The following is a 64,581-nucleotide window of genomic DNA, read 5'->3' as shown; positions in this document are numbered from 1 at the left end:
GCCGGCCGCGTGGCGGCGGGGTGGGCGGGGCCGGGGCCGTGACGTGACGCGAGGGAGGCCCCGCCTCTCCCCCCCCGCCTTCTCCCGGCGCGCGCAGGGGCCGTTGGAAGGCGGCGGTTTGTGGCAGCTGCCGGGCGCGAGGAGAGGAGCCGTGAGGCAGCCGGGGCGAGGGGGGGCGAGCGGGGTGAGCGGAGCTGTAAAACCTGCCTGAGGGGTAAGGAAGGGGGCTAGGGGTGTTCAGCCCGCAGAAAAGGAGGCTGAAGGGAGACCTTAGTCAGTTTCTTCGCCTAAGTAACTAGCAGTCGGTCAAGAGGAAACGGCCTCAAGTTATGCCAGGTGAAGTTCACAGAATCACAGAATGGTTAGAGTTGGAAAGGACCTTAAAGATCATCGAGTTCCAACCCCCTGCCATGGGCAGGGACACGTCCCACCAGACCAGGTTGCTCCAAGCCCCATCCAGCCTGGCCTTGAACCCCTCCAGGGATGGGGCAGCCACAGCTTCTCTGGGCAAGGTGTGGCAGTGTCTCACCAACCTCACAGTAAAGAATTTCTTCCTAATAGGTACTATAAATCTCCCCTCTTTCAGTTTAAAACCCTTACCCCGTGCCCTGTCACTACACTTGACAAAGAGTCCCTCTCCGGCTCTCCTATAGGCTCCCTTCAGAGACTGGAAGGCTGCTATAAGGTCTCCCCGGAGCCTTCTCCAGATTGGATATTAGGAAAAATTCTGTAATCTAACATTGGAAGAGGCTGCGCAGGGAAGTGGTGGAATTATCATCCCTTGGAGGTATTTAAAAGATGGGTACGTGCTGGACTTAGGGACATGGTTTAGTGGTAACTTGGCAGCACTAGGTTAACGGTTGGACTTCATGATCTTAAAGGTCTCCCTTCCAACCTAGACAATTCTGTGGTTCTGTGAAGGGAGCCTAGAGAATAAAAAGGTGGAAGCATCGCAGGTAGCAAGAGTGAGGCTAAAACTTCCAGAGCTGAGAAGGGCCATCCCGGAGTGCCACATGGAGCTGGAGGGGCTGCAGGTGCATGGTTGGATCCCACATCTATAGGATACAAAAATCTTACGGTTTTGAAGTAGATGAGAGTGTTACCGAAGGGACCACCCCAATAAAAGAAGATGCCCCAGATGTCTTCCCAGTAGTCTGGACAGCATTGTGGTGCTTGGAGAGGATATGTCAATTTCCATACACTGTGGACATGTAAACAGAACTGAAGTAGTGAATTTCAGACATGACCACCATCTCACTCTCCTTGGCAGGGAGGAGGAAGAGCTGTTAAAAAAGCACTAGTGATTTGCACACAATCCATAAGAATATTCAGCAAATTATCACTTCCTAGTCTGAGAGAGTGAATTGTTTTCCAGTGCTTATGGTGTCTGCAGCATGAGACACGTGTTTGTCCAGTTTCTAATGTTTCATCACACAGTATATACAAAATATTTTGGTAATATGCTCCTAAGCTTTAACAATTAACACTTTCATCTTGACAGTACGCTTACCACAATAAAACTAATTTGCTTATGGTATACAGCTAAATTCATACGCTTCATGGTGGGTGCAGTAACATACATGCAACGGAGCCACTTTAAATTGGCACCACGACTTCTCCTGATGTTGCCCAACTCAAATCTCAAATCATGTCATACTCCCAGAATTATGAGGTTAACTGGAAAGATACTAGTTTAAATTAAAGGCATTATCTGTTTCATTTACCGTTTGGTTTTGAACCTTCATGGTGCACTTCACTCATGTTTTTAGATTTTTTTACCATGATTGTATTTTTTTTTAGTAAGGATTCTGTGTCTTATAGGATTCCAGAAGCCAGATGTATGTAACTTAACATCACAAGACTCACGATAAGACCCATGGTCTCTCTTATCTTTAAACAAGGAAGGAGCTGAAAGTACCTTTTAAGCTGCTTTAAGAAATTACAGCAGTGTAAATTCTTAACCCTCTTTAAGCACTTGATACGGATGCCCACTGACATCCATTCAAAGGTTCTCCCTTCACAGAATGCAGACTTCGGGCATCTGTAACTCTCTTAATTTCTGTTGGGTTTTGCCTTCTAAATATATATGCTCCATACTGAGCATTGCATGTTGAGCTTCACAGTTAACCCTTCTGATGCACGTGGAGGGATATTGTAGCAATGTTATTTCGATTTTTCTCCAGGAAGCTGTTTTTGAAAACTTTCCTATTTCAAGACAGTTGAATCGGTTTTTGTTAAGCTTTTGAAATAAGGAGATAATGCTCGAAGGACAAATACTGAACCCGTGAGGTTTTCAGCACTAAAGATTAATATACTAAAGACTAATAAAGTGAGCTGTTGTCTTCTCTGCCTTATACCTGACCATACAGATTATCTGCTGTGTGAGTGACTGCCAGCAGGCACAATGCAATACGCTTTCATGAAGGTGTAAATGATAGAGTAAGTGTGAGTTTGCATTACTGTATTGTTAGTGGAAGCAGAGGTTCTACTGAATATAAAAATATACTAGTTCAGAAGACCAGTAAAAAGAGGTATCTCAAATGGAGAGGACTTGACTTCATGTGTTTAATGTTTTGGGCATTACTGTGAGTCTGGAGCAACACAGTGGCAAGAACTGGTCTGTAAGTAGATGGCGCAGGAAGGGGGATTGCTGTTCAAGGTAACCAGTGTTTTAAGTTTTGAAACATTCTGCAACAGGACGGAGCAATAATGAAATTTTGCCCTTGTCTGCTAATTATAACATCTGTAGTGTATGTTAGCATGAATTCTGCACATGTTGGATGACTTCCTCTGTAGGACAGAATATGTTGGGGGGCTTCTAGGGGCAAAGCTGAAGATAGTCAGGCTTTTCTGGCATTATGGGTTTGCATTGCTGGAATAAACTAAAATGACTTGGGGCACATTTTCAGTGCGCTATTACTTTCCTACATGTATTAACATTAATTAGAATTTTTGCCTTGGTGTGGTTTGCCTAGAAGGTTTGCATTTTAGTCTTTCAGTTATTTACTGTGGTTACACCTGAAATACCTTTGTCTTTTTACTACGTCAGGCCATTATACACTAGAACAATGATTCTTTTGCAATCAGAATTATGGCTGTGTAATTCTGTCCCGAAGGAAGGAAAAATAAACCAAGTATGTGCTGCAGTCCAGTACTAAAGGAAATGTGGCAGAATAGCCAACCTGTTCTCTTTAAGAGGTACTGCAGATAAAAGAAGAAAGATGGCCTTTTGGGCATACAATGGAAGTCAGACAAACATTGTTTTTTTCTCGGTTCTGTGTTAAACATGTGTTAAACTTCTTGTTCAGTCTTTGACAAATACCTTAGAACCCATTTCTTGTGTTGAAATCATCAGGGATTAGGTGCTTGAGTACCTTTTCATCCTGTTACCGCATGGAAGTGGACCAAGCCTGAGCTGGTGCTAGTTACCAGCGAACTGCGCCAGTGTTGGTGAGTCCATGATTTGTGCCACAGTCACAGTGCCAAGAGCTGGTTATAGGGAACAGCTTTACCCTGAGCCATCTTACCACATCACCATTATGATTTCTGAATTGTACTGAAGCTGTTCAGAGGACCTGCTTTTATCTATCTATCTATTTATCTTTGCCTTTGAAAATGTTCAGGAGAAAGAAGTATCTCTCCAGAGTTTTTTCAAAGTCTGGTTTATCAACATGAAAGAACAATTCTGGGCTGGGCTTGACAAATTCTTGGTACTAGGATCCTTCAAAAATATTCTGCAGTGGCAAGTGTCTGCTTTGAGGATTACTTTTCAACACTTCTAGGGTGCAAGTTCTGTCATTTGGAATATACTTATGGCCTTATGTTTATCATGTCTTTTACAGGGCATTTGAATAGAAGACAGGAACTGATTCACCCAAACAGGTGAGGAACAAAGATGGAAAACATAGACTGAAGAGTGAATGAAAAATCATAGAATGCTTAGATTTGGAAGGACCTTAAAGATCATCTAGTTCTGACCCCCCCTGTCATGGGCAGAGATACCTCCCACCAGACCAGGATGGTCAAAGCCCCATCCAACCTGGCCTGGAACACCTCCAGGGATAAGGCCTCCACAACTTCTCTGGGAACACTGGAAGTGGAAAGGACACATAGAAAGGACCCACACTGGAGCTGTTTACTGGAAGTGGAAAGGACACATAGAAAGGACCAACACTGAAGCAGTTGAAGAAATGCAGCCCATGGGAAGGACCCACGCTGAAGCGGTTTGTGAAGGACTGTCTCCCGTGGGAGGGACTCCATGCTGGAGCAGGGGAAGAGTGAGGAGGAATGGGTGGCAAAGGCAACATGTGATGAACTGACCACAATCTTCATTCCCCATCTCTCTCTGCTGCTGGGGGGAGGAGGTAGAGAAATCAGAAGTTGAGCCGAGGATGAAGGTGGGGCTTGGGGGAAGATGTTTTAAGATTTGGTTTTATTTCTCATTATCCTGCTCTGATTTTGATTGGCAATAAATTAAATTAATTTCCCCAAGTCGAGTCTGTCCTCTGCTGCTGGGGGGAGGAGGTAGAGAAATCAGAAGTTGAGCCCAGGAAGAAGGTGGGGCTTGGGGGAAGATGTTTTAAGATTTGGTTTTATTTCTCATTATCCTGCTCTGATTTTGATTGGCAATAAATTAAATTAATTTCCCCAAGTCGAGTCTGTTTTGCCCATGACGGTTGTTGGTGAGTGATCTCCCTGTCCTTATCCTGACCCATGAGCCTTTCTGGGGGAAGGTGTTTTAAGATTTGGTTTTATTTCTCATTATCCTGCTCTGATTTTGATTGGCAATAAATTAAATAAATTTCCCCAAATCGAGTCTGTTTTGCCCATGACGGTAGTTGGTGAATGATCTCCCTGTCCTTATCCTGACCCATGAGCCTTTCATTATATTTCCTCTCCCCTGGCCACCTGAGGAGGGGACTGATAGAGCGGCTTGGTGAGCACCTGGCCTCCAGCCAAAGTCAACCCACTACGATTAAGAAGATCCAGGGTTCAGAGTCACTCTTCATCAACCTAAAACATTGACTCAATGCTGCTCTTTTTGGTGTTGAGGCACTGGACTGCCCTGCTCAAGCATTTGTTCTAGTAGCTGCTTGTAGACTGATAGAGGTTATCTGTTATCTAGTTATCTGCAGACTTTGCAGAAGCATATAATGAGGCCTTGGACCTCAGTATATGATAGACGCAAGTGTGGGATACAACTTCTTTGTAATCAGTTCTTGGTTGGAGGCAAGTAACACAACAGCGGCATCTCTTTTGGGAGCGGCTTGGTGAGCACCTGGCCTCCAGCCACAGTCAACTTCTTTGTAACACAACAGCGGCATCTCTTTTGGATGAGTATAGAGGAGTAGTGGGTACAAAACATAAATACATGAAATCAGGTAACTTGCAATGAAGCATGGAATAACAAGAAAGGACTTACAAATGAAAGAGTTGGTCTAGGATAGGACTGCATCAACTTCTCTTTTATTATCAGAAAACTCAGTCTGAATCATTATAAACCAGTTCCCATAGTGAAAGTAGGCTAAAAACATAGGTGATTCAGGCCAGTAGTTTGTATAGAGGAGTAGTGGGTACAAAACATAAATACATGAAATCAGGTAACTTACAATGAAGCATGGAATAACAAGAAAGAATTTAGAAATGCAAGAGTTGGTCTAGGATAGGACTGCATCAACTTCTCCTTTATTATCAGAAAACTCAGTCTGAATCCTTATAAACCAGTTCCCATAGTGAAAGTAGGCTAAAAACATAGGTGATTCAGGCCAGTAGTTTTTAAAGAGAACATTTTTGGACTGAAGGCCAAAGTTCATTAACTTAACTCACAACGACATTCACATTTGAAAGATTTGGGACCTAGAAATTTGTCAGAGTCTAGCTTTTCTTAAAAACATAATTTTGTTGCTTTTGAGGTTTTGGAAATGAAGTTTAAGGGCTCAAGAATTAAAAGACAAATAAAAGGGTATGCTTTTATAAAGTCCACTATGTTTTCAACCTTAAATCTGGTCTCATGCTATTGTGGAATCTGCCGCAGTTTACTGGAAAGCATAGAGGTATGATAAATGTCCTTGAGTATTGTTTGAGAGCCTGATTCTATCTGACCAAAAAACATAATACAAAGCCACTAATTTCTAAGAGCCTCGATTATTATTTTTAGGTGTCAAGTAATTGGTCAAAGCTGCCACATTTTCAAATTATTTTTTAATTATTTTTCTTTCTAATGAATCAAACAGATGGAACAATTTCAGCCATATCCTGTTTGGAGGGGCTGAGAATTGCCTACATTGGTAATACATTTGTTTTGTGTATCTGTGGGAGCCAAAGATTACTGTCCTCTCATTTACATGATCAGGTGGGACAATATCTTTTGAATAATCCAAGCTATAGAGTAAGAAGTACTTCTGCAGCAGCTTAAATGAGGATGTTGTCAAATTAGCCTCCAAAGCATCAATTTAGTCCTGAGAAAAGCTCCAAATTAAGACTTCTTTTGTAAGGAGATTTGTATGGTTAGGTCTGCTTATGTAATGATGATATGCTAATCTAATGTAATCTGGTAAAGCCTATACAGTTCTTGTATTTAAACTATAGGCCAGACAGCAGGACCTTTCTTGAAATTAGAGCAGCAGTGAGCATGAGAGCTTACCTTAGTATTTTCAAAGGAGAAACCATTTATGACATAAGTAGAAATAAGGCCATAAACTGGTAAATTTTGCTGTGCTCTCCCATAGAAATAAAATTAATGTGTTATGGCAGGTGTCATGCTTTTAAGTGTATGCCCAGTTCTCTGCAGAACTACAAGGGCTCTGTGTACAGCAGCGGGAGGACCTGTTGAATGTGAAGCCTGACTAAGTCATGAGACAACATATTTACAATCTGTAGATCTATAGGCTGTCATCTTCATTCCAGGGAAATCACTCACCAGAAAAATGGGGGTTTTCTGTCAGTGGAGAGGTGGGATTCCTCCCTCCAGAGATCTTATGCTAGTTTTGCTGCCTGTTGTGTCAAGTTTTCAAGACTTTTGTAACTGCCTGTAATCGCCTGGCTAGTAGTTCTAGAATCAGGTTTTAATATCCCAGCTTGATTGTCTGCTTCTTTTTACATATGACTTTAGGAACGTGTCAAGTGTTATATCAGTGGTTTAGCACTGTTTCTGACAATGATCAGTGCAGGATGTTTTGTGGACACTAAAAACTGCCCAAGATGAGTTTATTATCCTAAAGCATGGTGTCTCAGAGCACTGAGAACCCTGAGTCCAAACTACTAGCATTACAGATATTTTTCTTATGCTTCTAGGATATGTCTCTAAACCGCTTTTTTCAAATGATATTAAGCTTTTTGCTTTCGTCATATTCCAAACAGAAAACTAAACAAGTAGATTAGCGTGTACTTTCTAAGTTTCTTTTGTCTGATGAATTTGACTAAACAAAATCCCAGAGCTTTTTTGTTTAGGGGCTTGATAGGTATGTGATACAAATGACTGATGAAACTTTTCTGTAGTAAATGTGTTATGTACTCATTGCTAAGTTGTAGTTTATAGCTTTGGGTTTTTGTTTTTGTTTTTTTTTTGTTGGTTGTCTTTTTTGGGGTTGTTTGTTTGTGTGATTGCTTTTCTTTTTAGTTTAGTTTTGGTTTGTTTGTTTTGGTTTTTTTTCCCCAGGAATAGCAAGTTCAGTTTTAACATATCTTTCTTGGGGTGTAACTAATCCCCTGGTATTAGTAATTGATGCTCTTTTCCAGAGTAGTTTGTTGGGTTTTTTTTGCTTTTTATTACTTACAAAATGTGCTGAACAAGACTAAATGCAAGATACACAAGGATTCTGAAATAACATAATTCTGTCTTCTCTGCAGTTTAAGATTAATCTCTCCTGAATGGTGCAAGAGGCAGAGCAAAAGGCAGGAGTCTACACTTTTTTTGAAATCCAGGAGGTAAAAACTTTTTTAAACTCCATTTTTGGCTGAGTTTTCAACAGTTCTTTGCAGCATGTTTCTTTATACTTTAGTTTTAAATTTCATCTGTTATTATGCTGTCGAGTTACTTTTGTGCTGTTATCTAGATACTCTCCTGGATTCTTCCTGTGTCCTAATAAATGCATTAATAATCTCTTTTTAAGAAGCAAAAGTCTAATTGTTTCTGAGATGCGTAAAGTTGGAATAGAAAGTGAGTATCTTCTCCTAATGGAAAGTAAGCTCTCTGACTCCTGCCACATCATTTTCCTTATATCCTCTTGGAGCCCTTTGTATCACTGAGCCCTTTGTACTCTGAATACTTGCACAGAAAATAGTGCACTGCTGGGGCACTGTGTCCTGACTGGCCTCCAGAAGATCTCACACATGAATAAAGTAATCAGGAATTTATGTTTCTGCCAGGATTATTTGCTAGTATGTCTTCCTTTAAAGGGAAGGCCAGTAGATAATGACTAGCTGGCAGCATGGTTCTGTTTCAGCTGTATATTCAGTGTATGATCCTGGCAGTCTCCTGAACTCAGGTGATTTGCTTGACGACAGAGGGGAATATATCTGATCTCTTAATGTGACAGCTTAGAAGACTTCAATGAAAAAACTCTCAGTGAAAAATACAATGGCATTTTGCTCCCTCTTCCTGCCCTTTCTGGGAAACAACTGAATAATCCCTCGTTTAATTAAGCAGTTAAAAAACCCCCTGTGAATGCCCATGTGCTGTTTCTGCTTCTCTAATCCTCACTTGGCTGCAGCTCCTTAAGATATTTATTGAACCAATATTAGCTATGTTCCTGAATTCTGGGTAGCAGCAATATTAATCTGTTAGCACAGAAAATTTAAGTTTATTCTTTGCATTCTTCTTGCAAAGCCAGTTACTAATCCATGAGATAGCTTTCCACTATAGTTTCCGTTGCTGCTTTCTTATCTTCAAAAGGCTTTAAAATTATTTAAGATGTTTAAATCTATTCCATTAGGGGACTTTTTTGTTTGGTTGGGTTTTGTTCACACTTTTGAGGAATCCTAAACAGCTCAGTAAGCACAACACAGCAGCGGAGCTGTTCTGTCCCTGCCTCTTGCTCTTAACTATTTTTATAACCAGCAAGTTAATGCCTTCTATTAATCCTTAGCTGCTATATTGACCACTTGCAGCCATCTAGGGCTAACTTCTAATAACAGATTACATGTTTTCTGCAGTTTACCTGCTTCAATCTAAAGCTCTTCAAGGCCCTGCAGGAAATGCTAAGTCCCACTCTTCCTTTACCAGTCTTCACTGCAGTTTAAGTACAGTCTCTGTGGCCTTTCCTGTTCTTTTAAACATTTCTGTCTTAGACAATGGGTGAAAAAGGAGAGAGAAGAGTCTGAAATGCAAGCCACGGTAGGTCTGATATAGGAATGTAGGCTTGGAGAGGCCATGGGTAACCTCAGAGCATCGAGGCTTTGGGAATACACTGTGCACAGACAAAGAGACTCCACAGCTCACGAGCCTCGTGTTTGTCCCTCTGCGTGTGTGGTAGTGCTGATGTTACTGGAATTTGACTCCCTGCAGAGTAGAAGAGGGTCCTTTTGACCTGAAAGCTTGGTGCCTTCGAGGGCTTGCAAAGGGCCTTTTTGGGTCACCAACTATAATTCCCAGCTGTTGCTGACAACCGTGCCATAGCAACTTCCATGAACTGTCCAGGTCCATTCTAAAGCAGCCTGTGTTCTGATCCTCTCATCTATTGAAGAGCTAATCACCTCTAAAGTTACAAGTGATAGGACAAGAGGAAAAGACCTCAGGTTGCACCAGAAGAGGTTTAGATTGGATATTGGGAAAAATTTCTACACTGAAAGGGTTGTCAAACACTGGAACAGGCTGCTTAGGGAGGTGGTGGAATCTCCATCCCTGGAGGTATTTAAAAGATGGGAAGACAAGGTGCTTAGTGTATGGTTTAGTGACAGTTTTGTCAGTATTAGGTTGATGGTTGGACTCGATGATCTTAAGGGTCGCTTCTAACCTAGACAATCCTATGACTCTGTGATTCTAATCCTGAGCCTCCCTTCTGTGACCGTTAAAAATCATCTTATGATGGCCAGCTTGAGTTTATTCCCTATCAGAGTGTAACACTCATTTGTGAATCCATTTGGCCTTTAATGAACCAGCTCTTTCACTACCCAGTGTTTATCCCACTAATGTGTTTCTCGAGAAGTCATGTTTTCACATGTAGACAAATACAAGCTCTTCTAGTCTTCTCTTCTGAAATAGGCTGCACATGTCCTGGGCTGCCTTTGCTGGTCTTCTCTTTACTGTTTGAATTTATTGAGGAAGGGAAAGACAGTTTGTATTAAGGTACTTTTTATTTGTTACTCTATTTTTAAAGGAATGTGTCAGTTAAAGAAATAAAAAGCATTGAAACCGTAGAATTTGTGTCTCATTCCCTTGGTATTGTTATCTCTGAGGTCTTTTGTCTCTCCTCTTATGGTATGAAAACGTTTTTGTGCTGCTGTCTTAGAGAAGGAACACTGCAGCTCCAGCAGGTCTGTCTGGCACCGAGGAACCTCACAGCTAGGGATCCATTCAGGCAGTGCTGTCTCTCTTGTCCCATCCTCTGGTCTACATACAGACCAACATGTTTCTTGGTGCTGAACCTTGTGCAACAACATTCTGCTTTCCTCAATCTTTGCATCCAGTGGTAAGCCCGGCTGCTGGCCGAGACTGGCAGCAGTATTTACTTGACTCAGCATTGTGTCCGAGTAGTTGGCTACAACAGTAGGAACTCTGCCTGAAGGCAGAGACATCTGAACACAGGAGGAGTGCTCTTCTTGCAGGATTGATTGACGGGGACGTCGACCTTGAAGTAAGCGTGCAGTGCGCCCTTCCAGAGGTCTCACTTGTGAGAGACTAGGCAGAAAGGTTTCTTTCTGTATGGAGGAAGGAGGAGGATTTACACTGTTATCTGAGTCTCTTACTTTAGCAGGGCCTGCTTATTTTAGCAGACCATTGTCTGAGACTAGTAAAGTGGCTCAGTTAGGGGTCTCCCAGGCAAAGGGAAGCAGCCCAGACATTCGTTACTGCCTTGCCACTTAGGGAGCTTGGAGTTGGTCTTTATGCTTTGGAAAAGAAAATATTCTGCTCCACCCCGATGCGTAAGATATAAATGGGTATAGATGAACTCTCTTCTCCTTTCTTCTATAAGCATCTGTCTTCCATTTGTGGTCTCATAAGCAATATGATAGTGTAAACGGTGGCTTGCGTTAGTGAGTTTTTAAATTCTTTTAGGAACTGTTGCAAGTGGGACTGAGGATGCTCACCGGCACGTGGCTTTTTAGCGCTCTCACCCCCCGCTTGAATCCTATTGCCCTGTAATAATTTATACTCTTGAGGCTTCAGGTACTGGTGCAGGGTCAAAGCTGCATTGTATAGGGACTGTTTAAACATAAACTACATTTGAGTCCTATAGCCAAAGAATGGACTTCAGCTTACTGTGCTGAACAATCTGAGTGTTCGATTTTTGATGTATATATGTTTTAAATGGAATAATGTTGTTCAGATAAATCAGCATGGCCCAGGGTACACAATCACATTTTGGAAGCTAGAGGGCAACAAAATGGCTCAGTTTTGAATTAATGTAAGCTGCCAGTTTGGCTTTCCATTTCCAGAGACCAGCTGTTGAAACTGTTCTTTAAGGTGTTAATCATCATAAAGTGAGACATTGTTTCTTCATCACACTAGAGAAAAAGCTAAACAGCTTTTTCATTTCAGATACAAGCATTCAATTATCAGAAAATTGTAAATGCTATTTCAAAAGGGATTTCCTTACTTGGATTTTTTTTAATCCAGTATTAAAAACGCCGAACAATTTGGGGACTTTTTATCCAGGGCCATTTTTGGACTATAAGAAAATGACAACATCTTACTTATTTACGCTGCTTTTTGTATGTCTGTGCAGTTTGAACCCATAAGTGGGTTCAAAGCCATCAGGGTTGTGGAAGGTGAGCAGGAATCCATTCCTTCTGTTTTACCTGCAGAGCTGCTTAGTCAGTTAGAATAAATTAGAGGTGTGTATGTATTCTGCATGACAATGTGCAGGTGTCACTGAATGGCTTAAACCATTACAGGTTTTGCATTGCTAATTGCAATTGCTAATGCAACAATGCATTAGCAAAAAGCAGCTCAACTTGATTTGCTATGCTTATATACCGCGTTATGCTTTGTTTGCATGAGTAGCATTTAATACAAATAGTATCTTTTCCCTTTTGTACAGAGTATAAAAATTGTTGAAGACAATAAACATGGAGTTTTTCAATATAGTTTTATACATTTGTTAAAGTAAATATTTGCATTAAAATAGAATCTGATAATGTTACTTATACACTCTTAAGGAAGAAAGGCAAAGCACTCACACAAATGGAGAAGGATGAATCATAGAAACCCTGCCAGACTTAAACTGGTATAGTCAGTAAGGAGGCAATAGCCTGCAATGGTAATGGGTCACTTATCAAATAATACAATGTGCAATAAAGACAGTAAGTTAATGAGTTCGGTGGAGTTGCCCTGACTAACATGAGCTGAATATCTAGCCAATGTTTAGGTCTCTACAGGGCTGCACCGTTCACATGAGAGCTGCCAACTCACTTTATGGAGACTGTTACTCATACTTCTCAAGGCAAAAGGTCGTTTGATTTGCTGTCATGTGTTGGTGGCAACTTTAAATGATAAGATAAAAAATAAGCAGATAATCACAATAACTTTCCCCTCTGCAAACCCTGAACAAGTGATTAATCCATTACAGAAGTTCTGTCAGCCAGTTGTGTGAGGACTGATTTAGTACACTGAACTTTTGCCCCTGTGTTAGAGCGAGCCTTGCTCTGTCCTTAAGTATTATCAAAGCTTAATTCAGCTAGCTGAATCTGGTAATCTCTTGCCAGTATTACTTGTGGTGGAAGCATGAAATTCTTAGTAAATGCAATACTTACTAGTTCCAGATCTTCACCTAGTTCTCCAGTTAATCTGCCAATGGTTTTCAGGTAATGGTTATCCAGGATAAGGGGATTCATAGGACCTCTTCCTTAATGGAGACAGATTTTATTGTCACATATTTTTATTGCTTAGGAAAATCAGAATTAATGCACAGTCCCCCTGAAAAACCTCAGATAATTTGCAGTTTATGTGGCCTTTGCTACTAATGACACAAAAAAAATTGTTTTCTTTAAGAAATTTAGGGGCTAACACTTTGTGGTCTTTCATTGCTATCCCAACCAAATTAATTTAATAAAAGGTGCTTACCTGTGAACTCCCGATTATATGTTGTGATCCCCAGAGTCCTTTCCGTGTTCCGTAGCATATTGGTTGTTCTTCGAGAGAGACTATGTTCTAGCCCTTCAAAAGTGGAGTTAGGGGCCACTGTTTTTGGTGGATTCGGATAGTATATTTGACCCTTTTCTTCAGCAATCTTAGGAAGCTGAAGGATAAGAAGAAATAGGTAAGGTATAAGCCATGTGTGTGCTGGATGGAAAAGACTATTTTAAAGCTTTGAAATGTGTCACGTTGCCCCCCCCCAATTATATCTTTAATAAATGTTAATAATATAGAAATGTGGTGGAAAAAATGTCTTCAGTACTGTATTACTACTCAAGTAGAAGATACAACAGCTGAACTAAATTCAGCTGAACTCAATTCAAATAACTTCGAATCAAGTTCTCCATGGTAGTCACACCTAAGCAGACTGGATGGAAAAGACTATTTTAAAGCTTTGAAATGTGTCACGTTGCCCCCCCCCAATTATATCTTTAATAAATGCTAATAAAATAGAAATGTGGTGGAAAAATGTCTTCAGTACGGCATTACTACTCAAGTAGAAGACACAACAGCTGAACTAAATTCAGCTGAACTCAATTCAAATAACTTCGAATCAAGTTCTCCATGGTAGTCACACCTAAGCAGAACATTACCTGTTATATAAGCTTTCTTTTTAGCTACGATCATAGGCTGCCTTAAAATGGACTGGTGCTTATTGTTTCCCTTGCCACATGCCTAAGACCGTGTGTCTGCAAAGGATGTATCTTTCTTTGTTCACTGCTATTTTTTCCTACACTATTCATGACTTTTATCTGTCATCAAACTTCGGGCTACATCCCTTTGGAAAGAGAACTAATGTTTAGCCAAGCTGAAGAAGAGGAGAAACATGATGATTCATGAACAAATTCACTGTTTTATGGACCAGCCCAATATTCATCATTACACTGGGGAAGGCAAGATTGATGTCAAAGACTGTCCACAAAGAGGACATGTATTTTCTTGAAGACATGGAAATAGCAACACCAGCCTGTCAGTGTGTTGGCAGGACTTGCAGAGAGGTTAAGGAGGACCAAAGATCTACTGCTGCCCAAACTCATTTCTTTGAAGGGCTGCAGAGTGTAATCTGGGCTTCTGAATGAAGCCTCCCTTTCTGCTCCCCAAAATATATGGTCACAGCTATTTTTGCTTCTTCTTGTTCTTCTTATCTGCAGAGCTACTTGACTAGGTCCTGTGAGAGCTAGTTACTACTTAAAGGACTTCAGTCACAGGACAGGCTGCTAGCTTCTCAACTTGTTTATATATTGCTAAGGTGGCTGAAAACTGTCTCTAAAGCTTTTCACTCTTTGTATGCGTGATGCCTAATTCATGGCCTGCAAGTGTTTGGAACAGGAGCTCTCTATGTAAAAATGTCTCCTGTGAAAGAGATGCAGAGAAGTTTAACTAAAACAAAACAAAAAAAAAGGCATCTTGCTCTTTTCCATCTGAACTACGTACTTGGAAGTATGTGTGCTGTCCTGGCCAGTGCACAGCCTTCTTCTGGGAGTCAGAGGGTATACTGACAACTTCATGCCTATACGGATTACCTATAGGGGAAATATTTAACATGTTCTAATGGAACATCATTGATCAGAATGACAGATGGATTAGCAATTTAAGCTGTAGATGTACGCTCACTATAAAGTCAGCTGTGCTGGTGGAAGAGGTTCTTTCTGTGAGCTGTTGCTTGAGAGACTGACCTCATGGATCTGCAGACAGAACTCATCTTCACTCTTTTGGCAGACAATCAGCAGGGTTAGATCAGATCATTCATTAAACCGGCATAAGTTAACCCAGCTGTCTTTTTGGAAGCACTCAATGTGATTATCTGCACCACCAGACTTGCAAGGCTAGTTGTCTCAGGCAGAGAGGTGATGACAAGGAGTTGAGGGCTGGATCTTACACCAGATAAAGCTGTCTCTGCAGAAGTCCACCTGCCCATGGCCAATTGCAGGAGCTCTGGATTCATTCACACACCAGCAGGAAAGATTCTTACTGCATTTTCTGTGCATGATTTTTACAAACAGCAACAACAAACAGTAAAGCTTGGTGAATTGTGGAGCTGGCTCTGTACTCATAGTGTCACCGTCAGAGAAATAACTGAGTGCTACTAGATGTCTTTTAAAAATGAAACTGCAGTGCATGCTTGGAGGAGCTTGATTTCCAACCCTGATTCTATCACTGCTTTTTCTCTCCAGCATCAGTTTCCTTATTTACCTCACAATGATGCTGTAACATTTACTACATAATAGCTACTCTGAGTTTTGCAATGGTGAGATGTATAAAGGGCATAAAGCCTTTAAATAAAATCTTCCAGTGGTAAAAGTCACCAGAATGTGGTCTGGGTTATCTGTACTTAACCAGAGATTTCTCCTTCAGTCACTGGAAAATGGAGTGTCTGGTCTCTGAGGAAGTCAAACCATATGGAGGGAACAGCAAATGAAGTTCAAGTACTTTCTAAGTGCCAGTTGTAGCTGCTCCCTTAGCTACTAATTCTGAACCTGCTAAGCTTTGCTGGAAATAGGTCTTGGCCTCTGATGGACCTCCTCTTGTGCAAAAATAGGCTTTGTAAGCCCACCTCCACAAATGATTAGCGTTTCTTAAATTGACCAATGATCAATGAAAACTGATTAAAAATGACTACTCCTAGCATTACATATTATTTGGAAAGATTTTTGGTTTGGATGGACAAATACTCCACTAAAAATGGCTCATGTACCCAATTATATACATAACTGTACAGCACTGTGCCGATGACTGAGAATGGCAGCTAATTAATGCAAATTGACCTCCTATGTAACATTATCAGCTTTTACTTGCTGAAAAGCTTCTTATCCTTGCCAGTGTATGCTTTTTCTGTTTCACACAGTTATTGCCAAACCCTTCCTAGCAAGCACTGCCATGGTACACAGACGTGCTGGCTTTTAATGTCCCAAATTCCACATAAACCCGTGTAGTCAGCAGCTGCCAAGGACTCTTCATCAGTTCATGCAGGTGATCTTTAAAGTCTTCCAAAACAAAGTACCTGTCAAAATCCCAATGTAGTAGAGTGCCTCCAGGAAAAAAGCAGAAAAAGAACAAAAATTTCATGCCCTTTCCCTCCAATATATTATGTAAGCCACTCTCAGGGTAAAATGCTGCTGGGGTTAAAACCAAACACCTCATGATAACTTAGATGGTGTTCCTTAAATAATGATTCTCTAGGGCTTCATCTCAGTCTTCGTAAGGGATACAAAGAGTTGTTTTTTCTCCCTGGATGTTGTTCTATCATCTGTGTAAGTCATTCAGCTCCCATTTCAGGGGTCCCTCTGTTGTTCTCAGCAAAGCTACGGCAGGCATTACTTTGGCCCCCAAATTGCTAGTTTTTGATCTCACTGATGTCTTTTTTTTCCCTCTCTTCCACTCTATTGGACTGTTAAGAATTATTTGTCTGACAGAAGATATCAGATACACTAAATGATCCATCTTGCTTTTGTGGGGATTAGCAGCTATGTTAATAGCTCTGTTGGCTTCTGAGGCTACAGGGTGTTCATGTGAGTTGACTTTATTCATAATTCTTATTGCTGAAGTATCCTCCATGGAGACTGCAACTATCAGCACATGGAGCTCTAATTTAAGCCCAAATGCTTAGCTTGACCACTGATATATTCAGATTCTGGCTCTGTTAAGCTCCAGTAGAAAAGAGTGTGACTTCAGTAGTGTTTCTAAGTAAGTTTCAAGAATAAATAATAAACCAGCAGAGTACTGTATTACCTCTGGTCTTTCCCAGAACAACCACATCAAAAGGCTTGGTGGGGATATTGGGATGAAAAGGCTGATGACTGCTTGCATCAGTCCCAGTGTCTCGATCCTCAGGTGATCTGAAGTTTGGGAACATGGCGTACCTAGAGATGTGTGTCTGGTAGGGATGACAGATGGGGAATGGCAGGCACAGTGGTCTTGGGTTGGTTTGAGTTGGCAGGAAGAAGGACGGAAGGGAGAAAATGTCATTATTTTGCATTTCAAAGAGTTTTAGCATTAAATATAACACTTTGCAAGAACTGGGAGAGATGCGAGAATCAGAAAGGACGTATCTTAGTTCTCTAATTCCCTCTTGCTTGCACCTTGCAAATAATTCATGGTGATGATTCCCTTGCACCTTTTGTACATAGTCAGTCATACCAATTCACATTTACTTTTATGTGACTTAATGGAAGGAAAATGTGGACTTCTGATTTTTGCACAGCTGCGATTAATAGTAACTGAGTTTGTGCTCGTGAAATCAAAATTTGCCTCTAAGAGGACATTTATTTCTGGGGGGAAGGAGGATAAAGCTAAACTGGAGAGTTTTACTGAGAACTGGGATTTCATGGAGTGGCCATGTTCCTGGGGCTGTTCTTTTTGGCTTTCAGTTTTTGATCATAGAATTAAAAAACTTATTGAAATCAGAGGACTCCTGAAATCTGAGGAAAATGAAAGCAGTGATTTACTCCAGTAAGAGAGACTAGCATCCTGTTTGGATTCTACTAAACTTTACCACAGCTGCATACAGTGGCTTACTGAGAGCAAACACCTTTCCCCAATTGCTTTATAGAGCAAAGTCACAACCTTAAACAGGAGCCAGATTCATTGCATTCCTGAGGCTGTGCATCATGACATAACAAGATGTCTTACCAGGCTGGGCTGTTCTGAGGCTTCTCTCTCATAAATCTGCTTTGTACATACTTTAGATCCCTTAGTTGTGCTTGGTAGATGCTCCAAAACACTTTCATTCACATTAGGTAAAGAAGCCCTGAACAACACAGCTGAGAAAACCCAATTAGCCAATAGGCAAGTTGGCAAGATGAGCATTTCTTAGGAGTGTGGGTGTGCTGGGCAAACACTGGTAACCTGATCAACCTATCACTACATGCTTCATTTGAGACAGAGTTTTTTGCCTATTTGAGTTGCCCCTACTTATTACTGAGGAGCCTGCACTGTGCAATTATGACTTTTTATTTCATTAAGGAAAGATAAGATATAATATAGGAGAAACGTACTTACTTAGCCAAACTGTTTGATGGTTTATGAAGCCTGTATTAGGGAAGAAAAATAATAAATAAGTTACCTGAAGTCACCCATGTTCATTTGCACCTCTCACATTTTATCTACATCAGTGCAATCAATATACATTAAGGACAAGTCAATATGTAAGCAGCGCAGACAATATTCTTACTGATACCACTCATTCCATGAGGAATGTTTTGTGTTGCCAGGTGCCAAAGGCTGAAAAGGCAGTGGTATTAAAAGATGTGCAGAATGTCTTTTTAAAAGAAGTGAAAGAAAGATCTATCCTCTTACACTTTTGTGTGATAAGCTCTGTATTAATTAACAATGGTATGTGCTATTAGTAAAAATAAATCATTTTATCAGTAATGCAAAATAGAAAACATATCCCATTCCTACTTGCAGAGAAAATACTTATTCATTCCATGGTGATCAATTATTTATTTTACCATGGAGACTTATTTTATTCTTCAAATAAATTTTAAAAAACATAATCAAAAGAAAGCACTAGGTTTAAAGGGCAAAAATTTCATCACTGAGGCGAGCTAGGAGTCTCTTGGCAACTATATCAAGTCAGAAAAATGTCAAAGATTAAAAAATTAATTAATTTGCTTAATGGCTCTTTGTGGTATAATAAAAAAAAAATGAAAAAATGGCTGAAAGACAGTATTACTGGACTAATCTAAGTGGTTCACCTGGAGCTCTAAAATCTCACGTATTTCATGAGGAAGCCTTAATTACCAGGTCTTGCTTAAAAGGGTCTTTACCGTATATGGGTAGGAAAAGGCTGTCTGTTGACAGTCTTTTTTTAAGCTTTATTGTTTTTACCATGATCACACAAAGTTTCTTGTTTTTACAAGCCATATACCAAAATCTTCATATTGCCAAAACCCCTCATTTTTTCAGTGAGGAGAGGGATGTCCCAGATTCATTCCCATACAGGAGATGATAGTGGTAACTTCTCAGGGCTGCTCCTATTGCTCAGTTTGAGGACAGAGCCATGTGGGATGTTAGTGGGTCCCCCGTGGATGTCATCCTTTCAGCCTTAGCAGTTCCTCTGGGAACACCTTGCCTCCTGCCACTGGGGGTTCCTCATTAGCCTGGTTAATGAACCAGTTGTGGCACGGGAGCTGCACTCAGGCTCTTTAAAGTCACCTGGGATTCAAGAGCTGCAACTTGGCCACTCCATCATTGAATTAGTCTCCGTAAAAATAGATGTTGCACAGTTACAAAGAGGAAGGATGCCCTCTTGCTCAAAGAATAAGTCCTGTGCTTATTTCTTTCCATACTGGCATGAGTGTGGAGATAAACTTCACGTGCCAGATCAATTTTGCCCACACATTCTAATACAAGATGCAGAAGTCATACATTTCATTGTGAAATCTGTGCTGTGATGCCATGGGACTCAGTGCATTCAACATGAGGTGTGATATCTCACAAATTACAGTGCTGGCATAACTCATACCTCAGCTGAGTTGAACAAACCCCCTGCTTTTAATGTATGATGCTACAAAGATAACAGGAATTGATCAAAGTGTTGGGTTCTGACAACTGTTTGTATATTGTTACATTTATAATGACCTGGGACTCTGATTCAAACTTTGTGTTTGTCTTGAAAACAAAAGCTTTTACAGAAATAAACATACTTAAAGAACACCAGTCTTTAAAAGTTTGTTCCACAGATAGTTCTAGTTGATTTTTCCATTTCTACAGTTAGAACTGGTGCTGTATGTCTACTGGTGCTGTAGACATGAAGGAAAGTACTTCTTAATGTTTCTTTTCGTTTCACATTGTGTTGTGAATGTAAGATATAATTGTAAGATATAATACAGTACTATTGTAGCACAATGTGAATGGAAAAGAAACACTAAGAAATATTCTAAGTTTCCATTTCCATTGTATTGCATTGTCTTACAATGTGGATTGTTACATTCTTCATTGCATTCATTGGACATATTCCTGATACAAATATGCAAAAATAAGGACAATCAGTATGCTTTGTGCTCTGGTATGGCAGAACTACTTAAGTATCTTTGTAGACCACTTTTCATTATAATACCTAAACTTAAGGATGCAACAAAATAAGGTTGAACATGCTTTTTCGTGTTTTAGAAAAGCTTTGTGATCTCAGGTTGTAACAGCCAGCAAAGCTTTGCATTTTCAAAGATGTTTAGAGTGTTCCTTATATTTTTGAAACTCAAGATGAGTAAGCCTGAAGCACCCAGAATGTATAGAAAAGGAGAGCTCTGGCTAGAAAGGAAGAAAGGAATAGCAGCTTTTCCAAATTTGGCACTGAGCTTTCACTGGAGTTCTTGCTGGAGTCTGCCAGTATCACACAAGAAGCAGTTGCTATTATTATTTTATCTGCCCCTTTAATGTTCAGTCCACAGAGGATATGGAGTCGATCAGTTTCTTGAAAAGAAGTCAGTTTTAAGCTGGAGGGACTGATGCTCCCAGTTTGGAAAGCCCCAGAACAAATCCAGGCAGTGGTTCAGATGGACACTATCCCATTTCCCGAGCAATGAGTGTACTGTAGGCACTCAGCAAACACTTCTTGTTAAAAATAGTTTCATGTGAGAGAAAGAATCCTCATGGAAAAACTGGCTTTTCCTGCAGTAGTTCTGAGCTCCCCTCCTGATGTGGTGCCAACTACGGGGTGCAGGGACACACTTGTTCAGTAATGGTAATAAAAGACACCTTGGAACCTGTGTGACCTTCATGAGGAGCTCCCGCTTCCCACTATTTTTCTGCTCTCTGACACATGGTTGTAGCCCCTGAAGAGCTGTCTCTTCTCCCAAGTGTGGCCTGAGAGTGATGCAGTGTGGGGAGCCTCATGACCTTCAGCTTCTTTTCTGTATCAGGCCAGAGAACTTTTTGCTGCTCTTTCCTGTTAATTTCCCATGTAGTCAGTAAATTATTAAGAGAATAAGATGTATCACTCTTGCCAGTTTTAGCAGGAAGGAATTATGACTGAAGAATACAATGTTTCACATGTGTAAATTGACTTTCCCTGCTGCCCTTTGTTCTTTCAAAGGGATGCAATCACTTATTTGCCTAACCTTAAAATCTGCTTGGTCAAGGAGCTACAGGTCAGGGAACCACCAGGGGTCGGGGAGCTGGTGGACAGCCAGAGGAATGGGAGCACTGTGTGGCATGATAAACAGTGAAAGCAGATTAAACCCCACGTGGAAAAAAAAGCCAGTTTTCATTCATTCTGTGCTGTCACTGAACCTGCCAAAAACCTTATTGGTGTGACCTGTCTTTGGAAGCAGAGCTGGAAATGCTGTAGCCTGAGGTAGAGCATGCATGTGTGTAACTAGGGTTCTCTGCAATGGCTGAAGGGTGTTTTTCAAGGCCTTTCAGATTTTGCAGTCTTGTTTGATGTGAACTTGAGGACTCATTACACATTTAGATGGGTGGAGGTGACTATTTTTCTCCAATACATTTGACTGGGAGGGCATATGTGTGTGGCCCATTGCTAATGCACTTACAGAAGCACATCTGCACAAACCCAGTGATTCATTCTAGTGCAGAACTGCACAAGGAGACGTAGTGTGCATACTTAAGGCAAAGGCATAGTTGTCCCATGAAAGTGTACAGAGTTATTGCAAATGGCTGGTAATTCATTTCCCACAAAAGACAGTAATGGCTCAAAGGAGCCCTCACAGGCTATAAGGTAAATAAACTGAGTGTTAATAGCTCCCAGGTAGACCTGCAGAGCACCACTTGGAGGGCATTTTTCACGAAAGGTTCCATTTGGCTGTCACCGCTTAATAGTCCCTGACAGCAGGAAGAGTATTTGCTCTGAAAGACCTTGGACTATAAACGTGAAAGTTGGTGTGTGTGTGTCTTTCACTTTTTGTTTTGAAGGATATATTATTTCCTTCAATTTAAAAGTCTTTCAAAGACGGAGAAAATACAACCTTATAGGAAAACAAAATGCTCAAACTAGGACAAAGCGTAGACCATAAAATATTTTGAGAGGCCTGGAATGTTTCAGGTGAAGATGTGAGTGCAAAATAATGGAGAAATAGATTAATGTCCTGTTGATCAAATACTCAGCGTCCAAGGTTGTGTACTTTTCAGTATGTGCGGGGGCAGAGTTTGATCTGCTCCTGTGACAAACCTCCTTCCTCCTTATACAGCTAGTATAAAGGCATAGAGTCACAGCAGTCCTGGTTGCTTCCTCTTAAGGAAGCAAATCCCCAGAAAGGCGTTTTGAGCTCTACTTCAGTCTGTGTACATGGATGATCCAGTCTGGTGAGCAACTGGCATGAGGAACACTCTTGCTGTGAAGTGAATGGGTCCCAGAACGTCCTTAACCAAGAAACAGTTGAGGTTGGCCAGCCTAGGAATTACTGAAAACACAGCAGGTCTCCTAACCCATGTGAAGCGCAGTTTTTAATTTTACTTTACAATTTGCCCACGTTTCTGCTGTTTCAGGGACACCAATATAAATGTCACATAACAGGACACGTATTTGACTAGCAAGTCACAGTGGGCCAAATTATTGCCCAGCATCATTCTGCTGCAGTCAATGGAGTTTTCTTGAAGATGGGTTAGGTAATAAAACAGAACCACCCAGCTTGACTGTGTGACATGAGAGTGTCACTTTGCAGTGACGTTGGTTTTAAAACAACTTTAAAAGTGATCCATTATCTTACAAAAGTGTGCGGGCCAGTTCTTGTCACTTGGTGCTTAGGAAACTTAGAGAAGAAACTTGCAGGGAAACTTGCTACTTCTTTGTAGCTTGTAATCAAATTCTGCAGAAGCAGCACAGCAGCACAGCCAATGCCTCTAATGTACATTAATTTTGGCTTGTGCACTCTTGTAGGTAACCTCACTCACTTCTGCTTGTGCTGCGTGCTCGAATGAGATAAAAAAGAGAGAAGCCTGCAAAAAGCAGTGGATTGCAAAGAGCAGAGTTGCAGGTTTCCTTGTGTAGCTTTGGTGGCCTGTTTACAATTAGCTGTCCTGCTTTTCTAGAGTGGCTGGGTTTACACAGAATAGGGAGCAGGTGCTTCACGTGCAGGGAGGCTAAAGGAGAGTGGTGGGGTTGAACAGTGTGCCTCACAGCCCTATAAAGATAACTGAGAAATCATCACAGAATTATTCTCAGGTTTCTAATATGCTCTAGTAATCAAAGCTAATATGAGAGGTGTAACGTGTTCATTTTCTGCTTTTGAAGAATTTACATTTATGCTTTAAAGTACCTTAATCTAAAATCTCTGTAGTTTGATCAAGTTTAAGTGTTTTGCTGTTGCCATCAAGTGGGAAAATGTTAGATTGCAGAACTCCAGCAGCATCCAAATTCACTGAGTCTGATATCTCTTGAACAGCAGCAGTGAGAAAAATAATGCTTGCCAAGCCTCTTCCAAAAATATACCTACATATATATATATCCACACCAGAAAAACAGACTAAAATCCACAATTACATGTTTCAGTTACTACAGTTTAATCTGGATTCTAACTAGTAGAAAGGCTAATATTTTTGAGTATTACGAATCGATAAAAAATGGACAACCTGTAAAGCAAATTCAGAGACCCTTGTTGAGGGGGTACAATGCCATATTCTGAACTTTCTTCCCAACTATGTTTGCTCTCCTTTGTTACTAGCAAATCCCTTTTTACAGAACACAGCCCTTCAGATTTCATATCATATCTGCACTTCATATGTGCATACTGTCACCGGCTTGGAATGAATATTCAGTTTGCTGTTATAGTCACTGAATTCACAATCTGGTTAATGCACAGTTTAAACTTACAGTTCATCATTGATTGTATCACTTTTTTTCAGCTGGGTGACATCATGGTACTGCTTGGGGGGAAGGCCTCTGTGCAAAGAGAAAGCATAGATCCAGACAGTTTATGCTCTATTTGCTTATAAAAATCCAAATCAGTTGATACGTTTTTGTTTTGATTTCTCAGATAAGCCGTAATATGAAAACTTTTAGATGCTGCTCTTAGTCATATTGTGTAATTTTAGGTAGTCCTACGAGGAGCAGAGAGTTGGACTCAATGATCCTTATAGGTCTGTGATCACTTTACAGAGAGGCTAGTTCATGATAATGCAGAGCAGAGCAAGGACAGGAAGGCCACTTTCCAGTCTCTGAGTCATGTTTTAACCCTTGGACAGCCATGCAGAAGCCTACTCTACATCTTCCATTCCTGTTATCCAGGGAAGCCTGCAGGGCTGAAGGCTGTCCTTGAACTTCTATGACATCATCTTTTGCTTTTCTTTAGTTTTGACTTATGACATCATGATGAACAAGAAATTTTGGAACTGATTTCAGTGGAAATAGCACCAACCCCAATATATTCTAAAGAATAAATTTGTTGAGGTAAGAGGCTAGAAGAAGGAGCCCTGACTTAGAAAGCATATGCCAGAACTCTTCCCCTCAGCTGTTGTCTAGACACATCTCTTCTGAAAAAACTAAGCACTGACTTTTCATGTTGATGCCTATGGGATTTCTGGATGCTGAGCATCAGTGTAAGTTAAGGCCAGTAGTAACATTTTTAAGGTCAGGAAGGGTGTTTGGGACAACAGCCAACAGTAAATAATTATCAAATGATGGGAAAAAATAAATATGGTCATTTGGAACTTTAAGTGTTTCAGTGAAACCACTTTTCAGAGGTTTGTGGGTACTGATATATTTCCACATTAATATTTAGGGCAACATGAAAAGGGTAGAAGCTTAAATTGCCCACTTTTGGAATGCAGGTGTTTGCATGTCTGTCTACATTGCTGTCTAACCTGTTAGCTGTATGTTCCTATTGTTAAAAACCCGTCACTTAAATCTGTATTTTGATTGTGAGAAGTATTCCTGTAGCCTACCTTGGCCAAGGGTCTACACCACTACCATAACGTTGGTATCTTCTAATAAATGTACATGGAGACTTGTCCTTTGCCCTGTGGTCTTCTGGCAATACAGGTAGTGCAACTGCTCCATGCTCCTTTTCTACTTCCCAGGGAAGCTTGCAGCTGTGAAAGGATTCCCTGAATTCTTTATATCTGAAAAAAAAAAACCAAACCAAAACCAAATTCTCCTTTAACAGCAGCAACAGTGATGGTTACTTGAAATCTTTTAAACACTATTAGCTTTATTTTCTTGGTTCTGAGTAACTCAGTCTTATTCTGGGTAATGCTATTATGGTGAGCTGGCACTAGAAGAAGTAACAACAACAGTGGCTGGCAATTGCTTAATGAAGGTTAAATCAAGTCTATTATGTTTTGGTCAGTGAGAGTGAGAAAGAAGCTGACAGATGAGTGCAGCGCGTACATCTCACAGGGTAATGGAGTCTCAGCTGCCAGCACATAGATACCTGCCCTGTCCCTTCAGTACTGTGTAGGTGGCATATGGATAGCAAATATATGCAATGGCACAGATGGAAGTTTTAGGATCTAATTCCCACTGATTTCAGATTTTCTATTTGTGGCTTTGAAAACCTCCCCCCTCCATCTCTAGAAGAGGTGAGAAATTTTACTCTTTGGTAGCTGTAATTCACACTGAATGCAAGCTATGTCAGGCACTTCACATGGACGTGCTAATAGCTGAGGATGTTCAGTACATTTCTATACATCTCTGTCATGTGAAATCGAGCAGTTCACTGTGCTTTAAATACATGTTTATCTCCTATAGTTTTGGTTTACAGTGTTGTAAAGATGGACACCAAACTCACTGAAAATGTAAAGCTTCCTTTTCTTTTGGGTGGCAGCAGTTTTCCAGTCAGGAGAACACATGCACAGCCAATGGTCTTCTTATTAAGGAGATAAGTTCTGCAAGGAGCGGAAGTTGGACTCGATGATCCTTATGGGTCCCTTCCAACCTGAGATATTCTATGATTCTATGATCTCATCAGAGCCAAAGTGATTTAAATTTGACTTAGTTGTCCAGGATTTTCTGAAAACCTTATCAAGGAAGTAATGAACTGTTGTGGTTTGCGATGGGGGTGGTCACCCTTGAGATATTTCACTGGTGTGCTGTCCATTTATATGAAACCAGAGAGAGTAATGTTTAGGTGAGTGGGTTGGAAACCAACAGCCATCTCTGTGTTTGTTGTTAGACCTTCCATCATCAAGTGGCCCCGATTCTTGCTTTAACTGGACCTCATCTGTATTACCATCTTTTTCTGATATTGGGTGTTTGTTTACTGATGAGTGAAGCAGATGGACATGGCTGCAGCCCAGTAGGAGTGCCCTTGCTGACTGTGGTATAGCCTCTGCTGTCACAGCACAGGCTGTGGTGGATCATGCAGATATGATAACTTGCTCCCACTATCTTGGGTTTCTCTGCCTTGTGCTCCATAGTGTGGTGTTGCTCTAGGTTTCTGGATGTGTGATTCCGGATGGAGCAATGGGTATCAGCTAAAGAAATCCCTGTTAAAACAGAGATGTTATTAATCTTTGCTAGTATTGATCATTGTTTTGGAGATGGAGGCAGAGGGTGTTTTTTATGAAGCTATACCGGGAAAAAGTGCCCCTCTGCAGGCACTAGCAAGATTCAGGTTTATGCTGTATTTCAAGTGTAAGGTTCCCCTAATTCTGACTTTGTCTTACATTGCTTCAAAGGTAGAATAACAACCCTGACCCTGTATCTCCTTAAATTTGAGGGGAAATAAGCTTGCTATTATGTGCCTATGAACATTTCCATGAGCATTACAATCCTGACATTATGAGCATAGGCTTTTAAGGAAGAAAAAAGAATGGCTATAAAAAGCTTTTCTAGAGTACATTCAAACTCAGACTGTGGCAGAGTCCAAGATACCTAAACAGATCTTAGGGAAATCTATGGGAGAGATCATGATCTACAAGACAGACAGTGTTGCTGTGTTCTGTTTTGTTCTCTCTGTTTTTTTGGCAGTGCAGTGCCCTCCTATCACATAGTCCTTTTTATGTGGTTCAACACCACTCTGCTGCTGCCTGATGCTGTTTCCTTTATCCATTTTGCGATATGTTTGTACTGTACGATGAATCAAAATAAGAATCTGATGTTCCGTAGATTATCAGAAAGCTTTTCTGGTTTTAAGTTTCTGAAGGAGCTCAGTCATCCATTTCTTACATTCTGTCCAAAGCCTTGTTTCCCCTTTCTGAAAGCAGGCAGGTCGACAGCAAGTCACCTGCGTGGCTGTGGTGTTTGTATTCATTAAGCTGGCTCTCACTGGAAACATTAATAAATAATTCCTGTTCACTGCTATCAATAGGCTACTAAATTGCAGAATAACCACTTTATCTTAGACAGAAAAGAGAAGCATTGCACACAAAGGTCTGATCATCCATTTAGCCCAAACAGGACTTCGTTAAGCTTAAAATGTTTCCAAGTCTCCATCTCACAAAGAAACATTTAGAGGTGATAATACTGATCCAGTGATATTGAAGACCTCAAGGACACAGTAAAAATGGCTCTGTCCAGAGAATATCAAATGAGGACTGGGGTGAACAAAAGTTTGTTTTAAAAGTGTATCATGAACAATCCTTGAGTCTCAGCAATATAGTCAGTGATTTAATAGAGACTATCACTGTTTCTAACTTCCACAATTGTAGATTTATTCCAAGTTCTGACAACCAACTTCCAGCTTTCTGTCTCTTTTGTTCTGACAAAAAAAAAAAAAAAAAAAAGATCTAACATTCTGGAATCAGAACATTAATTCACTAGTGCCTGTTTTGCTTTTAATAAATTACAGTTTTCCATTCAAATTTGTTTCGTTGTGGGGAGTGTATGAATACAGTGTCTTAGATCTTGAGCTTATAAAGGGCTCCAGTAATTGATTTGATCAGTTCTTGATGCCAACACAACTGATGAGGTATGTTGCCAATAGCTTCCAGAAGGTCTGTGGAAAGAGAGTTTTTAGAGGGACGGGATTAGGACCTGCCTCTGTGTGAGTTCACATGGGGCATATTCACTCTGGCATTTTAATTTGGATGAGGAGTGCACTTTTGACCTAAGTCTCCTGATGGTTTCTATTTTGCAGTGCCTTGGTCTTTTAGTACATGTACTGGGTTCCTTCTGGATGAAATTAACTGGAATATGTGCTCCCAGAATGCACTAAAATTTACATTCACTAAAATTTAGATCAGGCGTATAATTCAGTAAAAATTCAAGTCTCTCAATAGTAAAAACAGTTCAGATAGAAATTCACCCAAATTCCTGTAATGCAAGGAATAAAACAAAAACTTGCCTCAGGGATGATATGTAAGTGGGAGGCATCAAGACACAGTTTGACAAGTGTGATAATCCAATAGTATCAAAATACTCTGACTGGAATTCAGATGTTGGATATGAGACATTACAAATAATGGAAGAAGTTAGAACTAGTAGTAAATCAGAAGGCTGTCAGTAAGATGGAAACTCAGAATTGGTGTTGCTAGCAAAAGAGATAAAATCTCACATAAGAGAACACTGAACTCTGGAATCTGTTATGTATGTAAAAAATAGAAATTTTGACAAAAAAAATAAGTGTCATGAATACTGAGCAGCATGGAGGTTCAGCTTTCCAGAATTTGAAAAACTGCAGGAATTCTGCTGTATCCTGCCCCCTGACGAACAGTACAATTGGACCTGTAAATTATAGCAAAAATGCCTTAATTCCTGAAACTTCCTGATTACACGGATGGTTACGAAAGCAAAACGTAGACTTCCTGTCATTTTAATTTTAAAGTTTATCTCAGTAATTCTAAGTGAGCCTGTAATCTAGGGAAAAAAAATGTTCAAAACAGGAGTGGATCAAAGAATAACATAATAAATGTTAGTGATTGGTTTGCAAAATATGCTAATTTTTTTTCAAATTAGAAATACAATATAGATGTTGCTTTTATTCTTTATGAAGTTATTTAAAGAGATTTTGAGCCCTAGAGCCACAGTATTAGCAGTTCTCAGTTGTAATCCTCATATTTCCCAGGGAACTGACAGACTATTGCATAAAGTAGAAAACATTTTGTTTCATTAAAACAAAAAGAAAAAAAAATGTGTCTTGATGGAAAAACATAACCATTAGAAAATACTTTACCAAAAGTAAATGGATATCAAATACTTTTAATGGAATCATTTCCCTTTTTGAGTTCTGTTCTTACCTGTCTTGTGAGACAGTTGGACGAGAAGGAATTTGAAGTGGAGTTAGTATCTCATTGGACTCAAAGGTTCTTGATAGGATGCAAGGTCCCTCAATTTGTCTATAGGAGCAGGGCAGGTCATGCAGCAGCATCATGCTTCATATTTGAGCCTCTAGGGGAAGATTCAGGGATAAAATAGCAAATATCAAAGGTTTTGTCAGTGCATCCAGTTGCCAAGGATGAATTCTGGGAAGTGTCAACAGGAAACAATGGTTGCTTTTACTACTGCTACTGCTTATTTGTACCAGATTACAAAATAGAACAAAAGATTTGATGAGGAAAAGCTTCTAGTGGAGGAAGGCAGAAAGGTACAGGATAACAATACATTTATGTCCTGAGGAATGATACCTAAGTAAAACTTAATCTCTAAATGTAACAACCTTTCAAATATTGTGTTTACGAGTCCCCAAAGAGATATTATTCCAAAGCAGGAGACCTCTCCTCCCAAGCTTTATTGTCTGTCTGTCTTCAGAAGACACAGGAAACTGTGTAGAGCAGATCTGTGAACTAAGCTTACCTTCTTCAGTGCAGTGTGCTGTGAGTGTGCTTTGGCTGGTGTTCTGCTAGTGCTTGACATCACAGTGAGAGGGTGTTGGGTTCTTTTGGGGTGATACACAGGATGAGGCAGCTGGTGATGTCAGAAGATGGTTACCTAGTGCCTGAGGGGGGACGATGTTCAAACACAGTTGGGAGCTAGGATCCAAGACGCAAGTAGATGATGGGGTGTTTTACCTTTCCCAAACAAAGCAGTAAATTCAGCTGTGAGCGAAGCCAAAAGCTAGTTCATTACAGAAAATTTGATTGGGAATAATTGAGTGAAGTCGTTTGGGTGTCAGTTCAATTTGTGATAGATTGGCTGAGCTGAGAAGATTTCAAATAAAGCAGGCAGCACAGCAGCAGGACTTCTGTGAATTGCCACTTCTTATTCTCATTCTCAGAGATATCAATATTCTTTGCTTAGGTCTTGTGTGGGATTTTCACACCGTCCTTCAAAACAGTTGGACCTGGCCACTGGTGGAGCTTGGAATAGGGTTAGTTGGCGTGCTAGATGTTTCTGCCTTCCTGTGTTTGACAGACATGGTGATAGATTTTGATCTGTTTTACTCTCTTCTGCTGACCTTTTCTTTTCTCTCAATGTGGTTTTTGTTTGAGTTGAATTAGCGTCAAAATAAATGGATGCGTTTGAAAAGAGTGGTTTTGTTCTGTTGTTTCTTTCACCAGACGGGGTAAAATTAGCTGGATGTTCTACTTTTCTTGGAAAAGCAATGTGAAAAAAAAGCAAGTCTTTTGGCAAGTGATAATACATGAATAGCTTTTCTGAATACCTATTAAATGCACTGTCATGTTATTATTTTCCAGTGGAGCTGGTAATTGGTTTATTTTGATTTTGGATCACTGGTTTGTTTTTAACATGGATGGCTTGGCCATCACATTAAAGTGAAGTACACTTTGATGTCTGTGCCATGTACAAGTGATATAGCTGTATTAATAGTTCCCAGAGTTCAGAAGTTTAATATATTCTGAAAAAAAAAATACTTTCAATTTTTTTTTTTCATGCTTCATCTTAGTCTAGAGCTGAATGTATGGAAAGGCTCAGCAAAACCTTTTCCTTCATTTCATTAATTATTCAGCTGTTGAAAAACACTGTTATTTCCTTCCAAAAAAACAGTATGGAAGATTTAGAGTTGTAATTTTAAGATACTATGGGAATGACCTGCCTTAGTTGTTATTATAGAGGGTGTACTGAGTGGATGGAAAAGGCTTAGTACATCACTTTCTACCCTCTAAATCTTCACACAGAAAAGGTCACCCCACGTATAAATCTATTATACATAAGTTGGATAGATCTCTGTCACATTATCTCCAGGTTAGTGAGTTTCTTTAGGAAACAAACTGGGAGGACTAAGGCCCCTGATACCTGACTGTATAGCTCATTCACCAGGCTCCAGTGGCTATTCTGTGCTGATGTGACAAAGTGGTCAGAGAAAGATAGATATCACGAAATCATGGAATCACAGGGTGGCTGAGGTTGTAAGGGACCTCTGGAGGTCATCTGGTCCAACCCCTGCTCAGGCCTGGCCACCTAAAGCAGTCTGCCTAGGACCATGTTTCCAAGGAGGGAGACTTCACAGCCCCTCTGGGTGACCCGTGCCAGTGCTCAGTCACCCTCACACTCAAAACCATTTATTTATGTTCAGGCAGACCCTCCAGTGTTTCAGTTGGTGCCCATTGCCTCTGGTTCTGTCACTGGGCACCACTGAAAATAGCCTGGCTCTGTAGTCTTGGTACCCTCCATTTCGCCAGCTCAGCTAAATAGGGAGAAAAGTAATTTCTCTAATCCAAATTTTCCCCCTAATTGTAGTGGAGAAAGTAGAGGGATGTGAGTGTTTTCATGAAGGTTTCAGTTGGTGCCCATTGCCTCTGGTTCTGTCACTGGGCACCACTGAAAATAGCCTGTCTCTGTAGTCTTGGCACCCTCCATTTCACCAGCTCAGCTAAATAGGGAGAAAAGTAATTTCTCTAATCCAATTTTTTCCCCTAATTGTAGTGGAGAAAGTAAAGGGATGTGAGTGTTTTCGTGAAGAGGACTGAGATGTCATTCAGAGAACTGTTGTGAGAACTACATGGCATTTGGATCCAAAAAGAGCCAAAGCAAACTGTTTATTGAAGTGAAAAATGATACATATTCTTGCCCTTAAGCTGGTGCTAAAAGGAAAAAGTTAGAAAGCATTGATACACAGCTTAATACACACTTCAGGAAATGATCTTTTCAGGCTTTACGTCAAATGCTATTGTGATTATTTATTTTTTTTAGTTTAGTTGTTCTAGGAATAGTTATTTATAAATGGGAAGATGAATATGACCTGACTTTGTTAATGTTGAAAGTACATGCGATACTTTTTTAAAGCTAACTATGTAGTTCGCATTTTCCTCACTCCTCCAGCAGCCTGTTAGGGGAGTTTTCAGCCCAGGCTCTGTAGGGGAATACATGATTTTTCTCAAAATCAGGCTTTACAAGGAATGTTCTTTCTGCCCTCTCGTGGCCACAGGCCAGTTTTGCAGCGACGGGAATTTCAAAGCATTGCATTTCGATAATCCCAAATGTCTTGCTTTTGCTTTAGAGAACCAACGTAAAATTTTAGATCCCCGAGTGAGTTTTTCTGTATACAATTTACTTATGTGTATCTTCCATTTGAGTACAGCATTTGACTATTTAGATTGTCAAGTTAATTACATACAATTTTCTTACTTATACCTCGTAACCCAGAATATGAGGGTGTGGCTTGCATGTTAGAAGAAACACGTAAGAATAATTTCTTTTCTAGCCACTAAGGTAATTTTACCTCAAGATCTGTGCCTCACTTTTGACCTGTTCACATGAAAACTGTTGCATAATTGCATGTGGCAGCTTCTTCACACCTTCAGTGATTATTTAACTTATAAATAAGTTAAATTGCAATGAGTTTCCATGTCGTGTCAAGAAATCAATAAATAAATTGACTCCAGTGGAGTTACTTTAGATTTATCCCAGGCTGAGGGCAGGATCAGACCACAATGCCAATTTCTATTTTACAAAGTTGCTGTACGGTTTAAAGGTTACCATGTACGCCTTGTCTGAATAATGCTATCAAATACAGGCTTATAGAGAGTTGAAAAGTTTCAGTTAAGGCCCAAGTGAGCTGCTACTGCTGCAATTTATCACTTTTTCTGACAATCAAGTGCCCAGAGACAGGACAGGTACACATGCAGGCACAGTGGCATCTCTAGGGCTTCTTAGCTGGTGGGGAACCCAACAAGGCATTTTGTAGCAGACGTTGCAGAGCATATAATGATAATAGTGATTTAAGAGAACAGTTTTATACAAAACAAGAATAGATTATTCAGTCAAGATAATACTAATGAGATGAGAATATTTTGCTGTTATACGTTGTTAAATGTCAGGGGGAAGCCATTAGTTTATACATTACCTGCAGATTTTCTCCTGTGTACCCCTTTTCCCAGCCAGCTCAAGGTACCATATCCTTATCTCTGTGATTTCTGGGGTAACTAGGAAAATCACTGCTGCACAGGTACAGCTGTGTGCCAGTGCCAAACTGTGCACCGTCTGCCCTTAGCCCAAGAGGGAAATAAGACCCAGAAAGAATTTATCACAAGTTATAAATTTGAGGTGGGGGTAGGCTCTGCAATCCTCTGCTCCTGGGGATTCATAAATTCATATGCAGTATAAATATGTGCAAGAATACATTTGTTAGGAAATGTCTTGAAATATGGATCTTTGAGAAGCATACAATGGTGGCTGAGCCAGCACGGGAAGAGGGGAGGTACCTTTAGAAGGTACTTCTGAAGACTGTCTGCTCTTTTCCCCTCCCCTGCTCTTTCTGCACAAGACTGACACTTCTAGTTCAAAAGCAATCCAGAATCACCTGTGTTCACACTTCCTTATTTCAAGATTTCATAAGCCATGTGATCCCAACTGTAAGTAACCTGGTGTACCTTCACTGATATTTAATTTCTTCACAGGCATCTGAATTAAACTTCTGACTTTTCTTTCATAGCTGCCAAACAAAATCAGCTGCTGAATTAGGCTGTACCGTTTCATTTAAAATGCCTCCTGAGGGAGAGGCAAACTTGCTGCTCCCAGAATTGATGAGCCTAAGGGCAAAGTAGGTCCTTAGTCAAAGAGGTAAGTACACTCAAAAACAAGCTCAGCACCCAACATATGCTTTTATTTTTTTCTTGAACCTCTCTCTTCAACAGCAGGGTTCAAAGAAAGTTTGTTTCCATTCTTTTACAAATAAATTTCTCCATATTGGTCATATAATATAGTTAATTCTAAACAGTTTTATTACCCCAAGATGTAGATGTATTTTATGTACCCACAGAGTTGAGCAGCTAAGAGAAGCAGCTGATTTTAAAAAGTTCATCTCTGTTCTCCTTCACTAATTCATGCAAATGGGCAAGCCAAGCCCTGCTGAGAGCGAACAGCACATGGAGCTCATCAGACCTTACTGGCTCTGTTTAGCATTTCCACAAATTGTAAATCTACTTGTTTTCAACTGAAAAATTTACTATAAACTCCTCATGTAACTAAGATGACCTATTGCAGACTTTGAATCTCAGTGATGCAAAGTAATTTAATATGTTCTCTTTGATGTGAGGCAGGATGGCTTTAGGAACTGAGGGTCAAAACCCAAGCACAGTTTTGAGTTAGGATATGCCAAATAGTTGCCTCTGGTTTTGAACCACTGCTCATCTATCACTTGTTACCAGTGTATGCACAAATGTGGTTTTTGAGGTCAGATACGATGACTTCACGTGCCTTACAATGTATGTGTTGCATTGTGCACGTCTGTACATTTGTGCTATGGTATGCAATGGGGAGGTTTAGCTCCTGTTTCTAATATTTAACTGTTTCTTTCATTATGGCTGACCTACCAAATATATGTGAGGAAAGAGGAGAATAAATATTTGGCAATAGGCAAAATATGAAGCTGTATTTGAAATAATTGAAAATATTCCTTATTTGGTTATTGGTTGCCTTTAACTGTATATGTGAGTTCAACCCTTTGGGTCCCTCTGAATTGCAGGAATTCCTGGAGAAGTGAAAGAGGGAAGTTTCTGACACATGCTTTGCTTTCAACTCCATTTATTGAGCCATAAACTGACCTCTATTTGTTCAAAACCAGAACAAGTGTCCTAAATATGGCAAAACAGGGGGAAAGAGCTAAGTGGTCAGCAAGTTGCAGAAGATGGGAACAGTTAAAGGCTCCTACCTGTCAGCACCATTACTGCTATTGACTAGAAAACCTGCTGTGGCAACTGACCTGCACTTGATGAGGGACTTGGGGTCAAAGTTATAAAGATATATAAGGAAACAGAAATATAGATTTCTTTGTGAACTAACAGTTTTGTCTTAGCTTTGCATCTCCCAAACTTGAGGAATAGTAGAATCAAAAAAAAGTCTGGGTTGGAAGAGTCCTATGGAGATCATCTCATCCAACCTCCTCTTGAAAGCAGGGCCTTAAAAGAAATAATTATCTACTGAGGTGCTGCTGTGTGAGTCAAAGCAGTACTTGGGTGCCTCTGAAAATCTGGGACGTAGCAAAATGAATTTTTCTGTGCAAGGCTTTTCTGATGTATGTCTGTCTTAATAATTTTTAAGACTTGCAAACAATAGAAAAAAGCCTTCTGGTTTTCCTTTTACTTTATACTCTATTAGCAGGTTGAAGGATGGTCGTAAAGGGATGGAATGAACTCGAATAGCATTTAATACCTTCTATTTTTAGAAAACTATTGAAATCATGTATTTTTCTTATAATACAACAGCAGCCTACAAATATATCTGAGTTTTCTGAAAGCCTATCTAAAATATTTCTCACAGCAGTTAACTCTAGAGCTCTAAGTGGATAATTGGGATGACATTCATAAGATAAACCCATTTTTTGCTGTTTTTCACCAAAATTTTAAGTAGGTGTTGTTCCAGGTAAGGCCATAGGACTTCTGGCTAATCACTTCATAGGTTCCATGTGCACAGGTATGAAAGAAGAAAAAATATATTTTACACTGTCTGTTATTCTTTGAGATAAAACACACATAAGGATATCTTAAGCCTCTTTTTCCCTTCTTAATAGCACAGATTTTTCTCCTCAATATTCTGTGCTACAAAAGATCTGAGTGGTGCTATCTGAGGCCAGGTATAGAAACCTGATGTCATCAGGAGAGCAGCACAATTGGAGATCTATGTGTGTCCGTGCATCTGTGCTAGATGTACTTTAGCAGGTGCCACTAATGAAAACATTTCAAATTCCTGCTAATGGGTACTCTTCAAGAGGGGGCAATTTTTAAAGCGCCTTGTTTGCTGTTTGGCAATTTCTAGTGCTCTGTGATATCCACGGCTAGCCCAGTTGTCATCTTTTGAAGAAAATGCAAAAGGCAGGTGCAAAAGCAGTTGAAGTGAATCTAAGACTGAAAGATTTCAAATGCTGATGCCCAAGCCTTTGACTTCTTCTGAGGGTAAAACAACAGTGTCTCTTTACATTCCACTAAATCTGTCCAAATGATAGATTAAAATCAACATGATGAGCCCTTGGACTTATAAATTTATCAGGAGATTGTCAGCTGTCTTCTCTCTAAGCTTAAGTCAGAATCTAAAATAAGCCTGGTGTTGTTTTTGCATGGAAGCTTTAATAACAGACATAAATATTACGTGTATGGCAGGAAAGGCTGGGAGCTCCTGAACCCTACTAGAACTCATGCTGGTAAGCCTCGATAGTCTGTCACTTGATTTACTTGAGTCCTTTCCTTGCTTTTTCCCAATTCATGAATAATATCTGTATATGGATAATAAATAACCTGGTGAGTAATAGCTATAGCAATGTATGTTGCCTGTTGTGCCCCTTCTCTTCCCGTTGGACTATCCAGTGATTGTTTTCTTGGCTCACATGCTCTCAAACCAAACAGAAATTTTGCACAGCATAGCATAATTCCTCCTTTATGTACTTTTCACCTAGCTCTTCCTCTGCTGAGGGAAAATAAATCAACGGCCATCTCCTGTATCCGTGCTGTGGAGCTTGCAATAAGAGGGCAACTTAATTGTACTTGCTGCTGGGCCAATGTTTGAGCTTCTGCTTTCCTCCCATAGCAGCCATCATTAATGCCAATTGATGTGTACCCTTTCCCTGTTGCTAGGTGATATGTGCCTTAAAAAAAGCAGCTCCTATTGGTGCTCAGGGATTCTCACAAATCTTGTTTGCTCTTGGTTCACATGATGTGCAGTGAGGTTTGCAGGACCAGAACACAACTCAAAGATTGGGTCATTTCTTTCTGCTGTTCATTGGGCTGTAAATCACTAAAAAATCCCAGTTTTCCTGACTACAGAAAGAATAACATCCTGTTGTGGTGGAAGGCAATGGCAAGACTTTCTGCTTCATGGGCTGGGTTCTGGACTTTCCTCTACATAGATAATTTGTTGACAAGTGTCCTTCAGCATGGACTTGGTTGCAGTACCCACATGTTGTGCTGCAAAACCAGTGTTTCACCAGTATTTGTTAGGTAAAGTGTTCTCTGAGACTCAGTGAGAAGCCCAAAGATTGATTTGGGACTCTTACTTTCAAAGGGTACATTCTCTTTGTTTATAATCTCTTTAGATGTCCCTATCTCCTTGATATTTCAAGTCTGAGTAGATATTCTCAGGACTGTGGTCTCTCTACTTTGGATGGAATTAAATTCAGTGGCCACAGGCTGAATAGTGTTGTGTTTCAAGCAGCTGCATTAACTGTAGAGGATTGGCAGCTCAGGCTCTGCCCCAACTATGAATTTACCTGATAAAAAGGATCAATTTGATCTTTTTTTTTTTTTTTCCTAGGTTCCTTTCGAAATATGTGAAATGTAAGGATATGTGGTTACTGGCTATTCAGCATAAAAGACTAAGACACGAGACAGGACAAGTAATAAATTAAACTCTCATATACCCATACCCTGAGGAAGAGGAGATAACAAGACTGTAACAAATAGCAGAACTCTTAGATCACTGATTGATGGGACCTTAAAAGAACCTCTCAGTGCATCCAGGAGGTTCAGCCAGAGCTCTGTAACTGGTTATCATGGATCTCATGGGAAAGAGCAAACTTACAATGGGATATTTGAGAGGGCTTGTAGGATCACATAAAACTTACCATGGGATGTTTTAAGGGATGTGGGAAAGTGTTAAATTTACTTTTGGATGTGTAGGGGAGAGCCAAAGACAGCCAAATGGAGGGATCAAGATAGATGGGGGATGAACAAGCATGGGAAAATAGAGAAGAAGGGGGATAGAAGTGTCATCTGCATGCAGTCAAGCTGCTGTCAGTATTTTTTGTCAGGCTATGCCCTGTGCCTGATCATCATAGTGTGTCCTATCTTCTCGTTAAACTAAATAATTGAATGTTTTCCTTTGTGAGTGTGCTCTCTATTCTGTGTGCATGTCTTTATGATCTGCTGGCAAATTTCAAGCCAGGCCAGCTGGTGAGTAGAGTGCCAGCAACTGCAGAGACTGAGGTTTGAAGGGACCTGCAGGTCTGAGCACTAGCAACTGCAGAGACTGATTATCTGGACACCAGCTATTGAACAGACCGAGCATCTCACTGCTGCTGATGAAGGGACCCGTCAGCATGTATGATTCTAATAGGAATTTAAAGCTGGAATAACTGGTGAGCAGGAGGAGAAGTGTGGGAGCCAGCTACCAGAGTCCATATGTTGGAACGGTGGAGGGACCAAAGGTCTGAGGACCAGCTGCTGGACAGACCACCAGTCTGGAACAGCTACAGGAGAAACCTGTTTGTGTTGGGTTTGGGTGCGAGATGTACTAGCAAACTCTCCGTCTGATTAGCCTGTAAGTGAGAAGAGGATCAGCCCATTTGTATGTTTATGTGAGTCTTGTTGGTGTGTATATGGAGACTGTAAAAATGCTGCTCTCTTGTCTGTGGGTAGTCAGCTGTGGCTGTATAGTGTGTGTATGTACGTGTGGTGTAGTTTTTTAGGGATGCCTGTCCCCACTAGTGGCCAGACCTGCTGTCAAGGTAATGCAGTATTTGATGGCCAGAAGAAAGAATCCCTTAGATCCCATTGTCCACCAGATTTGGTTTCCCTGTAACTGCTGCGAATTCAGCTTGTCTTCAAAGCTTACTGAAAACTCAGTTTTGGAGGAAGCCTAAAAACACAGTATTCTACTTAGAAGGGAATGGTTTTCATACAAAATATGAAAGGAAATATGGGCTTATAATGGAGCAATCTCTTCTGTGTGTGTATCTGGTAGCTGTAATGTCATTCACATTAACAGAGGACTCAGGACACCCACAGGGCAGATCTTGTAGGACATTAGGGAGGGCATTATCTCTGATATAAACCCCAAGATAATTGCATTACAATATGACTTTGGTTAGATGTTATTCCTCTGTGGGAGTCCAAGAAGCTAGGTTTTATTTGTGGCAAATTCTTGACAAGTCATCTTCCAGATTTATATCTAACATGACTCATAACCAACAGGAAAAGTGTTTTCTCTACATCTTACATGATTTTCTTTAGCTACACATGACACAAAGGGTACCGGTGATTTTGATCCTGCTTCTGTTTGCTATTCATTTTGTAGGCTTCTTTTTGTTTTTACTATGCTTCTTTATTCATACTATGCTTCTTTTAATTATTCTTAAAATATTTTCAATTATACAGCTATTGTTCTGAAGTTAGGTTTTACAACCAACAGGACATGTCACAGAGAAGTAAATAGAATTTATGCTACACTGCCACTGAAGTAAACTACTGCAACGATCACTACAATTATGATTGCCTTATACATCAAAGGTTTCTGCAGAATAAATACATTATTCATAATATGAAGACCGGTTTGCATTTCAGTTCTCATGTTTCCTTTTCATGACCTTTAGTTTTGAAAACACATTGCAGCTTTTCCAAGTCTTTCAGTTTCTGTCTTCATGATTTCATTTCAGTATTAACATAACTGTTAGACTTCATATCCCTAAAAATATCAGACAAATAAAACATAATCAGGTGAGACAGTGAGAAAGGAATGAAAGGAATCAAATTAAATAAGAAAAAATCTTGGCTTCTGGTATATGTTATCTTTCCTGGCCTGAACTTCGGCTTTATGCATGTGTCAGATGCAAGTCAGGGGTAGCCAACTGAAACTTGGTTCTGAAAAAGATGGACAGTTCAGATAAAGCAGCAGATACGATAAGAAGGACTGTTATTGAAGAGCTGGTTTAAATTACTCTTAGTAATGGGCAGGAAATATTTTTCCTATCCTGAAAAAAATTCTGAGATGTCAAAAAATTTTTTTCATCTTATCTTGGAATGAAAAATCAAAATCTCAAACATTGTCTCAGTAAGACACTCTGGAAAAAAAAAGAAAACATTTGGATAAGAAAAAAGCCAGCATTTTCAAACCCCTGCAATTCAGCTTGGAATTTTGTATTTTTGTTAACTTTAATTTGCATAAATTTAGATAATGGAAGAGTAATTTTCAGGTAGTTTTGCTTGGTCATTTTATAGTACTGAAATGGGATATTTTAATGATTCTGAACCTTTTTTGCCGAGGCTTTAAACTTTGCAAAATCAAACCTGATCTAAAAAAGCCTTGTCAAACCAAATCTTGTTATATTTTTGGCTTTGCCTATTTGGCATCTCCTCATTAGAAAAGATTTCATGAAGAGATTCTTTACTAGTTATTGTGATGAGACTTTTTGATTTGATGAACTGCAAATCTTTCTTTTGGTTAATTGGACTCATATTGAAATGCTTAGGGAATATCCCTCGAGGAAGTGTGGTTGTGTTTGATCATCGCTACCCTGATTTAATATGCATTTTACTACATGGCTCAAATGCTTGCATCGTATTACCTGGGTCAGATTCCTGAACATCTTGAGACAGAGACTTCCCAAATCTTTGTGGCAAATTTAGAAGTGACTGTCTGGAATTTTTAACAAGTGGAGATCTCCCAAGCCTGTATGATACCTTTGGAGCACGCCTAGGTACGTTCTCTGCAAAAGCTCTCCCAAATCTCAGAGGCAAATTAGCAATTGGTTTAATGCTTCTTTCTTCTGGATAATTTCTTCCAAACCGAAGAGGTAAATTAGCAACTGAATTTGGCATCTTGTTTACTGTAGGAGGGTTCATTTTAATGATATTTTTTGATCCCCAGTCGCTCATGTCTTCAAAATTGAGACTCCTCTGCTTTTCTTCCAAGATATTATCTTTAATCTAAAGAAAAAAATAATTAAAAAAAGGATGCTATCATTTTATAGGGCATTATTCCAGCTACCAATCACACAAAGTATTAATTTTCATATCTCCTGAGAAAGCTGCTGGGTAATGCTCTTTTTTGGATATTTAATGCTTTTTAGCTATATTGAGTAAGCTCCATTGTAGTGTGAGGTACTCCAGATGGATTACTTCATAAGCAGAAATTACCCTGCTTACTTTTTCAGCACACTGACCACAAGAGCACATCTCTGCATCAGTATCCACAACTATTCAAACGGTGTCAGTCAGAATTATTTCTGGGCATGGGTGTCAGTAGCTGTGCCATCAGTTAAGTGTGGACAGGAGTAATTTTCGGTCCATATTTGCTCATATCACCAACTGAAGCTGTCTGGAGGGGAACATGCTGACTATATTTAGTGACTTGACACAGGGCCAGCCTCTGTCTTATGCAGTCTGGATGAAGAGGAGGATGGGCCAGGCTAACTGAAGGTTTAGCTCCTTTCTTTGTAAGCAACGGGTGGATGCTTTTGACCCAATATCCTGCTGGGCTAACAGCCGGGGAAATTAACGGAAAGCGTTTGGTCAAGTCCATATCATGCCTCTTCTGGCCTTGCAGCATAGAGTTTGCCCTGAGCTTTAAGTTGCTTTAGACCTCCACTAGTATACAAGATGCACTAGGAGCTCCTGGGCTCCTGATTTTTGTGCAACCAGCACAAAAGCTGCTTCCTCTGTCTATGCTGGCATACAGTGAAGAACTGAGTCTAGTATGTTACCTGTCTCTTGACGTAAAGGGCAGCTGTTGCCTGAAAAATAGTAATATCAACATGACCTTTTCCTACAGAGCAGTGTTCCTTCCCTGGGCATGTTGAAAATCACTTATTTTTGTGACAAATACAAATATTTTTGTTACAAAAATAAGTTTCCAAGCCTTAACAGCAAGTATGTACAAATATCTTTTTTAATTTCAGTTAAAGACACAAATGCTACTAATCCTAATTTCAATTCCTTATCCCCATTTGGTGGCTTTCCCAGGAGCTTCTCCAGCTACTGTGAGAGAAGGGGAATGAACCGTTCTAATTCATACTCTGTGATCAAATATTAAACCAACTATCCCTCTGATTGCACCTGCACACCCATTCTGAAGTACATAAAAGACAGTGAGATGAAGACCGGAGGATTTCACTAGCATAATTAAAGTTGTATTTTGATTTGAAGGATCTTTATTACACCAATGATGATGAGTCAAAAAGAGAGGTTTTCTGTCATTTCCCAGGGAATACTTGCAAGGCAGACAAGAAAAATAATACAGAGGAACTGTGCAAATTTGATTTGGCATCTATTGAGACATAATAAATGTGCAGCCCTGAAAAGATATTTTTACAGTCCATTTCCAGAGTAGAATTTTAAGACCATTAACTATATTAGATTTATAATGTACTCTGTTTATCATTATTCAGTATTATAAGCATGCCTTTATTAATTTTGGATTAATAATGTGTCTGTTGCATTATGTACATAAAATGCCTGACAGAAATGTTAATTGAGGCCCCACTGTGTAAGAAACATTTCATAAAAAGTCTCAACCTGATCACAAGACTGTATTGCAAGAAAATGGAAAGATGAATTGATTTACACACTATGTGTGCCCAAGCAAGTGAATTTCTGAAAATTCTTTCAACAAGCCTTTTTCATGCTGCTAGTGCTGTAATGCTGAGTGCCATGCAATGAGGTTAGGAGAGCCTTTGCCAAAAAGTTGAAGGTGCTCAGGATCTGACCCACGGTTTCCCCCCAAAACGTCATAGTAATGCAGATCTTACCTCGTAATATTTATCATCATCGTCTTCTCTGCTCTGCAGGCTGGACTTCATCGGTTCATCTAGGCACATACTATGTGATGTTAGAAAGACTACTGTAGCTAAAGCAAATAGAATAAACTCCTTGGTTGAAATTGCTTTCATTTTTCTCAAATTAATCTTGCTTAGAGAGCTCAGAATCTGTACAGCAAAGAAAACTGCCATCATTTTATATGATCAGAAAACAAAAAGATTTTATTCCCTATGACATCAGTCTCAAAAGCTTCAATTCTTAATATTAATTAGGGAAGTAATTTGAATATATTTGAAGAATGTTGGGAATTTCTTTTGTGAACCTTTTTAACCAACGTAGCTTCTTGTACATAGCTGCCTTTTCAAACATTTTCTTCTGGTGAAATATGTATTAATTAGCTAAATTTGAGAGCCATAACACTAGGGACTTACAACAGCCACAACGTTCCATCCAGTTGCAGACAAAACCACCTTGCTGCTTCCTTTTGTATCAGTGTCCTTAGAAGGACTCTTCTGTTTAAATGGTCCTTTTGGACCATATAATGCTTGTTTATAGGGATGTACAACCAGGGATGTTTGGCCCATTGAATTCAAGGGCTAACTATTGAGCTGGTTGATCAGGTCATAAGACATGCTCTGCATCGATGAGATCTATTGACATACATAGTGTCTCTGCTCTAAATTGAACATATGAATTTGCGTTCAGACTGAATTAGGAACATGCTTTTAAAACTCTACACATCAGTTAAGTTTTTAGAACTTTCAAAGATTATGTTAGATCTATATTCTTAAGACCAAATTCCTAACAGTGGTTTTTAAAAAGGCATCTGCCACTTTTCTGCTCTTAGTGAAAGCACTGGACTGCCCATGTGTGTTCTGTTCCGGAATGGGATACAGGCTGCACACTAAATGTGCCCTTATTCCCCATATTCATTCCAGATAAATAGTGTACCTGCATCAGCGAGGTGCTGGATTTTCTCCCATGAGCTCTCTGAACTCTGGGGGATGAGTTCAAGGATCAGGAGTAACCCCATGCCCAAGATAAGGGCCACTAGACTTTTGGACACCTGAGCATTTGTTTGCCATTCCAGGTGAGCCAAGGGAGAGGGACTGAGACTAAGGGGTCAACCAGATGCAAGTGCTGAGCTGCAAGCCAGATGGAGAGAGAACATCTGGAAGCATAGCTATGTGAGGAGAGCTGGTGGGGGTAGTCTACCCAGCTGGCTTGCTACTGGTATGTGAGGTGAGCCTGCCTGGCACAGTGTGTGTGGGGAAATGCCTCCCTTCCCAGGGGAGAGAGAAATCCCATTAACAGAGCTGGAAGTGAAAAGGGAGCAGTTTCTCTAGGGTGAACTTCTCCAGGTGGAGAGGATGTGAAAGTTTCTGCCCATTTTTTATGTGACATGAGACCATTAAATTGTTAAAATAGATGAGAACAGTATTAGTAAGCTAATTAGGAGCCCCTGTGAGCAAAGAATGCATTTTAATTAGTCACTGGCTTTTGTGTGCAGCTTTCCCTTGTTGTTTTAGACACTATTTACATTCATTTCCTCTTTGTTTCTTTGCTGTGTGCAATCCTTCTGGCCCTGGCTGACAGCAGAAAAGGTTGGGTTCAAAGATCTGGCTCTTCCTTCAGGAAACTGCTAGAAGAAATGAAGTGTGATGGGAGAATAAGCACAGTTCTGCATAGTCTCAAGGGACAATGCTTCCCATCTTCATTCTCTGAGACTATTCCACAAGGTGTTGTTTTAGATGTGTGGGGTGTGGTAGATGGGGAGGGAAAAAGTACTGGACCAGTAATGATTCATAAAGAATGGTTCTATGTGCATACATAAACAAATGTATGTACAAATTAAGAAAGCTTCATCTGTTCTCCGAGTACCTCGGTAATAGCTCTTCTTTCAGAGTAGGTGATTTTTTTTTAATTATTTTTTTTTAAATAATAAATATTCTGGGCAGGGAAATGGAGTTTTGGGGATACCAGTATTTTGGTATTTGCAAATCAGGGTCAAATTATTTGGAAAACAGAGGGAATAAAAGGAAGATGTCAATGGAGAAGACCTCTATAAGGAACCCATGTCCTCTTTGTGCTCTGGCAGGTCAGGGACAGCAATTGCCTCTTTTCACCGAGGGCTGAGTGTGGGTTCCTGACTCTCTGGAGCCTCATGTCAGGGGGCTTCCATCTGTGGGAACAGATGGATTTTCCAAATTCCTTTTCTTTATGGTAACAATAAAGACAATAATGAATTCAATTCGTGCACTAATATCTATCTAACATGTGGTCATTTTACCTAGTTACTGGTTTATGAAGCTCTCTTGATCAATGGTCTTTCAATTAACTGTGTGAAGATATTTGCTTTCTAAATTAAATGGAATTGGCAAGATCCAAAACCTCTCCTGCATTGTTTGGCACAAATACAAATTCTGTTTTCCCTAGACAGAGTAGGAAAATGTATTGCTGTTGTCTAAACCTGACAAGGTCTTATTGACAGTCAGTTTGTCTCCTATGTATGTGGATTTGGTAATCAACATAAAAGTTTTCAGGCGTTTTGCATGCCAGGCAGTCAGAGAGTTGTGTGTCCCTGTACTTTCTTACGGATTAATTTGCCTTTGATGGCTCTACAGCAGGAACTCTGGAAATTTCAAGTCAAGCAGTTAGGTTGATTGTGTGTTATCTTTCCTGAGTAAGGACTTGACTTGGACCCTAGACTTGAAGTACCAGCATGTATAATGTGAGCAACCTTCATCAAATTCTGCTGTGTTTAGACAATCTTCAGTACGGGCATAAACTGGCCCAGCTAACTCTTTAAACTGAGGCAGCTGAAGCATCCTGGCATGATCTATTAAAATTATTTATTTGGGGAGGGAAGGCACATTTTTTGGTGGCAACAGTGTTGGGGAAGAGGGCTGTCTGTCTTGAATTGCTTCAGCTTGATCCACAAAGGGTCTGATGGAGGCATGTGGTAGGGAGAGGGCTCTGAGCACTGTTGAAAACAGCTTATGAGGCCCTGGTCTTTTGTCCCATGCTTGTTTTGTCTTGTTATCCCACATCACTCATCAGTCAAGCTATTCAGATGATAAATGAACTTCTGTTTTGAAAATTCCCTGTTTAAATAGGAGAGAGCCTTAGCATCTATATGTGAAACAAGCCTGACAGGCAAGGCCAATTTTAAGAGTCTTCCAGCAGCTGTATGGTACAGCTAGGACAAGACAGTTTTTTCTTTTTTCTCTTCGTTTAGTGTAGGTAGGCACAGGAAAGAGCATATTTTTTGGCTTAGCGGTGCAACAGTAAGGTGGATCTGATCTGTGATGAGTTACTGCAGTGACTTGATGTATATCCATTTTAAAAATCTGACATTAAAATGTAGTTAGTAGTAATGGCAAGAGTAGCTCAATTTCATAAGCAACTCAGTGCACAGCAGTTACTTGATTCCAGTGAAAGAACAAGTTTTAATATTGCTTTTTCTTTATATAAGAATATACTGATGAATCCTTATCCATTATTAACAACATATTGTGTGAAAATTGCATGTTATATGACTCATGCCACCAATAAGCATCTGCACATTTCCATAACAATATATCATTCATAATATATTCATTTTGCCATTATGTATTATATGACCTATTCTATGGCTCATTTTGAAGTAAGAAGATTTAAAAATGTATCATTTTCTTCATTGGCAGTCCATTCTGTTCATTTTTCACCCATTCCTATGGCATACAGTGGGTTGTGCAGACTTTGCTGTCTTGTGCTTCGGTTCTGCTTCACAATCCAAGGTGTATTTGTCCAGAATATATATGGTTCTAAGCAGACAGTCATACTTCACTACATTCAGTAGCCTGGCATTTTATACAGCTGTAGGCCTGCTGTCCTCCTTGCACTGTTATTATATATTTCAGTTATCAGGGGGACCAGTGAAGCTTGGTTCCCCATGACTTTGTGTTGAAGAGTTAATGACAGTATATATTCTCTGAGGTCCAATAAGGATTAATCTTTCTGTAGGATCCCTGCATAAGCAACATGTCTATCCTCTCTTGCCACGCTTATTATCAGGGAGTGGAATTTCAGCGAGACTTCTCCCTGCAAAATTCAACTGAACTTGGCTTCTAGACTAGAAAGTTATCAAGGGTGACTGACAGGCACACGCTTACGCACAGAGAAACAGATTTGCCTCATTTCATTAGGAAACCAATACTAAATCAGGAATAACTCTGCTGAAATACCACAGGTATGAAGCCTCAACATTTGTACAATTACTGTGGGCACAGTGATAATTTCTGTCTTTATTAATGAGGCATTAGTGCAGCTTTTGGGATTTTGCAGAAGTATAGGGAAATTTAGTCTACTATGAAAGCCCCCTTGTTTGTGTGCTTCAGCTTGGTAAGAAAAAACAACTCTTATGAAACAGCCCTCTCTGATTTGCAGAATCAGAACCTCAGTTTTGCACCAGATTTTCATCTACATGTATCTCTGAGATTTGCTGTTGGCTGGGTAGTAGTAAACAAAGGACAAGTGCATGCAAATATCAAGGTACAAATAATCTTATTTTACGGTTAACCCCTATGGAATTGGTCTCCAGTGTTAGAAGACATTTTCCCACTTGATTAGCTAAATCCAGAATATGAATGTGTAACTTCGTATTTTAATATTTTTTTTTATTTTTTCCTTGTGCTTTTGGAGCAACAGAACAGTATGAGAGACAGAAAACAATGAGAGGCTTGAATTACGATGGTAACAAGCTGAAAACGGCTTTATCTTCTTAGTAAATAAGGTGTGAACAATAATTCCCTGTTAGACAGGTTCTTCAATTATACATTCGTGTTAGTAATAAAATAAACATGTTTTCAATAACATTTGGGATATAAATACATTCTTCTTTTTTACTAACTACTCTGCAGAGTGTAATACTGTACTTACCAATCTACTGCAGTGTGTAGCAGCTCTAGCCCATTCTTGTCTATTAAAAATTAAATCATTTTACCATACATTATTAAAAGTGCTTTGGTTGGCTGCAAATCAAGAAAGACTTCATAAAATCTTAGAAGAACAAGAAATCTGATTAAGTCTAGGGTCCACAGGCAGCAAGGGAAAATGCCTGAGAAGAAAAATACAACATTAAATTATGTCTTAAAAACTCTTTCAGGACTTTAAAAAATCATTAGCAGCTTTTGTTCAAGTTAACTATTAACCAAGGAACTCTTAACAGATTCATTATTCCCTCTTCCCTTTTTCAGTTTGGACTCTGTATTAGTTATAGGTACAGATACCTTCATTTCTTGCTCTCCCCTTTTTCAGAATGATATTTTTCTAGAAATATTGTGCTCATTTAATAGTTCCCCTATGCCTTGTATATAAACACAGAGGAGCATGAAGATTACACTGTTTATTAGCTGAATTGTAGGTTGCAGGATCTGATTTTCACTTTAAGACAAATTGTAAGCAATTTAGGACAGGAAAAAAATGGAAGGAAAACACCTATGTTTCTTGGAGGGAGGAAGAGGCTGCAAGCATTTTACTGACAAAGCTGGAGAAGCAACTCCAGCTAATTTGAAATAAAGCTTCTCTCTCTCTTTTTTTCTTAATGTGGCTTTTTAAAGGGAAAAAAGGAGAGAAAAATCGGTTCTTTTCATCCTTGCAGTTTTACGACAGTGATGTTGGACAGTATCCTGGAATGGGAGCATAGCATTTCACTGGGAAGTCTGGGCTTTGCCTGTGATGGTGAAGGAGCTGACTGTGCCATCAGTTAACCTTGAGCTGGGTGTTAGCCACAAGGCCCCCAACATCTCTTTACATCGTGAACAAGTGACAGGGAATGTGAAGCAGCACAGCCACCACCCTGGGACAGTGGTCCACAACTGGGAGTTATTTTTGATGCTTGCACAGGAATAATAATTCACAATCCTAGCTCAAACGATCCCCATCCATGAGCATGGGGAGAGGTGGAGTGGACTTGTGCCTCATTTCAAGTGTGTATCTCCCTGCATCAGGGTCAGGGCTGTGCTCACCTCTGACAAACCAGGCCACCCAGAGACAGCCTGACATTCCTTGGCAGCTCCAGAGGCCTGCCAGCTCCTGCCACCTCCCCTTGCTGTTGACCAAATAAGCTGGAGCCAGAAAAAGTCTTGACAGTCTTCTCTGCTGTCATCTCACCTGGGAAAGAAATGAGGACCAGCCATCCAGCAAGCCTCCTGCCAGGGCCACCTCCCAGGAAAAGGGTGATTGTTCTCAGCTGATTGAAGTGGGGCTTGGGATAAGAGGTACCAACTTGACTGAAAACAGGCAAGATGATTAACAATGCAGGCAGTTGTTCCGTTATTGCAGATTTTGTGCGGCTTTCTTAGAAACACGTGGTGCTGGGTATTGCTTGAAATGGGATGCCAAGTATGCTGGGACAGCTTGGCTGCTTTAGCACTGAAATATTGGTGTTCTCTCTGTGAAAAAAAGAGTCACTACTACTTTCCCTCACCCTCAATTTATTTATTTGTTTTTAATGGTCTATGTATCCCTGTTCATCTGAAATACAGAGGATAGATTCTTGTGAAGATCTGATTACTGACCTATTCAGTGTGACCATGGGATGAGTAAGTTTCTAATGGGAAGAGAGGGAGTGGTAAGGTGCTGTTCTGCTGCTCTTCTGTGATATCTCAGGGCAGTTGAATGGGGAAAGTCCACAAAAATATGTGTAACAAGTGCTGACAAATCTATTATCTGAATACAGGATGGAACATGCCATTTTCAACTGAAAGGATCTAGAGAAAAAAACAAGATTGCTGGTGTGCTTTGAATTAGAACATGTTTAATTGCTATGTTGATTTGGGGGGTATATATACTGAAACAGCTGTGTGCTTTTATTTGAAAGAGAACACTTCAAAACTTGCACAATATTTCCCTAATTTATGAGTAAAGAACATTTCTCAATCCTCCTAGGAGTTACCAGTAGTGTCCAACATTGCTGGGATGGGCTCGCAATGGCCTGGAAGAGTCACTTTTGAATTATTGATGTATTAGTTTGGACATCAGATAAACACTTGCTGCAGGAAGTTTTGTTCCTCAAAATTTTTATAAGATGCCAAGTCAGTTCATTTGCTACCCTGAACCTTGCACAGATTTTCTTAGAGACAAAATCTAAGAGTTTTAGTCCCAGAAGTAAAGGGACTCCAGTGGCAGTTGCTGAATGGAAAGGGAAGCGTGAGGAGCAATGAGAACTGAGCATGGTGCCTGAGAAGGAAGAGAGTAAGATTTAATGGAAAAAGCAGGAGGAGAAGAGAAAACCTGGACAGTCTGTGCAGGGCGTTGATCCAAAACTCAATTCCTTGCTCTTTAAAGTGTAAGAACTAAGTAAATTGTGAGTTATAGGGCTATAATTCCATCGCTGGATTGTGGCGACTGTATAAGGCCACTTGAGCTTTGCTCTTATAGTTTATGGTATCACCACAACTCCCTGGTGGATTTACAGCCCTGTATTTTTTTTACAGTAGTGAGCTGTTTATTTTTCTATTTACAACAGGACATCACTGCAGATATTAATAACAGTCACCTAGTTCTATTGTATAGTTCCCTATACTCTTGCATGTGTTTTTGCAGAAAAATTAAAACAATTCTTTAGGAGCAGGCTACCAGATGTTGGGAGCAGAGAAGAGAAGCTCCTTTTCTGCATAGTTTTGTCTCTTTAAAGATTGTTTAATTTAGCAACAATTTGTCCAGTCGCGGGAGGGCATAATTACTACCAATTTCACAGTGTTGTATGACAAACAGCTATATGACTCCCACTTTCACATATTTTCTTTTTGCTTTCTTGCCCCCTGCTGTATATTAATTTCTCAATTAAAGTTCATCTCAGCAGCCTCTGGCGCAGGATGTCACCTTAATAGGCGGCTGAGGGGAGGTCAGCGTGGTCCCTCACAGGCAGGCGCCAGGTCTGAGCAAGAGGCAGGTCTTGGGCTTGATCCCGTTCTAATGCCATGCAATGGATTTTGGTTCAGAACAGATGGACGTAGCCGTTAATTTGATTAGTTGTGAGTGTGGCAGGGAGGTAATCACAGCAAAAGGGGATGAACGCGGTAGGTAGCTAATTTAAGTGCCATGCGCTAGGCTGCTCTAGTATCACAGCCGTATTCCACTCCACAGGTAACTGTGCCAATTACGTAGTGCAAATAAATAAATATAAGCATCTAAGAATCAGCTCAGTTGGACAATCTACCCGTTGAACCCCAAACACGGAGAGAGGAGGCATCACAAACTTGGCAGCAGTACTGGGGAGCTGCTTAGGAGAGTTAAAAGCATTTGAACAGAGAGGTAGAGGATGCCCAGAAGCTTTTAGTTTTGATGGAAGTAACTGACCTTGGCATTTGGAAAAACTCAGGAAAAACTATAATCTTTCAGTACAACTTTCAGATTTTACTACAGGTCAAAAAGTATGCCTGTGGTCAAGAGGAACCGAATCTTTGTCTCCACATGCAGGCTAATGGGTATATAATAGATGTCTCTGCAGAACTGTGATTTTAGATGAACACAAATTATTGGAAAAGAGTTATGAATATTAAGTTATCTCTAATTCTAATCCAGAAAAATGCTATCTCAGAGTCATAGGATCAGTCACATGGGGAATTTTTTGTTTCTTTTTGTTGTAAAAAACAGGATGCTGGATGTGACGCACGGTAATCATTCTGTCATTCTTCAGTCTGGGATGTGAAGAAATATGCTAAAAATCTATCTTGATATATCTGCTTTGCCAAGACTTCTCAGACAGGACATTTAGTTAGGAAAAAAGCCCACACATCCCCCTCCTTGACACTAAATGTACTGATTCAGACCATAAATTGGTATTTTCAGGGTATATTTTTAATTAAACTGTACCTGAAAACCTAGAGACTTAGACATTAACAAGAGGATTTCAGCTAGTGCCTTCCTAAGCACTGATCAATGCAGTACATACTGCATTTTCACATGAAACATTTTTTGTCAGATTTTTGTGCACTCTATGCTGGGTTAGACCATGGCAGTGCCTAAAACAGCTCAGCAATTTCTAGACTGCACTTATGTGCAGACCTTCGTTACTGGTAAAATATCCAGATTAGACTATTACGCAGTTTGGTTACCATTCTTCCTTTGGGCGCACAACACTGTATGCAAATAAAAAGAAACAAAAGCAACTCCAAAGGATTTATTCTGTAGTCTCTGAATTTAACCACATGGGGGCATGAGATATTTATTTAAGAGAGCTTTTTAGGCACATGATTGGGGAATACATGATGATAGGAAGCCGTACTGATAAATTGAGATGAGAATTGTCACTTGCTTTTAGCTCTTTGCTTACAATCAAAAATACTTAGCAAACAATTGTTGCAAATGCCATTAACTTAAAATATAGTAACAAACAAAAATACAGTGTGGACAGGAAAGAATATCAAAACAGATTTTAAATATCCCCATTAGTTAACATGGCCTCTAAATATATTTTTATGATGCTATTTTGGTGCCTCTGTAAATAAAATCTGAATTCTTCCATATAACCCTGTACAGCTGACTTAAATAACCTGAACATTTCAATTCAATGAGAAGGAGATTGCTCTGAGATATAGCAACCTCGATCTGGAGCAAATCCATTTCATTAATTGCTTAGATGACATTAATTTTTGTCATTCACTTGCAAGATGAGTAATACTCTATACATTTCGGCCCAGATCCAGAAAAGCACATAAAATCATAGTTAATGATGTTAAGTGCTTGAGTAGTTTCCTTGAGTACATGCCTTAAGCTGAGTACATATTGAAGTGCATTCCAACACAGAGAAAGTGGCACAATCAAACCTTTAATTAGTTTTAAAATGGAATTCAAAATGCAATGCAATTCTTTGCACTTTACATTGAAAAAAAATGCATGCTTTGAGACTCTCTTGGGACAGAGATGACTAAACCTATTTATCCACTTTGGTTTCCAAAGGGAATGAATGCTCATTGTTTTCTGCTGTTGCTCTCCCCTAAATTTATAAATTTATTTTGCTCAGTCGACTGGTTTGTTTACAGCAGGATAGTTATACAAATATTTCTAAGTCTGTTATTTTATGGACTTTTTTTTATTTATAAGATAATTCATGCATTTTATTGGTATTTAAAAGGATGGAATATTTTTACTTCTGCTTCTGCTATTTTAAATCAAAGCAAAAATGAGCAGCAGTAGCACCATATAAGCAAGTGTTCACCATACCTGAAAGCTTGTTTTTTTTCAAAATAAGCTGAAAATCAGGATTCTGAACTGCACATTTCTGATCCAAATACTTAATGCTCACACATCAGAAAGGAGTCATAGATTTAGGTCCTGCATTTTGAGCCATTTTGTGCTTTCCACTGCGCAGTTTTCGGCACGTGCCTTTGACGTACCAGTCTCTGTCCAAACAGGATTCCTGCACACAGGTGAATTTTAAGTCTAGGAGGGAACACTGGCCTCCTGTACCTCTCAGAGAGAAGAAGCTGAGAAAGGCACCTCTGAATTCATTTCATATTTCCCCACATATTTGAGTACTTTTTTCTTTGGCTTTGGTATAAACCCATCTTTGTGGTAAATATATTCCTACAGGGAGTCTAAATAATGCCTAGAGTCATAGCAGGCAGAGACAAACTATTTCTGGACATAATGTAGCTGGTACAGCACACCAGAATTTGTTCTTGAATTAGCAGACTACAGCTGTTGGGTACTTTTTCTAAGCAACAAAACTTTCTAATTTCAATGCCTAGGTTTAAATCCATTTTGATTGCTCCAACAATTTCACCTTGACATCTTGCATTTTTACATGCTCTATGAAATCTTGCCTGAAAATCCAACAAATGCTAAAAAACTCGAGACTGTTGATCCACCTGTGTAACAAAGAAACTCACATGTCTCTTGACTGTGTTCTCACTGAGAATTAAAACAAGCATATGCAATAAATAAACAGAGGGTGAGCCCATATTGCAGTCTTACCTTAGCAAAATGCCCACTGACCCTAAGTGTGCACTTTCTGTCCACAAAATAGTCTGTAGTACATTTGACTGCATTTCTTTTATGTTGCCTGATATGTCAGTTCCTTGCTGGCAATGAAGCACTTGCGTGTATTAATCTCTAAAACTATCAGCTCGTCTATATCCTCTCTAAAATGGATGAGGCAATGAACATGGTGTCAGATACTGTTTTCCGGTAAGTTTTTCTGATTCCCTAATGCATCAAATATATTTGAATTTACTATTCACATAACTTTTTATGGAACACTATTAAGCCAATTTGGTTGACAACCACTGTAACCTTTTTAGTAAGTTACAGCACAATGAGGTCACTATTCCTGGATGTAGTTTGCTGTATCATGCACTACATGCTGATGCCATGACACCCTTGTATGAAGTAGGAGAATGCAGTTAGTTGGTCTTTTTGCTGGTGTTTTGGTTTGTTTTTTTTTTTAAAGATTGCTTGTTCTTAACTGGAGAACTGATTAGAGCGAATGATTTAATATTGCTCAGCCTCAAAAGCAGTGGAATCTTGGGAAAGGATCAAACAGTCCCTCTAAGTTGGCTACCACCGTCCTGACTTCATATTGTTTTTAAATGAAACATCTGACACATTCTCCAGCTGGGATGTTATTTTGTTCTTCTTGACAAAGTAATTCGCTGGAAAACAAGCTGAATGGAAGAGGGATTATTTTTTTTTCCATAGACATCTGGAGCTTTCTTTCAAAGCTGATGTGATCTTTCATCTGGACAAGAAGGGCTTTGATCCAAACTCTAAGATCCCTCTATCTCCTGGTTAATTGGTGTTAGTGAGGTAGGTTTGACAGTTCCTAACGCAGTCTCTGGAATGCCTTACTCTGTTAAGACCTGTCTATTGTGGCTCAGTCAGCTCAAAGACATCAGCTTTCTCTAATTTGACTTCTGCCCCACTGGGGATGGTTACAGGTTTTATTGGCTTTCATTATTTTCTCTTGTAAAACCATTGAAGGCCAACAAAGAAAACCATTTTTGAAATCAAGCAAAAACAATCTCTTACAGACATTCCTGATAGGCTTTGGTTTTCTCAAAAACTCACACATAAGAGAAGGAGAAAGGAGAATTGCATTAAAAATCGAGTTCTTAATTTTTGAAATGTTGCCCACTTTTGAGGGTGATCGTGTCTGCTTTCGTGTAATATATTTATGAATTGAAACAATAAAAGCAAATATCTTTGCTCCTACTGTGTATACATCAGTTATACACTCTGCATATTAAAGTATTATTCTCTAAAAAGATACTAAATTTTAAATTCAAGTTTTAGTGTGATTTATTTAAACAAATCTGTGCCCCTCTTTCATGCTAGGACACAGCAGAATAAAGGAAATCTTATCTTCTCCACTGTGAAGCAGTTGGCATCGAGGGTCATAATTTGGCAAAGATATCTTACCGTGGGGCTTTTTCTCAAGTTCCTGTAATAACATAGACTGAACACAATAAATGGAGTGCTCACAGCCACACTATTATCAGAATGAGAGAAGAGACAGGAAAGAAATACATATAATTAATTTCCTTTTCTGCTTTGGTGGCACTACAAAAACTCTTGTCGTTTCTCCATCAGGGCACACTGCAACTCCATGTTCCCATACATAGACTTCAAGGAATAGTATTTCTAAAAAGCAAAAACCATGTAGCACTTGCAATTTCCCAGGTGAACAGTCCAAGTTCCTAAAGCTGAAAACCTTGATGCTTTGTAATCCATACCTTTTCCAATGGAACAAATTGTTTTTTCTCTCAGTCCAACAATTGCAATTATCCAGTTCAACTTCATATTAAAAAAATCGTGCCTAAAAGTGTTTTTCCTATAACAGTGATTAGTCTCATAAAATATATTACACTTTTTCTTAAACTTTGCCCACTTCTATACCTTTGCAACTAAAACGAAGCTACGACTTCACCAGGAAATGCAATTGTTTCACTTATCTGTGAGATGGTGAGATTCAACATTCAATGAGATACTGTCATATTCCCAAGGATCCATAGGCAGTGACAATTTCCCAGATATTCTTTAAGGTATGGGAAACAATAGGATAGAGAACAACTCTTCCCGCTCAAGCATCATGCTGAGCTGTTGCAGTATTGCCTTTGCTGCTGGCAGACAGTTCCCCAAACCAAAAGCTACGAAAAGAGTCTCTGGCTCCACATTAACCCAACATTACAGAACTACATTTTGGAAAGGGTGGAGGATCTTTGTGGTGTGTTTATTGTCTGTTAAGCTAGGGGATAAGCTTACTCATGACCCTGACATCTGATCATGAGAGCATATATGAATTTCAATATTGAAAATATTAAAGATGAAAGTAGAGATTCCTCATCCGCTAGACACAAAAAACACAAAGCAAAAATCATTATTAGCTGATATGTTTGAGAAACTATGTGACAGCGATAACCCTGCAGCTGTTATTGATCTTGGCAGTTAGAGGTTTAATATTGATTAGAAACTGATATACCACTGACATGCACATATCCATTTCTCTCAGAATATATATCTCATCTTTTTTCACTAGGTTCATCTCTAGAGCAAAGATCTCAGAGTTCAATGAGCTACTCAATAGTAGGTTCTGCATCCCACAGCTTTTCTTTAGTGCAGCCTCTTCCAAAATGTTGGTGGAAAGGCAGTGCCTTTGAACTGCAGTGAACATATATATCTGCAAAGTGTAAGGTTTGACCATAAGTAGGAAGCTCAGGTCTGGGGGAACAAAAAAAGAAGAAAATTTAAATGAAGCTGTAAAAACAATTTTTCAAGATGGGGAAAAGCCCCACCCACCACTGTAAATAATAATAAGAGAAGAAGAGAAGCCAGCATGGAAATGAAGACACTGACTTATGATTTTGCTAATCAGGGCCAAGACAAAAGACTGTTAAAAGAGCTAGTCCTCTGCTCAGCAAAAAAGAGACATTTAAGGATCAAGCCTCTTCTCACAAGTAATGCTGACATGCCCAAGTTTAAACTATCTTTGACAAATGCATCAGTGGATGTTGGGATTGTTTAACTGTGGGTGACTTGCAGGTTTTGAGGAGACGGGGAGAGGCACATAAATCCATTGGCTTCATGCTTGGGTGAGGAGGTCAGTTAGCCCATGCTGGGGTCCCTGGCCTGTGACTGAAGGAGATTGTAGGGCTTGGCCTGCCCTGATGTTATCCATTGTCCACACTGGGAGCTTCTGCCTCTGTGGAATGGAGCACCTGGTCTCTCTGTATGTGAGATTTGCAGCCTTCGAGCTGCCATTTGCACGCTGTTCTGAGGGCTTCCTGGCTTTTTGAAACAGCCTCAGCCTCCCTTTTTCTGCCACAGTTGCAGAAACGAAGAACTTGAGGATCATCACTTCAGGTCTCCAGCTATGAGTAGCTGCTCTACAGTCTGAAGAAGAAAAGATACATAACCACGTGCATTAAGCAGCCACTGTTTAGTGATTGCCGCTTGTTTGGGACTGGGGATTTTTGTTTGTTTGATTGTATTTAAGGGGTACAATAATTTATTTTTAGCACATTAGTGTTTAATTTTTCCATTGACTGACTTCTTTAGGAAAGCGTAACAAATGTAGTTATCATTCTCTGGCATCTTGAGTCAAGTTCCTGGCTGTTTCCATATCACTACTGGAATCTGAGACCAATGGGAGATTTGGGCCAGTTGTTAAGTTACACACATAAGCTCAAAATCTCCTACATGAGCTTAGGGGTTTTCACATGTTTAAGCACCCGGGGTTGATTCAAAGCGACTTTGATGGAACAACCAGGCTTTATGCATTAGACATGAAAGGCATTTGAATAAATTCCAGTTCAGTATTTAGGTCTGGCATTTTCAAGATTTACTCGTAGCTCACTTCCTTTCAAGAAAATTGTGACTCTGCTTTACCCAGCTTTTCAAGCATTTCCAGAGAAATACCTTTGGAGAAAAGAAATCTGGCTAAAGAATGTACTTGCTTTCTTTACTTATTCACAGTTTCAGCAACAAACCCAGACAGCTTTGTATTTTTAACCTCTTCAGGGCTGAATTTGTCAGAAAGTTCAGTCAAAGCCCAAGGAGTTTCATTTACTTACCTCTAACATTTTTGACTGGCATAGATGTAATCTCATTAGGGTACCCGGGGAGACTGACATGCCGAGGGAAGTAGCATCTATTGTTTACTTGTACTATATGTTGAGATAATCTGTGAAGCCCTAGTGGAGTTGTAACTCTGAACATGCTGATTGGAAGCATTAAGGAAATTAACATAAAGCTCTATTAATGGCTTAAGGGAATCTGACTAAACAAACAAGGCCACACTGAGCAATAAATGTGTGTCTCAAACTGCATGACTTTCCTCATAACTACTCTAATTAATTGCTACAAAAGATTAATTTTGTAATACAGCATGGATATCAAAGGGAATGGCTTAGTGATTTAAGTGTTATATGTCTCCCTGGGAGATGCAGGTTCAGTTCTTCATGCAGCTGTTGTCAGCCTTCCAAAATATAATAGCTAAAATGAATTTCTTGCATTTTACTGCTAGAACTTCTATGGAATGAAGACCTCGGCCGTTCCTCCGCTGATGTCAGTGGTATGGTATTATGAAGTAGGTCCACAAACATTAAAACAAAACTCTGCTTTGAAACTATCTTTGTGCTTTTTTGTACATTTAAAACCATGCGTTCACACACAAAATATCCTTGGCAAAACCCTGCTTTCCACCAATGGTCTGGCTATACATGCTTACATGAGCTCTGTACAACTTCTTTACAAATTCATAAGTTGGATGTATAATTAGCTGAAATTGATTGCATTAGTTTGTGAATCAAGAAGTGGCAGAATTGTGATTTAGTGTGCTTGGAAGTGTGGCAGAGCCAGGTCCTACCTAAGCTAATAAAATTTCTTGTGAAATATGTTAGAGGACATGACAGTAAAAGACTGCCTTTGCATGGCCTCTCCTTTGGTCACCAGCTAAATTCTGCCCTAGCCCAGAAAAGAAAAGTGAGCTGAAGTTCCCTGGAGGAGTTTGAACACAGTAAGCACTTTCATTTTGGATTGAACTAAAGGACTACCATGGTACTTTTTTATATGCTGCTCTGTTGCTGCACATAATCCTGCATATAGGAGTCCAAACTGGAACTTTCTGGTTAGAGGACACAGCAATTGTCTGAGAGCTCAGGCACATGGGACAGGACTTGTACCTGGTCAAGTTTGCTGCCAGTCTGTTTGATTGAGATAATTGACTTGGCTCCCTTCATGATATAGAGAGAAAAATATGCACTTTTCAGGTGAAATTCTGACTTCCAGACTCACACTTGAGGAGAAGGTGGATGGCATCCAGGCTATCTCAGGAGTAGTTCTGCTTTTGGTTATATGAATCCTGACTGCAATCTATCTGTTGCTTTAGTGCCACAACCATGAATGGTTTTAGTGACAGCACATATAAGACAACATGACTTTGATTAGTCCCAGTGAAGGACGTGAAACTAAGTCACATGATTTTATATTTGCAAGGCCAAGCACATAGGAAGTGTGCTAATAGCTCAGCTGAGGTGTGATACCCTAACTGTACATCTGAGCCCAAAGGGTCATCAGCCAGGCTTGTTAATCACCTCAGTGAAGAACTGTCAAGCAGAACAATGTCCCTCTGCTTGTAGATCTTGGCTAAAGCTGTTATTATTTGATGGCTGGCCTGATCTTTCCTCTCCAAAATCTTGTGAATGGAATCCAACAATTATTCTTGGTTTATTTTGACAAGTGTTTCCATCGCTTCCCCCTCACTTAATATTTATCTACATGAGCCAAGTTGGAGGCTTATGTTTTAAAGAAACTGAATGGTAAAATAAGACTCTGCATTCAGAATTAGGAACCTAACTAGGTGACCTGATTTTGAAAAATGCCAATTACCCAGAAAAGACTTCCAGCTCTAGAGACCATTAAAAAGATCTTAGCTTTATAACTGTTATTACAATTATTATTTATGGTATGTATTGCAGTAGTACCCTGGCAACAGACAAAGACCCATTGTGCGAGGCAGCGTACGACCACAGAGACGAAAGTTACACGGATTAAAATTCCAACAGCCTGTTCCGTGCTGGAAACAAACTCTGAATATGCACACCTCGCACAGCCAACCCTCTTTGGAAAATGTCTGTCAGCTATTTAGAGATCTTACTTTCAAAATGAGTCAGTCAAGCAGTAGCCTTTGCAGGGCGAAAGAAGAGCCAAGAAGCTCTGTCCTGTCCACCCCATCACTTCTGAGACCCCTCTGGACACTTTTTAGGGATCCTCTCTGTTGCTCTCCATCCCTGGGCATGTCACAGGGCCACTCGGTATGAGCCCAGCCTGTTCTCACCATGCAGCACTAATGGCTTTGGCTGGCGTGACAGGTCCTCTTATTTGCGGCTGTTTCTGTGCCTTTCACGCCCGATCAAAAATGTTTACAAAGGTGCAGTCAGGGGATGAAGGTGGGGGGAGCAGAAGAAAAGAAATCCAATTTTGTTTGGAAACAGTTTCAGAGCTTAATTAGTAAGGAGGGGGGCAGGAAGGGGGGCTGAACAGGTGGTGTATTATTCTGCCAGGGATCTTCAAAAGGGAGGGGGTGCACATTGCTAGTTTGCTGCAGAATGAAAAATGAGAACCTCGACATTACCTGGGTACTTAAGAGCAGGTGAGCTCCTGCAGTAAGGTCAGAGTTATACACACATACACACTCAAAAAATCTGCATAGGAAAAAAATAATTTTTCCTTTTTGCCCACAAGGGGACAGATCCCAGCTCTGCATCGGAGATTTACATGGATTCATATTCATTACATTAGCAGTAGCCACATTTAGCAGCGATTCCCAAAGGAGCAGGAAAATTATGGCCTCGAAGAAAGCTGCCACATTTCAAACTCTCCAGCTGTGCCTTGCCACCATTGCTACATTCCACTGCCAAATGCAATAATTTATGAATTTGTCTTTTTCATCTGCAAAAAATGTTAATTTACAGAATGAAGAGAAGAATAGGAAAGGACTAACATGCTTAGGAAAGGAATGCCTGCATTTTCTTTTAACTGCTTTAAAACTATTTCTCTGATGCTGTAAATATTATTTGTGTTCACAAGATCATTATTATTTTGCATTAGGTGCTTAAAAGAAAGCAGGCGTGCCAACATATAGAGCATTCCAGTTTACAAAAGATTCTTTCTAAAGAGATGGTAGCCCAGCAAGACTACTACAGAGTTTGAATAAATAGAGAATGAATTATGAATGGTAATGATTTTTTTTGGTTTATTTAAGTACTCAGCATGTGCCATAAAGAAATAATAGATATTGCAGTTGTTTCAAAAAAGCTATTTTATGTTGCATTGGATGGAACTGTGTACATATACATCTGTCCTGGCAAGGCATACTAGGACCCCTACATTTTTTTTTGGTGAAATTACTAGAGTAAAGGAAAGTCCTTATAAGTTCTCTGACACCAGAAGGAAAAAAAGATTATTCCTAATTAAATATTTTCCCCTCCCTCATCATTATTGCTGAAAGCATCGTGCAGAGCTATCTATGGGACCACTGAGAGAGTTGACTTTTGCAGGCTGAAAAACATGCGCATAATAGTCTTACTCTCGGTTTGATTCTGTTTCGCTGTGTTTCTGTTTCCAGTCTAAGGGAAACAAATCACATTGCATCCATTTTTGGATTTTATGGAATTTCTTAAGGCCAGAGATTATAAGCATAACTTCCCGTAAAAATGTCTGTACCTTGCCAGGCACCAGCTTGACAGAGTCCAAGAGCAGCTCTGCCAAGGCTTTCTTACGTTACCGTTTAATAAGTAAGTTCAGCACTATCATTGAGATGCAGAATAAGCTCTTTCTAATTCAAAGAGGTTTGCTGCTGTGGTGTTGAAAGGAATGAAGATCCTGCTCAAGTGAGAGTAGTTCACATCCAGGAATATCTGCCAGCAGATCAGCAGGTAGAGCTGTATTAAAACCTTTATGTGCTCCTTTGTGAAACCAGGCATTTATAATGTTGACTAATTCTGGTATCTTCCCCCTGGTGCTCAGTGATTCCTGATTTTATGGGCTACTTAATGAAGCAAATTCTCCATTAGTTTTAAAAACGCCTCTACCTTTTAATGCCAGGGGCTGGCTTTTCAAAACGATGCCTGCCTGGACCAAAGGCTCTTGCTCTGTTGACAAAAATGAAGGCAAGGCACTCACAGAAGGAAATAATCAGCTCAAGCCTCCAGGAAGAAGAGGTACGTTTTGTACCTTGCTCATGGAAAACAAACTGTATGGGGTGGAAAAATAGCTCTTTGTGGAGACTCTGCCCACCTTGCTCTGCACAAAGAGAGGAGCCAGGATCCCTCCTGTAGTCTCTGTCCTGAGGCCCGTGGCAGCACAGGTGAGAGGAGCCAGCACGCTGGCTGTCCCCGCTGCCTGAGGCTTAGCAACCCGGTGGCATCTAGGAGCAAGGACCTCAAGTGCCCGCGTGGGCAGGCAGAAGGTGTTTTGTTGTGAGTCAAGGGGAAGGCTGGCGTTGTGGCCTGCCTCATGAGGCTTAATCAACACTGAATTCTCTATATATCTCCTAGGCTCCGTGGCTGGTAATGAAAGGAACAAAATGAATGTGTTTTTGTGTCCTCCCTCAGCAGGTCATTCCAATATCTCAGTGATCTTTCTCATTGAATATTTTTCCTGTTGTTTCACTTCAGGGTTTCTTCTGTTCACTTTGTGCTATTCCCGTTCTTTGCTCCCATACTGAAAATAATGATCTTCTGGCCTTCTGAATTTGTTCCTGTTAGTATTTAGGGACTGTGAACCAAAGTCTACTTTTATTTATAAACCTTTGATAGTGCCCCTGATTTCGGTCACAGTATTTAGGATTTACGCCGGTGTAAATGAAATCAGTACACAACCCATGACAGGGGCTCCTTAGTGGTCTTTTTTCTAGGCTGTGTAAATTAATTTTTCTTGAGTCTCCTCTCAGGATACCATAAATTATGAGGCAAAAGCCAGTAATTCACTGGGCTAGGCAAGCAGCAGTGACTCCCCCTTTACCACTTTCCTGCCAAAATTATGGGAGAATAGTTGGTGATCTCAGCTCGTATTTGCATGGCATGAACAAGAACAAGACAGAAAAATGACGGCTCAGGTGGCACAAAGGTACACATGCCCATTGTTGCCACTGCCTTGTTTCCAAGGTGGGGAAGCGCACTGGAGACCAAAGGGGCACTGGCTGTGCCCTCTTACTTTTTGGTCCCTTTTAACGTGCAAAGGGAAGTCTATGAATGTCACATAGAAATTATGTGCTGATGAATGCACAAAATACTGTGCTGGGCGTTCCTAGTTGCTGAAATTACATCATCAAGGCTTCTTTTTTTCCTTCCTCTTCTTTGATTCAAGAGCTCTCTGTGTAAATATTAACTATAGCTATCAAGAGGCAGTGGAGAGTTTCAAGAGACCAGGCCATTGGATGTCAACCCTTTAAATCATGATAATATTTCTTCTTGTGCTGTATTCTAAAGGTTATGCCTGTGCTCGCCCCACACAGAGAGCGCTGCCTGATGGAAGCCTTAAAAACCACAAAGCTCATCTTCCCTTTTGGCCTGAGGGCTACATCTGCAGATGCTGAGACTGCCTGAGACTCCCTCTGGCTGCTCACCAGCCATGCATCAGCCACCGCTTCAGAAGAGCTGGAGTGGCTCAGGTGTCAAAGGGCCCAGCTTGAGAGACAAGAAGCCAGCAAACCCACTCCCCATTTCACAGCAGCAATGTGAAATGCATAGTCTGCTGGATCAGATGGTAAAACTAAAGGAACTGGCAGATGACTGTGTTGGCTGAGACACTGCTTGTTGTGTTGAAGTCAGACCAACCCAGCTGGCTGAAGATGCTCCTGGCTTCGAGCACAAATCCAGTAATTCCTTGCATTATGCAGGCGGAAGTTGCAGCAGCCTGGATTTTCCAGTTGTTTTGGCAACTGCTCGGCTCCATTTCTATTTGCTAATGTATCATCACACATTTGAAATACATTTAGCCTTCTTTATTGGCTTCCCAGTCATAGAATCATAGAACGGTTTGGATTGGAAGGGACCTTAAAGATCATCTTGTTCCAACCCCCCTAGCATGGGCAGGGACACCCCCATTAGACCAGGCTGCACAAAGCCCCATCCAGCCTGGCCTTGAACCCCTCCAGGGATGGGGCAGCCATGACTTCCCTGAAAGTATTATTAAAAGTGTAAAAGTATTATTATAAGCCCCTTCATATTGGGCAACAACTGAAGGTTTTCGTGTTGAGATTCAGCCCTCACTCTCTGCTGAACTGTGAGAGTGAGTTACTACCCTGTAAGTGACTCACAGGTATTTATTATCCTGTGTATAAAGGTCAGGTTTTAATGTTCTGGGTGATATATGGACATGGCTCAAGATCAGGCAGTCTTGAATGATAGATCTTAAATTATGATCTAGGGGAAGAGGAGAGAAATGAGAAATCACAACTTTTGTTAAACAAGCCTGAAAAAACACTTGAACATATGTGAGCTGGTGGTGGAAACCTGCCAGTTTCAGAGGTTGGTTTGCTAAGCCTTACTGTTATGGCTCACAGAACCCAGCTTAGAGAACTGTGATGAAATTTTTAATAGCCAGAT

At 40.1% G+C, this 64,581-nt stretch overlaps 2 protein-coding genes across 3 annotated transcripts; both read right to left on the bottom strand.

The window, feature by feature from the left end:
- Nucleotides 1–10,323: 10,323 nt before the first annotated feature.
- LOC106885480 (chromosome unknown open reading frame, human C7orf31) lies at nt 10,324–29,499 on the bottom strand. Its single transcript, XM_014937692.1, has 9 exons — nt 29,366–29,499; nt 25,133–25,309; nt 24,063–24,131; nt 18,293–18,322; nt 17,024–17,208; nt 14,729–14,817; nt 13,223–13,397; nt 12,913–13,004; nt 10,324–10,857 (listed from the first exon to the last, which is right to left on the bottom strand). Exons 1-9 carry the CDS (start codon nt 29,497–29,499, stop codon nt 10,324–10,326), a joined length of 1,485 nt encoding a protein of 494 aa, XP_014793178.1.
- Nucleotides 29,500–39,535: 10,036 nt separating this feature from the next.
- NPVF (neuropeptide VF precursor) lies at nt 39,536–43,153 on the bottom strand. 2 transcript variants are annotated; one of them, XM_014937683.1, is made up of 3 exons: nt 42,979–43,153; nt 40,798–41,158; nt 39,536–39,917 (listed from the first exon to the last, which is right to left on the bottom strand). In XM_014937683.1, the coding sequence occupies exons 1-3, from the start codon at nt 43,117–43,119 to the stop codon at nt 39,910–39,912; spliced, it is 510 nt and encodes a 169-aa protein (XP_014793169.1). In that variant the 5' UTR covers nt 43,120–43,153; the 3' UTR covers nt 39,536–39,909. The 2 variants fall into 2 exon arrangements, with proteins under 2 accessions (XP_014793169.1, XP_014793170.1); XM_014937684.1 differs by having other exon boundaries at nt 40,913–41,158; nt 42,979–43,139.
- Nucleotides 43,154–64,581: the final 21,428 nt, after the last annotated feature.

Source organism: Calidris pugnax, unplaced genomic scaffold, assembly GCF_001431845.1.
Source record: "Calidris pugnax isolate Ruff unplaced genomic scaffold, ASM143184v1 scaffold11, whole genome shotgun sequence".
In the NCBI taxonomy this organism is placed as follows: domain Eukaryota; kingdom Metazoa; phylum Chordata; class Aves; order Charadriiformes; family Scolopacidae; genus Calidris; species Calidris pugnax.
This window is presented reverse-complemented; position numbering and strand designations above follow the sequence as displayed.

Excerpts from the sequence above, each read along its gene's own strand:
- LOC106885480 (XM_014937692.1), bottom strand. The coding sequence starts at position 29,499 with ATGATGCTGCTGCATGACCTGCCCTGCTCCTATAGACAAATTGAGGGA. Across the intron at positions 14,818-17,023 it reads TGTTCTGGGAAAGACCAGAG|GTAATCCGTATAGGCATGAA; the intron begins GTAATACAGTAC and ends TTTCCCCTATAG. Across the intron at positions 10,858-12,912 it reads TAGGTGAAGATCTGGAACTA|AAAGAAACCTTTCTGCCTAG; the intron begins GTAAGTATTGCA and ends TCCTCCATACAG.
- NPVF (XM_014937683.1), bottom strand. The coding sequence starts at position 43,119 with ATGAAAGCAATTTCAACCAAGGAGTTTATTCTATTTGCTTTAGCTACA. Across the intron at positions 41,159-42,978 it reads ATGATGATAAATATTACGAG|ATTAAAGATAATATCTTGGA; the intron begins GTAAGATCTGCA and ends TTTTTTCTTTAG.